Genomic DNA, 72,089 nt, shown 5'->3' on the forward strand with positions numbered 1-72,089 from the left:
AAGTTTCACTGGCAGATTATTTCTCATGTAATAAGACATTTCCCACATGTTTGAAGTGAAACTAGCAGTTTTGCACCAATATTCACAAATAACAGTAATTTCTCACTTAGCCTTCTGATCAGATATGTAGATATTTATGTTTCATTTATGGACTAATCTGCTGTTTTAGGGCTAAAGCGATTAATTGACTTAAACATGATTAATCAATTATTGAAATAATCACAGACTAATTTAGTAATAGATAAATCATTAACTGGAGAATACAGATGCCAAAAGGAGACCATTATGTTGAAAGAACAACATTCTCACTGCAGTAATTAAGCCAAAACTGTGGAAGAAAACATCTATATTTTGTATTTAAGATGAAAAACCCTGTTTGTCTGTAAATATGTTCTACCTAAAGCTCCTCCAATGGCATTTTTTTTACTTCATCTGGTTCAAATTGTGTAAGAAAACAAATATTATGCACAATTTCTGTCCATTTGTTAATCCAAAAAAAACAAACAAACCAGTAGACAGTATTTATATATGCGATTATGGAGACGGAGTAATTAAGTTAGTCTTCTTCCCACACCTTTTTGAGCCGAATGTATTCTTGATGTCTAAATACAGTATTATATAAAACATGAATTAGATGACTCAGGCTATGTCTTGTCCTTTCTGTATATTTTCTCTGTTCTTTTTTTATATATTAAGAGGTAAAATATGCAATATTTTTTCTTTTATATGGCTCAAAACAGAGCAACAACTAAAGTAATTGGGTTTCTTAGCTGCAGATGCATTTTTGCAACAAATGATCAATTGTAGCTAAAGGACTGGAGGACTGGAGGTTTTTTTCTTACTGGAAAAAGTTTTTGAATAATTTTACTTGTTTGCATTTTTAATATTGTGTAAAATAGGTTCGAGTGGTTAAATGAGAAATCTGCAGAATTGATTAATTTAGAATTATTCAGATTTCTCATAATTGAGAACAAACGATTAATCGCTAGAACATTCAATTAATCATTAGAATAAGCGATTAATCGTCAAAATACATTGATATTTTCACTACAAATTTCTCTCCTACAAGCTTCTGAGTCACGTTGTCGTCAGTTACCAAAACAACCTCACAAAGAGGCCAAGAAACTTGCTGTGATTTTGAGCCTTTGAATAAAAAAAACCCTCTGGTAAACATGTGCGAAAAGGGTTTTGAGGACCTTTTTTTATTTTTTGCCCATATAAAATGGTTCCTAAGTGCATGAAAAGGTCGAGCTCAACAATGCATAAACATTTCACGAAGCAAAAAAGGAAAAGCAAAATTGTCCTCAGGAGTCACAGGAGTGGCTTTAGTGTTACTGGTGTTACAACCTCGTGGGTGCGCCTTAATTACACACAGTTATGTATTGACAGCAGCTGTTATAGGGAAAAAAGTCAAAGAAATCTTGGTGTGTCACTTTGGTGCAGCAAGGATTCACTTTTACAAGGTTTCTTATCGGTAATTCTCCTCAAACTGAATGTCTTTTTGCCCCCTTTTTTTCCTTGACGAGCCAATCAGGCAGAATGTTATTCAAAACACTCATTGTGTTTGTTCTGTTTTTTCCTGTCAAGCTCAGACTCTTGTTCCATTGACACAACAAATGGGTGCAGCTAAAAAAAATAAAATAATAATAATACATTTGAAACCAAAAATTAATTTACATACAATAAATAAAAAGGCACATTTGCTCTTTTCCCCCCTCATTGTCTAAAGCTAGGTCAAGTAAGATTGTATTTTTTTAATTGCTAAATGTCACAATAATAAGAGACATAATATATAAAAGACATTTATTAATGTCTTCAAAATCAGAATTTTACATGCACAGCAAAAACAAAAAATCTTCCCAAGTATTTTTGGTCTAGTTTCTAGTGCAGATATTTTTGGACACTTGAATTTAGACAAAACTAACTTACAAGGAACTTTTCAGCAAAATAGGAGTCAATAATTCCTTAATGTTGATGACAAAATACAAAATCCAATTGCAGATTATTTCACTTTGAACATCTTCTGCGATGGAACTAGTATTTCTTTTAACAACACAAAGTCCAATCACTAGTACTAACTTTTTCCTGTCTCAAAATCCACTTTTTGTATATCTTTTGATACGTAAAAGAAGGGAATTATTTGTATTTAACTGTAAATCATTGGAAGGAAATGTATGTTGGAATTAGGGCTATCAACTTTAATGCATTGATGCATGTAGTTAATCTCGTGTAAATATCTTTGTACACTTGAATTAAGACAAAACTAACTTACAAACAAACAAGCTATTAAAGCAAGATAAGAGCTTGTTTTAAGTCAATAATTATTTAAAATTTTTGAAAAATTACTATTTCCACTGGCAGATTTTTTGCATGTTGTGCAGTTTTATGACAATTTCCATCGACTATTATCATACATAATGTCCTTAATGCACTACATAAATTTGATGTACTATTATTATTATGATGCTGTTTTAATGTTTTATTACATTATGAAGCTTGATTTTATTACATTGCAACATAATGCAATGTTTTTCCATATTGCAGCGTTTTAAATCTTGTTTTCCTGCCGTGTTGGAAAAACAAGGTGACTTTTAAAGCTTTGATTGTTCCATTTTGTTATCTTCTACTATTAAGTGATAAGTTCTGAGTTATCAAAATTATATACGATAGGAACTAATAATCCCCCCAAAAAATCTCCAACTTGCTTAATTAATTGTGCGGCAATAAATGAACTTCAGCAGCTGAAGACTGCAAGCGCTGCATCTGATGAAAGCCTGCAGAGTGCAGCAGAGCATGAAATTTCTCTGATATACAGCCAGCTTAGTCAATAAAAGCAGATGTTTCACTTCCATAAGTAAGTATTCACAGACTGACTAAACTGTCATCTCTTTGGCGAGGACAGGAGCATCCTCAGGGCTTTTTGCTGGGAATCCACCACACAACACTTCATCATGCACACAACCCATCCCCACACACGTCACCGCACATTACGGGGGATTTATGCCAGCCAATGATGGAAGGTCTTCACCAAGTAATGTGCAATATAGACTGTTAACTCTAATTAATCACTGTTGGTAACAAATTACATCACGGAAGGGGTGTCTGGATGTCTAGCGCGGTTAACTACTGTAAAATTGCCACTGGGAAGTGGAATACTGGCCTGAAATTGCCTCAAATTATTGTCACTTTAAGTCTAAACTATGTTAACGTACAAAAATGTTGTAGATTCTTTCAATTAGGAAAGCTTTAGTATGATAGTTGTTATTGTCGCAGAAGGTAACAGCAAATTGCAGTTTGCAGCAAAATTGGGACCTACTGTATTTTTGTACTTTCATTTTTGCCTCAACTCCTTTTAAAAACAGCCCAAGCACTTAAAAAAAACACGCAGCCGTTTTCTGGCAATAATGTAATGTTATTTAGTGTCTGGAAAATGAGCCATTTCAAAAACTTACAGATTGTTAAGTCACATTCCAAGGGCACTGCGCCATTACCTAGCAACCCAGCTAAGCCCAGGCCCGTTACTTAGCAACCCAAACGGAACTCGAGCACTACTGGTCAGCTGATGTTACTGCTGAGTGTACAATGGCTGCGGGAAAAGAATTGCTCTGCTGTTCATGTCACTATCCAGAAACCCCTTCCTGCATTCTTATAGGTTGGGCAGGAGGCTCCACTTCTGCTTTTCAAAGATGTATGGTTGTATAATTGCGCAACTGTTTGCAGCCATTTTCATGTGCGGATGTAAATGTTGAGTTTGGAGGTGTTGGAAAGATTTAAAATGTCAAGAGGAACTCAAAACAGTGTGACACTCACACCGCCATGTTGTAGAATATTTTTATTTATAGTAACAGTAGAGGGAATGTTCTATAACATGGAGAAAAAAATATATTTTCATATATACCTCCTAAGACTACACCTCCTCCCAGGCAAACATAATGCGTTTGGTAAAAATGAACCACAAAGTCTGGAGGAAGACAGTGCCTGGAGCCAGGTTATCACTTCACACCATTTTAGACCTGATTTTCAGAGAAACGTTGCAAGTTGCAGGCAAATAGCCCAGATCTGAGGAGGATTGATGGCTGCGTCGGCAGTTAGTAGTCCCCTACCAGACATGTATCTATGCTCCCAGATATTTTGGAGAAGGTTGTGGTGAAGCAAGATGCCAGAAGGAGCTGGTGCCAATGAGACAACAACAATTGAGGGAAGAGGGGAATGCAACAAGAAAAACACGCAATGGTCACAACGGAGAGCGTATGGTGGAGATGGTATTGTGCGTGAAGGACTATTTTCAGCATGCAAAATCACAGCAGAGTTGAGAAAGAAAAAGCTTGGAGGGAAATATTGAGTTTTTTCTCCAACAAAATGTTGAGTGAAAGCGACTAAATCACCAGGAGCTATATGAATTGTGGTGTAAAACACAGTAATGTTGTGAAAGAGGGATTTGTCTGCATGACAGCTCTAATTCCTTGATAAAGATCCATCAGATAAGTCGGGGGGTTCAGTGTAGTGAAAGATCTGGCAGAGTTCGACCCCCCGTTGCTGATCATTTGTGTAGAATGAACCCTCTGGGACTCCTAAACTCCCGATTAAGAGATAAACACATCGCATAGTGCGAAGCAAACAATGGCACTGAAAACTGTGCCTTCTGAACTTTACTTTAAGGAAAAACTTTAGATTTACAGCTGAATTAAATACGAGTCCAGAGAAGACTAATCGCTGCCTTTTCAGCATGCTCAGTGGGAACTTCAGAGACTGCTGGGAGTACGATCAAGAAAAAATAAAAATACACAAAAAAGGAGGACATATCAGAAAGAAGGAGCTAACAGAAGACAGATATTGAAGCAAAAGAAAATTCTTAATACAAAGATTTTCAATATCAGGACTACAAGTTTGATTTTCATCGGCTCTAACAAAAAAGATGGGAACAAAGTTGCTCCTGTTGGTGTTTTTTTTGCTGTGTTGTTCCATAAATCTACACGCAGACCCCTGGTTGATTCTCCAACATGTGAGACAGAGAACAGGCACAAGGGGAGAGCCCAGCAGAGGACACGGTAATTCCAAAGGATTCCATAGAGAATCATGTTCAATTCATAAAAAAGGTATCCAAAATCATGCTTTTCAATCAACACATAAATATACAACCCAATACATACATTACATTTTGTTTTTAAAAGGGTCAGGACTTTCTTGTGTTAATTTTAGTTAATTAAAAGACTTTTACAAGTTAAAAATGTAAAACAATGTCTCTTTTTATACATAAAGGATGGCATTTCTTGTAAGTCTGTAGATCTGATGCACAAGTGTATGTTTATAACCTGTCGATTTTCAAAAGGTTCATTTAATCTGACTAATTAGCTTCATTGGCGAACACATTCTAATTTATTAACTATGACTGTACGTAGAATAGCACTTTGCATCAATCTGACGGTTGAATGACAAATATCAGATCAAAAACATTGAACATTATGTTGTGGGGTTCATGTGTATTTACTTAATTTAGCAGCAAAAAGGATTTCTGAATTGAAAACGTTGCCTGTTCTCTCTATATATATATTGATTAATTGATAGATTATAAGATAATATGTATCTCATGTGGGGCATTTTAAGTGACAATAAATGACTTATTCCTTTCCAGTTTAATATTTCACATGTCCTTTTTCTGGTTTTCATTCATTACTAGTCTTGCTAAGAATGAATATTAAATATCCATAGTTCAAAATATAAATGGAGGCCCTCTTTTGAACTGCCTTTTGAAAGGAACGGTTCCACAAGAGCAATAAACCTCGGATAAACTCCGAACCCGGATCCAAGTCTGTGTAATATAAAGGCAGCTCAGGCCCTGTGATAGCTAACGTGTCTAAGAAGAGCCATTCAAACAGTGAAAGTGTCCTTCAACTAGGAAATGAAGCTCTGTTATAGATTTTCACCCAGGGTTAGTTGGTCTCAGCAAAGCTTTCAGTGAGGCTGCAGTTAATCTGTGAAATGAATTTAAATGAAACCAGATCAAACTCTCGTCCAATTCAGCCAGTGTACTTTATATAACGCACTATTACACTATTTGTTTAATCTCCTGTATCTTTCTAACCACTAAAAACTTCTTATATAAACCCAGTTTACATTTCAAAATGCATATTAATATGAAGTACAGTTCATCTACCATAAACTGCAATTAAAAAGGAATAGTTGTGACATTGGTGGTAATAAGGTGCTCTAATTAAATAATAATTTTGTGTCAATACTTGATCCTTAAAGCATGTAAACCAGAGAAAACAGGTGAAAATATGCTAAATTTACAGGAGATCAACTTTGAGTGCATTGTTAACTATAATTAAATAATGTATTTTTATATGCAGTCAGTATTACCAAATAACAGAAATGGGCTTAACAATATCAACTACAAATAGTAGCTGTTCAAGTTTACTTAAAATATTTATGGACATATTTATAACTGAGGTCTGACTATGTATAAGAACAGAATCAAAATCTCCTAAGTTACCTAAAATATTGAGAGAAAAAATGTTTGAATTCCCTAACATGAAATAATAGTTTGTAATTTTGTGCACCCCAGCATCAGAGGACGTCTTCACTAGCTGCATTTCCATTACTAATGGTAATAAAAACCCTCAAATTCGCAATTGCTGTGTTTTCAATAAATAAGAAACGCAATTAAAATCACATGTGAACAGGTCATGCCGCATCATTATCCTATTACCACTTCCTGTTGTCTTCTTTGCTGTTTTTGCCAGTGGTAACATGCGGTTGTTGATCACATGACTTGTGCGACATGGGGGAAAAAAATCCACATGTAGTTTTTTCAAAATGCACAAATCTGTCCTAAGCAAAGTTAGGATTATTAACATTTATAGATGACTAGGATTGAGGAGTCTTTAGTGTGACCCTCCAATATTTTACTCTGTAAACAAACGTTTTTACTGATTGTGGAAGGACGTTAAAACAAAACGATCTCCAGAATCCCTCCTGACCATCCTGAGGGATTTCAGATCTCATACAACATTTACAGAGTTCCTGGACCTTAATTAGCTTCTTGTGAACAAGCCAAAGACCCAAGAAGCTAATTAAGTTCTCAGGCCCTAATTACATTCTTGAATTCATCGTTTGCTCATTTGCTCAAAACCGAAATTTAAGAACTACATAGGGTGGGTTGGACGACTGTTTGAGATTCCTTGTTGTGTCTTTGCATGAGATTTGGTAATTGCTGCCTTGCTGAACTTTACATTCAATGACTTGAATCAATACAAGCGGAAACAACTTAAGGTATTTTTTAATTAGTTGTTTGTCTCTACACCAAGAGTATGTTAAATCTCAAAATTATTTTTTTTAGGTGGACAGTCATCATGAGCAAACTTTTTGATTAGTTCATGTTGTTGTTTATCATGAAAACGTAAACGACAGTAATTTATAAGAATTGTGTGCACAAGTTAGGGCTTAGGCACAAATTTAAATATTCAGCTTCAACTATTATTTGTGTAAATCTCCCTAAAATGTTCAGTTCGGTTTATTTATACATTGCTAATTTTCAACACATTACATCAAGACGTTTATTTTTCATATTAGTTAAAAACGTTTTCTGTCTAAGGAAACCATATATTGCATTAAGTCATTGACTTGCACCATTCACTCCTCACAATTATTAGCCAGTCTGGCTAATCATTTGTTAGCAATTATAAAATAATTGCATAATTGCTAAAGTTGTTAGCACTTATGGAACAATGGTAACAACTTTATTCTCGTAATATAGTCTTTTAATCCTGGAAATGTTCTTCAGATGGTGGAAGGCCGACTTTGTAATAGTCTTTATGTGTCTCTCAGTTAATGTTTTTTTTGGCGTGTGGAAAATGAGCAGTTTCAAAAACCTCTGCAATGTAACGTCAGCAATCAGCAGTCTTTGCCTGTCACCTCGCAACCCCAATGAAGCCCAGCCCGTTACCTAGCAACCCAAGCGGCTGGTTGGTAAGCTGGTTTTACTGCTGTATGTGCTGTACAATGGCTGCTGGAAAAGACAATGATTCTGTTGTTGACTTACCATCCAGAAACCACTTGCTGCTTTCTTGTTGGTTGTGCAGGAGGCTCTATTTCTGCTTTTCAAAGATGTATGGTTGTATAATTGCACATCTGTTTGCAGCCATTTTCAATTTAGTGTAAATGTTAAGTTGGGCGGGTGTGGCCAGAAGCAGCTTACTTGGATTTAAAATGAGAAGACGCCCTACAACAATTAATTCTGACTAAAATCTCATTATCTAAGAATGAATTTGCGCAGAAACATGTAATTAAGATGTTTTGTATGTCCCGAAAATTCATACTAACCAGTTCAAGGAAGCATAATTGGTCAACTTTAAGATGAACGGAAAAAAAACAGAGAAAAATGGGAGCTTGGACAATTCGCTGAATGTGAGTCAACCACTGCCAAGCAAGGAGGCAAATCAACAACCTGTCATCAGCTGGCGTTCTGATGGTAGCACAAAGAACAGCCACCAAGCATCCGCAGTGGTTGGCAGCTTTGGGAAGGTGCGGCACATCGGAAAACCGATCAGGGGCGAAGCTCGGTGGTATGCTCTCGTGACGCTGATGGAAGCTGACACTCCGTATTAGGAGAGCATCAAGAGACACCTCTTACTTAAGGAAGCTGTTTCTGCAGGCTGGAAAACTTTGATTTAATGTAATAGAGTCCTCATCTAGAGAGTAAGAGAGGCACAAAAAAAACTGCTTTGTGTGAATCGCTGGCTGCGGATGAGGTTGTGAAGTTAAAATGAGAAGATATTGCTTGTTTGTGTGTTTTCTAAAGAAGTGTAGTCTGAAAATGTTCCTGTATTTCCTCAAGCAGCTTGGAACAATGCTCGCTCTCATTCTCTGATGTTTGCCGAGTTGTTTGGGCCGCGTAACAACAGCGTAATTAACATCCCAGGGGTGTAAATAGCAACTAAATTATTACTAATTCTATGCAGAGAGGTACAAAATTGCTTCCTTTTTTCAGAGGCTTGTTAGCAAGAGAACGCCACACACAGACTCACACCACCATTCGGTAAACACTGCACACAGGGGGAACAAATGCAAACACACACACCTACTTCTTAATCTCCCAGCGCCATGAACCCAACGAGGGGCTGAGTTATGGAGTGCGAGGAGGACTTGGCTTGGCATCAGAGGGAGGCTACCTCGCCACTCGTTTGGATGTTAATTAGTTTGGCCTGTTTGCATTTTTATTTATCTGGTGCAGCGCATTACAGCTGATAATCTATGCACACTGATATCAGCAGAATAAAATTCCAGCCCAGATTGAAGCTGGCCAGCGGAGCTGCTTCTTTTCTTACATTATTCATCAAGCAACGACTGGCGGTCTTTTAAAAGTCACTTTATCTGGTCTGGTGTGTTTTAAGGAAATATGGAGATGTCTAAAGATCTCCAGAGTCTTAACAGACTTGAACTATTGCACATTTCATCACAAGGTCAAAGTTTTTCAGGGGATTTGATGTGTTTGACCAACACATGGTATTTAGGGTCTATTTTAATAATCGATTATCTGATAATTGGCACATTCTGCAGATTTTTTATTTAATCACTCAATCATTTTTAGCATAATATTGGAAACACATTAAAAGTGAATAATGAATTCCATTTTAAAATAAGAAAATCAACATTTTATTCTTTGCGTAGCTTCTGATCAGTCACATGTGGCGCACCCCAAGGCTCAATCCTGGGACTCCTCCTATACCTACATGCTCCCACTCGCCGGATTTGGACCACGGGCCTTGAGTTTGACACATATGATCTAGAGTCAGTTATTACAGGTAGAAACTAGATATCAGACCAAAAATCTGGGTGTGAACCTTTAGAGACACATAAAGACAGTTACAAAGCCGGCCTTCCATCACTTGAGGAAAAATTCCAAGAATAAAGGACTTTATATTCTTGTAATATAAGGAATTTATTCTCATTTAAAAAAGATTTTTCTTAGTGTGGCTCTAATACTCCATTGTTCGACTGCATATTCACACCTCCCCCAGTGACCTGGACTTTATAGTCAAATTAGTTGATTAAAACGCACCAAACAGTGTGAAATCACCCTTAAAGATGCAACATCCCCCATCTTCATCAGATCCATCACACGTCACTCCTCCCTCTGTCCCTTCCAGCTGAACTGAGATGTTATATGGCTCTCTGTGGGCCGCGCTGTATGCAGATGGATTGATATGCATCCAGCATGTAATGAGGAGAGGTGACAGAGTGCCTGGGCTCTGTGTGTGTGCACCTGCCTCACGCTGGTGGCCATGTCTACGACATGAAGAGTATTTGGGCTATACTAAGAAAAAATTATTTAAAAAATTAAAAGTATGAGTAAAGTCTTAACGGGGGCGACGGTGGTAGGAGTTCGCCCAGTAATTGGTAGTTCATTGGTTCAATTCCTGATCTGCCTGCCCTTGTTTGTGTCCTTGGGCCAGTGGCAGAAAATGACTGCCTAGCTTCTGTCAGGCTGCCTCTGAGCAGCTGTAGCTACAATCCAGTAGCTTGCCATCACCCCCTTTAAGATTTCAATTTGATATATAAAGGGCAATATAAATAAAATTGATTATTATTTATTGTAGAATAAAGTTGTAGGAGAATACAGTTGAAATATTACGAGACGTTGTACAAGATTAAACTCAAATACTAGAATAAAGTTGTCAGAAGAGAATAGTTGTAATTTGACAATGCTCTTAAGAGTACAACTTCATTTATTAATTATTTCAACTTTATTCTTGTAATATTATGACTTATTCCTGTAATTTTGACTATATTCTTGTTACATAATTAATCTCGTAATTTTATGAATTTCTTCTCACAATTTTGACTTTTTTTTGTAGTTTTCTGACTTTATTCTCGCAATTTCATGACCATATTTTCGTAATTTTATTATTTTATTTTTTCCCCACGTTTCCGTGGTTCGATTGTGCATTCACACAGATGTTATAAGGCTCTCTGTGGGCCGCGCTGTATGCAGACGGATTGATATGCATCCAGCATGTAATGAGGAGAGATGACAGAGTGCCTGGACTCTGTGTGTGTGCACCTGCCTCACGTTGGCGGCCAAGTCTACGAGTCGAAGATGATGAAGATGAAGCTAAACTGGTCAAAACGAAACCCACCTTCTTCTCTCTCTTACTCTGATTTACAAGTTATGGCCTCTTTCTCCTTCATTCCTCCGTCATTGAGGGAAGATTAGACGTCAGTCGGCGCTCTGGTTCTTCTCATCCCCCTTTATCTGTAACTTGTGAATGGCAGCCAATCAGGGGGCAGAGTCGCCTCCGCCTCGGTGACATCCACCGACGGGATAGATGCACTGCTGGAGGAGGAAAGAGAAGAGGAGGGGACTGTGAGAGATGATGGAAAGAAAGAAGGAAAGTGTGGACGAAGGGGAGGAGGAGGAGTAAGTGAGTGAGCGAGCGAGGAGGACCCTCTCTCTCTACCTCTTTCTCTCTCCTCCACACACACACACACACACAGTCCCATACACATTCGCAGCAGCTGTGCCGCTGTCAGTTCTGGAATGTAAGCGCTGCCGTCAGGAGTCCGATTCTCCAACCACTAAGCGCCGAGACGGAGCAGCGCTCACTCAGACACACAGATGGATGCTAAGCAGAGCAAAACCAAAGGTAAAGCATTTCGTTTTTTCCTCCTTTCCCCTCATCCATCCATCATATCTCATCTACATGCTACTTCAACCCATAATCACGTCAAGATTTAAAAAAATAAGACTGAAAACTCCTCATGAATCCATCTTTTGTTTGTTTCTGCAGCTGTTAATTCAGATTAAGCATGACACCTGTCACTCATCCCTGCTGGTTTTTTCTTTTCTTTTCGTTTTTTTTTTTTGTGTGTGTGTCTACGCACATACAGCAGGTGTTTGCACCTGTTTGACTTTCTGAGTCTCCACAAGAAAGAAAGTCGCACTTGTGCTGCAATTTGATGGAGAGGCGGTGTAGCGTTCATATCTCTAAAAAAAATAAAAAAATAGCTCCAGGTGTTTATTTTGGACATGTGCTCCAAAGCACAAACTTAATCCAACCCTGACTGGCTTCATTTTTTATTTTTTCCTCACTCTTAAGTGACTTTTTTTTTAGGGGTTGACAATGCAATGCTATTACAGTTGGTGCAAATTAGAATAGAAACTGCTGCATGTTTCACTTTTTAAACATGAATATTGAGTCTTTTTTTCTAATGAACCCCAAAGAAAGTCAAGCGAGAGTGTCTTCTTCTTCTAAATAATACACAGGTTGGGTTTCACGGCACACTTTAACTGTCAGACTCTTTTCAAGAAACGTCCAGCCCAGACGAGCCGGCTGTGTTGGAAGTGTGCACTGTATCACAAAATTGCTTTGAGGATTTCAAAACATGAGTAAAGCTCGCCGAGGTCTGCCAAAGACTGCAGCCACACGGCGTTGAGAAGGGCTAGGGCGCCACCAAGTGGAGGCATGTGTAACTGCAACTGCAAACCCCCCCTCCCACCACCAACCCTGTCCATTTCCCCCCTCCCCCACCCCCAGGTAGATTTACACTCTGTCCCTGCAAGCAATCACTGGAGTCACTAAACCTGCCAATCAGATTGCAATAGTTTGGAAATCAAACCTCGCATAGTGTTTTTTTTGTTTGTTTGTTTGCTTATGTCAGTCTGAGTTATGTTTTTTTTTTTTAAATGTGTAACCCAAATGCATGACCTTGTCATCTTCTCTGTTTTCTTGTAATCCGAGACCTTCACTGCTGAATATTGCTCCACATAATACTTGAATCGAAATAGCCGGCTGTTTCAAATTGTGTGTGGGAGTTTTTGGATTGTTGATGCCTAATTATATGGTCCAATCCTTACATAACGCTGCATCTGCTAATAAATACATCTATATACGAGTATATTTATAGCTCCATTTTAAGATTAAACTTCATAACACCAGCAGGCATGTTAAATTTAAAGAAATAGATGTTTTTGAGGTTTATTCATTTGGGAAATATTCCTTCTATCATTGCCTCACGTAAAAACAAAAGCCGTATTTTGATTTAGGTTAAATATAAGGAGATCTCAATATTAAATAAAGAATAGTAACATTAAAGGAAATACATATAGTGGAGAAATTAACTAAGGTTTTATTGTGAAAAAGTTGATTCTAACCAGGAAATCTCTATATTCAAGCTCAAACTCAAAAGTAAAGCCAACAGACATATTAAATTGAAATAAATTTCTGTTTTTGTTAAAAAGAAAAAGTTTGGGTTTATTCATATGAAAAATATTTCTTATATCATTAACTCAAGCAATGTCAATTAATAGGACCTCTTACTACATATAGTTGAGAAATTAACCTTTTCCTTTAATCTTAGACTGGAGAAGTGTAATCCAGATTGGCGGAAAGTGGCAAACTGCATTAAACATGAAGACACAATAACATCCTGGACTTTAGTGGATAAACTTGGATGTTTGATTAATGAGTTTAATCAAGATTTGTTTTAATGTAAGTTAAATTTTAGTGCAAACATGGAAAGAAAGTGAATCAATATACATTTAACGCTTTATTCGAAGGCTTTAGCATGACAATTTTGATCATAACCAAATAAATATGTAAAATATGTTTAACAGCACATTTATTTGGTACAGCAAGTTCTTGAGGAAACTTTAAGCTTTGTTCAAGACGTAAAAGTCGTTAAACGTTTAAACTCATTCTTTGAATGCCAGGAAGATTTAGATTTAAAATAATCTTTTAATTGGATCAGCTTGTTTCATTTAACTGAAAATAATAATGTTTTAAGCCTAATCTGAAAGTTTTTGGACGAGTTGAAGTTCTACTGTAATGCCAAAGTTTCTCCCTGAAAACTGAATATTGATTTCTTTACATTATTTTATCGTCTTTTCAGAGAATCCTTTGTCATTTCCCATCAGAAATCAACTTCTTTGTTGCATAAAAACTATTAACTCTGGATCTGCCAGGGGTATGAACAAATTTGAGCTTTACTGCATATATTTTACGCTTCTAAAACCTTCAATGAAGGCTTACCTCAAGAGCATACTGCAGCTATAATTATTGTACTTCTCGAGTTAGAGAATCCACAAAAGTGCTTAGTTGCAGAGCTCAGTTACGGTTTTTCTCCCCAAGCTTGCATGTTCATTTTTTAGGACGGCATGTGCATGAAAATTCATATTCAATGTTGCAAAGGCTGCGCTTTTTCTTTTTTTTTTTTCTTCCCAGGAAGCAGATCCTGATGAACAGCTCGTTTGTATCTGATCAAAGATGTTCTTATTCAGCAAAACAAGAATGTATAATTTGCAGATTAAAGCAATGGAGCGCGGTGAAGTTGTTGCCAGCCAGCCGGAATGCGTAGTTGCCAAGATTAAGAGAAAACATTCAAAGACAACCACCCATAAAAGCATATTTAACAATTTGGTCCTCTCCACATCTGTGTGTGTTGTAGTGCCAAGCCGAATAAGCTCCCTACAAGTTAATCTAGTCATAAACAATTTCTTTTAATGCGCCCCGCTTTTTTAATGGGCTGAATAAGTCGAGATAATTCAGCTCGACCATATAGGATCTGGCGTGGTTTCAAGCGCGCTCATTCATCCATTAATGGAGTGTTTGGAAGAAATTTTGAAAAAGAAACACTGGCCTAATGCTTAATAGGCACGCCACATCAAAGATTAATATCCAGAATGCCATTAAAATCTCAAGGACGGGCTGGAATGATAATTAGAAAATGCAATCACAAGCATCAGACTGGATTAATTGCAAGGCGGGCGCTTCCCCTGATTTCAGCAGCATTCGTGTCACACTTATGTCACATTTCATACCTACTGAGAAATGTAGCACCAATCAACATGATTATGGCTTTAAGTCCTGGAAAACTACAACACTTTGGACTCTACTGGACATATAACGCATACTCGGGGCCGGACTAAGGCTTTTTGGCCCTAAGCTGATTTTTATTTGGGTGGCCCCAAATACTAACCAGATGCTTTATTGTTCCTAAGCTGCCTACTATCATTAGCATCATTGTATCATACCAATAACATGCTTTGTTGTTGTTATACTTTTACTAATAATGTCACCAAGATGCATCAAAAGTCATCACTTTTGATGACTTACATACACCACAACATATCATACTTGCAAAAATATCTTTAAATTCCCCGATTTAAATTATGCTAATTATTAGGAAAGATATTCAAATAGTTTGTATTTTTAATTCTTAGAACTAGAAGTTTTGTTTTTATTCGTATGTTTCATTTAAGACATTAATCACTTCTTATTTAAGAGTACTGAACTGTCTTGGGCCAAGTTTACACAGCAGGAAAATCCAACTTTTTCAAGGCAGTCTAAATGGCCCTATTCATATGTTTTTATTTATAGTTTTTTGGGTTTTGCGTTTTATTTTGGATATTTAAAATGTTTTTCCACTTCCTGTGTGACCTGGTTTGTGCAAAATTAAAGTAAGCAGACTTGCATTATTATGGCATTATCAATATATTTATTGAAAATCGTCTCAAAACAACAATATTGCTTATCGCAGTAATTACTGGGACAATTTATCATCCAGCAAAATTTGTTACCGTGACGTTGCACTTTCAAATTCAGATATATCCAACTGTTTTCAAAGCGTCTTCAGTCTGACATGAGACATGCGTCATAATTCTGGACTAGGAAAAGTTGGACGCGGTAAATCAGGATGTAAACAATGGCCGAAAATTCTAATTATGAAATTATGAAAGAAGTCCGTCACTTAAACGCTTTATAATCCCACAACTCTTAGCTCTGACTACGTCTCCTAAACAGACTTCTCCACAGAAACTGCGGTCAATTCTCCACAAAAGCCCGTTAGGCTATGTTCAAACTACAGGCCTTAATGCTCAGTTCCAGCTTTTTTGTGAAATCGGATTTTTATTTGCGTGGTTGTTTATACTTCCAAATATATGCAACTTGTATAGGATCTTCTGTGTGAGCTGCAAATGACCTGACAGTGTCCTGCATGCGCAATGACCTCAGTGTTTTGCCAACCACCATAAAAAGGTAGCATTTCCATTGGTATTTCCGTAAACAGAGCGTTGCTGTGTGACGTTTACATTCTTCTACGCATGCGGACTGCAATTAAAGTCGTAAACGGTTCACCCACAAGTCTCATTGCGGTCATGTTTAATTAGTAGTATGCACAATCACACACAAATAAATAAATAAAAATGAAAATTCTAAATTGAGCATCAAGACCTGCAGTGTGAACTTAGCCTCAACAGTCCCAGAGTTACACAGAGAATGCTTTTCAGGATAAATCTCTAACTTCAGCCTTCACAAATGGCTTTAAAGAGAGCAGAAAGATTTATTAGGATTAACTCCCAAAAGATGGTAAATTATGCATGCACACCCAAATTACCTGTCAGGGGCCATTCCTGCTGGGGATACAGCCTTATAGTGAGGTCTTGGAAGAAGACTGCCAATAACAGAAAACAGCTTATTTGCAGATAAAAGCTTGGGCAGCAACTGGGGATGATTTTTGGCCATTCCTTATATGCTCATGTGGATTTACAAAGTTTTTGATGTGGGAACAAAAATCAATTACTTTACCCTTCAGTTAAAGGAAGTAAAATAAACTAGAGCTAAAATTACGAGGAGTTGTGAAAAGAGGGTAGAGATTAAAAATGAGACTTCCTGTGAGCAACGCGATCCATTTTCACATGTTAGAGAAGCTGCTCACTGCAACGGGGTGTGAAACGAGGCGTATAAATAAAACGTGAGTTTGAGAAAAACAAATGTAGAGTTGTGTCTGGGATTTTTCCCCCCTCACATCTGACGCACTCGACTCTCAGAAATGCCTCTTTAAGGTTATTTAAGTGACTCTCAAGTAAGGGTAGATGATACGAACTTAAAGTTTTATTGCGATATTTGGGGTTACGTTGTGACAATAAATCAATAACAATACATATCACAATAGACACATTGATACACATCAGTATCAATAGATAACACGTCTCAAAGATTATTCAATCATTTCAGAAACACACAGGATTATGGGAGACGTGGCATCAACTAACTTCCTCACTCTCTGGTTACCTAGCAACAATCTGCTTGTAACTACCTGTTACAAGCAGATTGTATACAACTTTGTATTACCTAGCAACGACCTGTTGAGTAACTTGCAGTAGCAGTTTAAGGTTTCTCATAACTGCTTAAAGATAAAATACAACAGTGTGGAGTGAAAACTGGGGATAAAACAGTAAAGTTTCAGGTATTTAAAAAAAACAACTAATGAATAATTCTTGAAATCTACTGATCCAAAATGGTTATATCAAAGGACTATTTTATTACTCCTATTTTAGTCCCACAAACACAAATACTCTTCTTAAAAACTGTAATATGCTCAAAGAAGTGACTGAAATCACTAAAATGCATGTAACTCCATTTAATCATATTTTCAAAATTATTGATATTTATTGATGTTGTCATGGAACAAACAGTGGAAAAAACCAGTAAAAATAGAAATCCTGACAAAACATGAACAGTTTTTTAAAACATAATTTTGAATTTATGACAAGAAGTCAAAATTATTATTATTCTCTTGACCCACTACCACTGAAACATTGATGTGTATTGATGATTTTGATTATGGCACTTGACCAATTACAATGTTTGCTACTGATTTCTCAAGTTTTGACTTTATTATTATGATTTTATGATGCAAAGCACTTTGAACTGCCTTGTTGTTAAATGTGTTATAAAAATAAACTTGATTATCAATGAATGAAAAAAAATTAGGCCTTCCAGGTAGATATATATTGAAAAATTGTTCTTGTTTTTTATGAGGTTTCCATCAGTTTTAAAATCCATTACCAAAGACAAAGCATTGACATTTTTATGTCATGAAAAATATGCTTGTTCATAGGCTTGTAAATCATATTTGAATGTTTTTCATTTATTTTTGTATAACTTTGAGTACATTTGAATTTAGACGAGATTCCAGCATCAGATTAGAAACTTTAAGGCTTAACACCCTCATAAATAAATCATGTGAAAGACATATTTTTCCTTGGTGTTGTCATATGTTCTCCAGCTACTGATTTTATGAAGCACAAACTGATGTTACGATTGAATAAATTTAGCCTGAAGCTTGTGGATACAAGAGCATTCTTGTGCTGTAATCTGCACAAAGTGTCACGAAGTCCACGCTAACTGCAGTTCTCTCTCTTCACAGAAACCTAAAGGACGCGAGTGAAAGGAAATACAATGCGTGTTCTGCCAAGGCTACTTTCCAGCTTATTTCCATAATTCACAAATCATTTTGGACATTTCCCTGCCGATTGGATACCATGATAGGCAATCAAGCTCTGCTCCTGTTGATGCTCTATTTCCTGTGGCCCAGTACTGCCCTGCCTTTCATTACTGGGAATATTGGGAATCTGTTTGGGATGCCAGAGAGTGATGGGAAGGTTCTTCAGCGTTCCAAACGGGGATGGATGTGGAATCAATTCTTTCTGCTCGAAGAGTACACGGGAAATGACCATCAATACGTTGGCAAGGTAAAGTGTCCAAGTGCATTGTCTGCAGAGTAATTATAGCTGGTTTAGCTTGTTGGGCTAGTGTTTGATGTAATTGGGAGGAGATGGATGGGCTGCCAGTAGTCTTGATTGTTACAGGCAGAGCTAACTGGAGCATTCAGATCCACATGAGTGCATACCAATGGCCTCTCTACGCTGCTTTCCAGCGCACTTTCCAGCGTTATACCTAAAATCAAGCTTCCACTGATGGAACACTGAAGAATATCATCTGGTATCTACTATCCATTTCTCTCTGGATATTAAAGTATAAGTTGGAGAAAACTTATGTTACTGTTGTTTACAGTTGAAGCTAGATGCTTATTGAATAAAGACATTTTGTCTTACTATCTCAAGTTAAATTAAACTAAACTTTTCTTGTTTTAGGTCAGTTAGAATCACTAAAATTATTTTTATATGCTAAATGCCTGAAAACGTAGGGATTTTCAGGTTTTATTTTATATATTTTTTTTACCTATACAGTTGTATTTAATTTGAGCAAGATTGTTATTTATCTTAACAGGGTTTGTTCAGATGGTTTCAGTGTCTACAACAGAGACAAAAACAATGTAATATGTTGTGAAAACTATTTAAAAAATCATAGTACAAAAAGTTCATAGGAAATTCACCAGTCTTTCAGTTGTTTCGTAGTTAGCTTAAACATGCCCAAAATCCGCTAACATTAGCACAAGTTAGCATACAGGAATATGTCCCGATTTATACAAAAATACTAATCAGAAACCAAATGATATGACTCAGTAGTTAAATAATATCCTCAGATCTTAAAAGTCAACAACATTTATCCATTAGAAGACACATTTACTGACCTGTGACAGAAAAGATGAGGCATACATGTTGAGCTTTTGTTAGCATTTAACAGGGAGGTTTATTCTTCTGCCTGTGCCCATAAGCCTTTTCTATGTAACCAATGCGACAGTCACCCTTAGTGGCTGGATGTGGAGTAGCATTGAATAACTGAAATAAGACTAACATTATCACAAAGAGAAATTGAGGATACAGACACAGACCAATCACCTGGATCTCTGACTTCCTCACAAACAGACCACAGTTTGTGAAACTGAAGGACTGTGTCTCTAACCAGGTGGTGAGCAACACAGGAGCACCACAGGGAACTGTACTCTCACCACTCTTTTTCACTCTCTTCACTTCAGACTTACAGCACAAGTCAGACTTTTGTCAACTACAGAAATACTCAGATGACTCTGCAGTTGTCGGGTGTATCAGAGATGGACAAGAAGCTTAGTACAGAGATCTAGTGGACCGCTTTGTAGCATGGTGTGGGAACAATCATCTTATCTTGAAATGAGATGACTGTAGGTTTCAGAAGAAACAGCAGGGTTAGATCTAACCCTATTTCCATCATGGGAGAAGAAGTGGAGGTGAATGAGGAATGTAAATACCTCAACCAGGTTTTTGCCTGGACAACAGATTGGACGGGACACTTCTTGAGGAAGCTAAGATCATTCAAGGTTTGAAGAAAGATACTACAGATCTTCTAGGAGTCTGTTGTTGAGAGCGTCATATCTTCTGCCGTCATCTTTTGGGGCAGCAGCATTAGAGCCAGAGATTTAAAAAGGCTCAACAAGGCTGGTTCGTTAATGGGGACGACTGCAGAGCCTCTGGACGTGACGACGCAAAGAAGGATTCTTTATAAAACTAATGAAATTATGGACAACCTTGACCATGCTCTTCATAAGACTGACTTAGAAAAACAGTGTGCCTTCAGTAAGAGGCTTCTGCAGATTCGCTGTAATATAGACCGCCACACGAGATATTTCTTGCTAACATCCTTCACTATCTACAATAACTCTTTGAAGAATCTGAATTAATAAGTTACACAACATTTAATTTCCCTTTGGGATCAATAAAGTATTTTTGAATTTGAATTCTGATTGGTCAGAAATCAACAACAAAACACTTGTCTTTTCCAGCAGCCATTTTCCACGGCAGTGAAACCAATTGACCAAATGTGCTGAAGCTCAGCTTGGGTTGCTAGGTAACGGACTGGGCTTTGCAGGGGTTGCTAGGTAACGGGCCAGGGTCACTAGGTGAGAGGGCAGTGCCTGCTGAGTTTTCTGAAATGGCTTATTTTCCAGACACCAAAAAACAAAATATTGTTGCCAAAATCCAGCTGGACTGTTTAGAAGCAGTAGAGACTCAAATGGAAAAGTACAAAAACGTACAAATTTGCATAATACATCCCCTTTAAAACTGTTTTGCAGGGGGCATTCTCTTGACCAGTCTTCAAAATTAGAAAAACAAAAGACTTTGTCTTTGTAGTAAGGTCTTCATAGGTCAGGAACTTGTTCCACAGAAAAAGCTGCTTACTAAAAGTATGATAAGGAGGCTGGACACATTATCAGCATGAGATTCAGGTTTGAGATCAAATTTAAGGACTACAACCGATCCGAGGGAGTTTTGGGACAACTCTTCTCATCTGCAGTCCCGGAGATCAGAGTGGTTCCTGTCAGCTCACCGGCTCACCGTAAAGACAGGCAGCATGGTGGAAAGCCGCCGTTATCAACTCGGAGAGGGAAATGAGGCGACTGTCAACACCCAATTTTCTCAGAAGAAGGCTTGCTTTCATCAGGCACCTCAGTCTCCGGAGAAAACAAGTGTCTCGTGAAAGGGTTGAGTGGAGAGGGGTGGGGGGATGACAACTTCCTCTGCAGAAACTATCATCCTGATGTGGGTGAGGAGAAAGGTGCAGTGTATAATAAACAGAAAAGAGAGACAAAATGGAAAGGAAGAAAACATATCAATCAAAAAATATATATGAATTCACTCTCTGATATGTGATGGTGCAGCAAAGAAGCTGCCGTGAAGTATAAAAGGAGCCATCCGGTGAATCATCAACGACTTTTCCTTTTTTCCCCAAACTCTTTGATGCCTCTTGGCATCCAACTTTCGTGGCAATCACATTCGCCGTCTCCGCGCTCTCCTTGTGTCTAAAGTCATTAAACTGTCAGAACTTCATGACGGTTAAATAATTTACAGGTGGCGGTGGTGGTGAAGGCTCTGTGTTTCTTGTTTTACAGGCGGAGGCGTGGCGATACGCATCGGTAAATCTAACAACAGCCACAATCTTCTGCCGGTGACAGAGAAACAGAACGACTTCATAGAGGAAGCATGAATACAGGAAAAAGCATATTATTTCACTGACAAGTTTGATAATAGCAAACTTTGGATTTAATTATAAGTCTATTCAATCTCTTAAAACATTATGACTCATCTTGAACAGAGGAGTATTCTAATTTTGACTCCATTTTCTGATTTCTCCCCAGTGGCTATCACCTTTCAAGGCAGCCAGATTGTGAGATTCTCGAGATCAGGATCACAGAGAATCCATTTTACCTCTCCAAGCTGTATAGAGCACTTATAGTGATGCCTTTGTTACAACTTATTCAGATTTCTGTTATTATCTATATGGGGTTTTGAATAGGCATCATCAATAATGCACATGTAATCTACATAAATCACAGCAGATAGACTTCTAGTCCACATCAGAATACATTTTATTTTACTACTTATTTTCAGGTCTTTGTAGTATAAAATAAAAAATGAGAACAGCCTGTTGAATATTCAATGTTACATTTATTTACTGAACATAGAAAAAACCCTTGGTTTCATGTATTAAAAGAAATCAACAAAAGGTCAATTTTGAGTCAGGAAAATGGACTTGCATTCACTTTAAAGAGTCATTCAAATGATACATTTTTAGAAACAAAAAAGCCATTTTATTTGTAATATAGTTTTATTTTGATTGTTTTTATGGGTGAAGTTTACAAAAAAATTTAATTATGTAAATAACCTCAGCATGATCTTACACAAAAAATTATGCGTGTAGTTTTATAAAATATAAAAATTCAAACTATGTTAAATACCCATGTAGTTTTTACAATAGTGTGTAGCAACATTTTAGTGTTTGTAATACAGAAACAAAATAAATGGAAAATGTAACAAACAGAGGAAAAAGTGTTCAGGTTGAATGTTTTTCGTATTTCCCATTTACCTCTTGAATTTCAGGATGACCGCCATTTGTAAAGATGGCCGCCATTCTTTAGCATTTTTTGATCAATTATTGCCATAAAATATTACCCATTTTCATAACTTGGATTAACTTTATGTTACATCAGGTGTGTAATATTGGTCATCCTATTCATACAACTTTAAAGTGATGATATGTAGCAGAATCAGAAACGGAGGACTTTGCTGTTTGCGAGTCTCACGCCAATCATCAAATGGAAGAAGAAGATGTGTGGCTCAGACTGAGAGACAGTTGTCTTAATGGTTAGCATTAGCTTCATGTGTTAAACCATTTTGGGTTATCTTTCGGTAATTTTTTGTGTTTAATGTTAGCTTCTGCTATATGTTTGTGTATTTAGCAGTTTAGCACTAGCCTATCTAAGATTCATCTTTAGACATTTAGTGGTTAATGAACTTATCTTTTTGGCTAGCTGTGCCCATCACTGGCAGTAACCAGTGCCGATTTTAATGCAAACATATATTCTCCCTTACAACCACGGCAGCCATTTTGAAAAATGCGCAAAAAGATCAAGAAAATACATTTGATTTCCATGATTTAAAATATGTAGGCTATGATTTAACACTAAACATATTTATCTAATTATAGATTTTACTGCAATTAGATAAATATTAATTTTCCATGACAGCCACGGTGGTCATTTTGAAAAAAAAATATAAAATGATCAGGGAATGCAATTTCTATAGGTCCAATTATGTATATATAATATAAAATACATAAAAAGTACTTCTTCCTCAGGCTGATTGTTTCAATTATAAGACGTAAGTGAAATAATTTGCCAGTGAAACTATTACACTTTCCATCAATATTAAGAAATATTTTACATAAAACGAGCTCTTATAACGGGCTGAAACGTAACATGTCAGTTAGTTTTGTCTTATTTGAATTGTACTAAGATATTTCCACTAGAGACTAGACAAAAAAACTTGGCAATATTTTGTGTTTTGCAGTGTCAAAAGACTTGGGTTGGGGACTTTGGAGTGGAGGTGAAAGACTAAAGATTCATCTGGAAAGTCAATTATCTAAAATTGACTTTTGGCTCATCGTTGCGATGATTTTATAGAAACTTTGTACATCTAGCATCAAGACTTGAACTTGACCTCAAAGACTGTAAACTTGATTAAGAGAAGAATATGAATTTGATTCATTACAGTGTTATTTTTAAGGAACATCGCGTCTTTCCTTCCCCCATAATTGCCCATTACATAATTGACATAAATTATGCATTACATACGTTGTGCAATTATGTAATCACAAAGTTGACTGCAAGAAAAAAAGAAGCGAGACAGAAAAAAAGAAAGTAATGAAACTGCGAAAAGAACTCATGTTTTGTACAAAGCGATCAAAGCCTTGATGGTCTTCCACATAAAGATCACTTAATAGCCTTTTGCAGTGCACTGTGGGAAACCTTGTTTATTTCACATTCAATCAAACCTCTCCAATCAGCCTTTGCACGCTCGCTAACTGTCACTTGAGGTTGATTTCTTGATTATGGCAGTGAAACTAGATGTAAAGAACTGTCAGTCTTTTATAGCCCTCTGCTCAGCTGAAAGGAAAAGCGGTGCACTGCTGCTCCACAATAATGCTTATCGCAGCGTTCAAAAGACACGCAGTTTTCAGGCTTTTGCGTGCCGAATGCTGCTGACAGATACCAGAAAATGACATAGACAAACAATTACTCATTCCGTTTGTAGGATTTGCAACCTTTTACCCTCTGCTTTGTCACAGCTGTCGTCGTGATTAAAAAAAAGCACGGCGTATCTTTTGGTCCACTCATATTCTATGCAATCAAGTGCAAAACCACCGTCCCATCAGAAGAAAAAGGAAGAAAAAAAATCTCATTTTAACATACTTTGAGAAGGCCATTAGTGAGTATGAGCTCTGTGCTGTCTGCAGCTGCGGTGGCCTACTTCTTAAGCGAGGCTGTGAAGTGTGAACACTTGCAATGCTGAGCAATACAGCCGCAAACTTTGGATTCAGGAGCACTGGAGTGGTGTGTTTGAAGTGAGCTAAATCCTATTAAATTCTTGGTACACTGCATTGTGCTGTGCCTTGTAAACAAAATGTGCTGGCCTAAATTAAAATATTCAAGGTAGCTTGCTTTGTTGTGCTAATATTTGGACAATAAGCATCCAGGGGAATTCGGAAAGGAAGGCCTCGTTTGATAAATTTTTGCGTAAGTAATGGAAAATCGTAAAGCGCATTAAGAGATACGGCGTGCTGCAACTTTAACCTGCAGATGTGACATTATAGCACAGTAAAGAATCACAACCCAGGTCTTAAAAGGCGCAGGGAGAGAGAGGAGAAAGAGTAATTATTCTGCATCCATTCTGTGCTCTATTTTGCTATCTCCTCTTTGCAGCAGCGAGCAATGCTTACCAGAGACCTGACAAGAATTGCCAATGATTTTTTGCTGCTTTACTGACAATTCCTCAGTGTTTGTGCAAAGCGATTTAACTCATCAAGGCTCTCCTCTGTGCTTCTGTTGTAAGGCCTTGAAGAGGCTGTGTTTGTGCAACGGGGCCTTGGAAGACGAGCTGCTAAGTCTCTGCAAATATAGTGCGGATGTGCTAACATTTGATTTTCTAAGGGGAGGCTGTGCAAAAACACTTTGTGCCACACTTATTCAAAATTACCAAGGCGTTTTTTTCCAAGCTGTGCAAACTGATATAGATTTAAGTCATGAATATAGATTCACGTGTCAGAGAAAAGCCGCACACTTTGGTTTGTAGTCATTAAAGCGAGGGAGTTTTGAGTTTTTGTGGTATTATTGGATAAATCTGTGTTCCTGGCACATTTTGAAATATTTCATACTATCACTGTTTGCACAAATGTTCCTTATTTGCAGAAGCTCTTAGTGAGAATTTTAGCAAGCAAGAGGACAAAAACAGGTTATTACCTAAATGTTTGGTGTTCACTAATCAGGCTACTGACACGTGACATGAACAACAGAAAATCTCTTCATCATGGCAGCCGTTAGCCGTTAGCAGGTCGGCTAAGTCAGGCAGCAAAATAAGGCTCTCAGGGTTCCGACCCAAGCCAGAAAAATCTGAAACTTAATGATGTTCCACAAAGAAAATTTAAAACTTTTTAAGACCCCATTGAATGGAATTTAAGACCTGCGTCCCTGTAATAGATGTAAAAAAGCTAGCTAGCTAGCTACCAAGGGTATGTTAGTGGTAGCCTCAACCGCCTGGAGTCACAGCAGCTTGGCTGTGAAATAACATGAGGATATGCTGGATTTATTAGGTTGTCCTGCTGCTCAAAATTGGCTTTGTTGGTGAATATTTGTCTTCTATTCTTAAAATTTTCCAAATATTAGACCAGTTGTGTTTTCTGTCACATCTATGCATCTTGTTTGGCTTATTGTGTCGGGTGCATTTTGCACTTGTAAAAAGCAGGTGAGTATTTACTTACTAGTACGTATCTGAACTATGTTTGATCACATTTGTCAGAATATTTGTACCACATGTCTAAAAGGTTACTGCTTTACAAAGAAGCTGCACCTATCTGTAGCCAAAGCAAACATTTATTGTTTTGGGCCTAGCTTGACGCATCGATCTTTGATTTAACCACTAAGCATAAGGTGCAATGATGACAAAAACATGTAGCTATACAGCTGTTCATGAGGTCAGCCACAGGAATTTATCAATCTTTCACATTTGTTCAGACTTTGCTTGAGTTTTGCAAAAGGAATAAACTCTATCCTGATCTTTAGTGACAACGTTGAACCAATTTTTTCCTATTATTTTCCACCAAATCTTTTTGTCCGCAGCACATTCTTAATGATAGACCCGACACTTTATCGCATGTTTAGTTTCTTAAGTTAATGGGCATTTTATTTGGGACAAATTGCCTCTACCGATTAATTAGTTGCTGAGAAACCCACTGGTTTGTTTGGCAGGTGGCATCTTTAAATATTTTATTAAATATAAGCTGCATTATAGCTGCAGTCAATAACTGCGTTCACATTACAAATGTTTGCAGAGTTAAGCTATAAAATAATCTCCCAAACTTTTGACATCTCCTAGAATCCATCATCTGAACATGGAAAGTCAGCATTAAACTTTCTTTGTTGTGTTAAAAAGTTCACTTGGGTGTGAAAACTTTCACCAACACTATTTAAAAATACAAGTTTATCTAAAGACTGATGGATGTTTTTATGGAAGCATGTTTGCTCTGTTGGTAAAGTACAGGAGTCTTTGATGGCTGCTTGTTTGTTATTCTCATATTCATTTTTATTTTACAGGATTAGCAACACAGACAGGGAAATATGGTAATGATCACATAAAAAAAACAGTGCAAAATATAATCAAAAGCTTTAGAGGGAGAAAAAAAGGCAACTCCTGTGGTCTGAAATTCTTCTGGCCTAATTAAGAAGTCTGAAGAGTCCCAGTTCTGAATAACGTTGATGAAATATGTTCCTCTCATGTTGCTGAGGAGATCAGCGTCCTCCTACGCGCAATATCCAAGATAAACATTTGGTTTCAAAGTATAGGATGAAGGATTACTGTTGAATTATGAGTTTTTAAGAGGGAGAAGGTGCTTCTGTGTTTGTTTCTCATTTATTTTGATGTGTTTTGCATTAACAAATACTGCGCACTGTTGCATTTCTAGCGCCGGCTAATTTGCAATTCCTGTCCTCCCCGTTTGGCTTTTTATCTGGAATGAGAAGCCTGTTTCGGGGGCAAGAAATTCATACAAATACTCTCCTACCTGCTTAAATTATAGTCAATAGCAGCAGGAGCTTTTAGATTCATAGCATCCCATTTTAAATCCTTGGTTCACTGGCCTAAAGCTCAGGAGGGAATTCAAATTCACAACAATGAATAAGTAAACATTCAAGCGGACTGATATTCTTCTTTAATAGACTTGGAATAATAGGGTTCATCTGCATGAAATTTTCTTCAAATACAGAGCCAAATGCCGCGTATTCTGCTTGACGGCGTCTTGTTTTCGAACGCCGTCCTCGTTCCCTAATGCGGCGGACCAGCTTGGCGTTGCGTTTTTTCTGATTTCCATCCAAAAGTTGTGCTGTTGGCATCGCTCCTTCCGTACGCGGGAGAAAAAAAAATAATTACTTCCCCGCGCAGCATGCAGGCATTAATATTAATAAGCTGCCGAGGTACACTCCGCGTCCCTAACTCCTTGTCATTTAAAATGTGAGCCCATGAGATAGTGCTCTAAATATATCTGCTGACAGATCCAGCGCAGTAATGAGCTTGAATCAAGTGTCTCTCACAATATGGCGCCATTACTCCTGGCCGACACCGTCAGGCTCTTCAAGGTGATCAATGGGTCAGAGGTGACTAATTTTAGCAATTGTTGCTCTGGGTCAGATTTTTCTCATTTTTTTAAAAAGGCCCAATTTGGGAGAGAAATGAAGCATAATTTGACCTTGAGTAATGAGCGATGGCGCCCTCGCTGCAGTGGGAGGCGAAGATTTAGAGACCGAGTCTGATTCCTTGGTGGGTTTACATCATTATTTCATCGCTCACAAGGGGTTTCTATGGAGTTTTAATGCACCACCGTGAAACAGCTGAAGAATATTCGAAACGATTTGAAAGGATGTTAAAACATTTGAATTAGGCATGAGTCGCATGAATTTCTGATGATAACGAAGAGTATTAGAATACCATAAGTGTAGTAAGTAAAATAAGTAAAACTTTAATTAAATAGCACTTTTTTAGGTCCCAAACCAAGAGAAAATTAGTTTTAGTGCAATATGTGTGTGTCAAGCCCAGAACAAAAGGAAAAGACACAAATCTTTGGTGAAATTGTGACATTTTATTGTACTAAAATGGAACATTTCCAGTTTTCTGGAAGTTTTAGATTTGTGATGCATAAAAACTGAATTCTGCTTCTCCATGTTTGGAGGCCTGAAGGTTGATACAACAAGAATAGATCTTTAATGTAAACCACTGAATAATTTATAAACTAATAGAGGAATTTATAGTCTATTCGCTGAGCAACAGTGAGCCAGTGTAATAACTTTAAAACTGGAGTAATGTGCTCTGTTTTCGCTTGTAACTGATATTTTTAGGCAGATCTGTGAAGACATTCATACAGTAATTATTTAGACTAAAAATATATGCATGAACAAGTTTCTCAAAATCTTCTTGGGACTTTAGTGCTAGAAATTCTCTTCAGGTGATAAAAGGCTGACTTTGTAATTGTCTTTATGTGCCCTGAAGGTTAAAGTCCAAGTCCATCATTACACATTAAAAAAATAAAAGAGCCAGTCTGTTGAACCTCTTAGATTGGGGTTATAAACACAATCTGGCTATTTATTTTTAAACAGCTAAAACAAAAGCATCAGAAATTAAAAACTATGATTTAAATAGCAATGTTAATGTTTCAAAGATTTTATTTATAGACCAGATGTAGGTTTGTAAAGCAGCCAAGAAAATATTCCAGTACTACAATGTCAAATTGAATTTACAATTAAGCATTTATAGTGTTAAAACCTGTGGAACATACAGGTAATAGAACTAATTTATACTCAAAATTAGGACTGAAACAATTAATCGGATTAATTGTGATTCATCTGTTAATGAAATAATCATCAACTAAAGTAGTAATCAATTACTTGTTAATTGTTAATTGTCGGTTGCAGCCCTACTCCAAATTGGTGCAAAAATAAAAACATAGCAATGCATTTCCAACAAACAGAATATTTATGAAAATATGTATTAACCTACAGACGGATAATAAACCAATAACAATATATATTGTGGTAGACATGTGATGAATATCAATACATATTTCAAACAGAATATTCAGTAATTTTACTGATCTCAGATCCAGAACTGCACTGCATTCTGGGAGATGCAGGCAGAAAGTGTTTATTTAGCTCGACCTCTCACAGGTTAGAAAGGTTGGTGGAATCAACTACCTCACTCTCTCTTTGGGTTCAGGCCTTATACCTGCTTAAAAATAACAGCGTGGAGTGAAAACAGGATAAAGCAGGAAAGGTCACGCCACTAGTTTGTATGGAAGAGGACTAGGGCCACTGAAAAAAGAATTCTGACTTTTTTCTCAGAATTATAAATTTTTCTCAGAATTCTGAGATTAAAGTCAGAAATCTTTGTTTTTTTCAGTGGCTCTAATCTTCTTCCAAATGTTTGGCAGTATTTCAAATTTTTATACCAAGAAACGAAGAAATAATTATCACTAATGACTGATGTAATATGCTTATATAGTGTTACGTTTTTCAGCCATATTCTCCAGCTCTATATTAATCTTATCATTTCCATAACTAAAACTGTTGCCTTTCGGTCCGACAGAATTACTTTCTAAAATTTGTTCTCTGTATTGAACAAACTTGTCTTCTGATTTCCAGCTGCACTCTAATGCGGACAAAGGCGACGGCACCGTGAAGTACGTCCTGACCGGAGACGGTGCTGGCAGCCTGTTTCTGATCGACGAGAAATCCGGAGACATCCACGCCACCAAGCGGCTGGACCGGGAAGAGAAAGCCATGTACACGCTCCACGCCAAGGTCGTGGACAGAACCACGAACACAGAACTCGAACCCGACACCGAGTTTAACATAAAAATCCACGACATCAACGACAACGCGCCCAGATTTGAAAAGGAGGTGTACTACGCCAGCGTCCCTGAAATGTCTGAAGTTGGTGAGTTTTGGGTTTTTTTCTGACAGAAAGTATTTTTACAACAAAATACAAAACATGGAGATTCATTTGATTGTCAGAAAACACAATCTGACAAACATTATGCAAAGTCACTACAAAGCATGAATTCCTGAATATGGCGGAATATGAGAAATTCAGATTTTCATAATGTCCTCTTATTGTTAGAATATACTGAAAGTTTGTGGTTATGATTGGCTTTGGATTGACAAATAAGTCGCATGTTATTTTTTCTGTATTATGAAGTTTTTATTGTGCTGCTGGTTCCATTATCTTTTAAAAAAACTATTCTCATAAACAAGATCATGAAGAAAACAGCAGTTTGTGAAAACACACCGGACATTACCAAATATTGTCTAAAGTAAAAATTATGTTGACTGATATTTATGACAGCATATTAGGGTCGTTGTTGGCAGAAAAAGAAGTAAATTTCCACCAAAAAACTCAGAGATTGAGATAATCTCAAATTTTCTAGAAAAAATAGTTAATGTCTGAGCTTCAGAAGTTGAGAATTTGCAAGAAAAAGATTAATATCAAGCATTTTTAACGTTTTAAATGCAGAAATTTCCAAGTGTCTTTGAGAAAATATCAAACTTTTGAAAAATTTTTTAACATTTTTCTAGAAAATGTTTAATTTTTTTCACATAAATGTAAAAATTTGTTTAACCCAGAAAGTTTAGAAAATCTGATATTAATTTCAAAGTTAAAGTGAATAGCAAAATAACATACTTTGTTTTGTTTTTTTGTTTATCATCAATAACTGAAGTTTATTGTGAAAACAATTAAAATTAAATTAAAATCATAAGAAATTTTTCTTGATAAATGAGAGCAGTAATTAAGTCAAAACTATACAAAAAATATATGCATTTGCATTTAAGATAAAAATACTTTTGTCTGTAAATGAAAGTAAATCTCTTTTGGAAGATTGCCAGGCTGGGACCGGTAGTTTTAGCTTCACTACAGGAATATGCTGTTGCTTTCGAGGTACTAGGAAGTCTTAAGTGATGAAATAAAAAGTCTGTGGAATGTGCCAATTTTATAATTGATTAATCGTCAGAATAATCAATTAATCGTTAGTTGCAGCCCTAAAATAGACAGAAATCTGCACAGACGGTACCTCAAAAGTGTTGCAGACAAACAGAAAACCATTCCATTTTACAGGAAAAGTATTTTGTCACTCATATTGTGATTAATATTAATAGAAACTACATCAAAGCTGCCTAAAGGTAAGTCAGACTTTTCCCCATATTATTAACTTTATGCTGTTAGAGCATGGGTCCCTGTAAGTTTCTTGTACCAGAAAGTTTGCGTTAGATCCTTTGGGCCCTGTGGATTTGCAGGATGGTTTCGCATTGCTTCCCGCAGATGCCATTAGATTGCGTCAGATTTGGATTTATTGAGGTCGAGGGCTTGGATGAGCACCTCCGTTCTCTCTTTCTGTGTTCTTTGATCCCTGCCTACACCGTTTTGATGATGGGCTCCTTTGCTATTTGGATGAACTGCAAGTCCTAGGCAAACATAACATAGTTGCTGCTCATTTTACAGCCCAGCGGTCATAATGTTATGGGTGGTCAGTGCAGAATGAATAGAACATAGTAAGAAGGAGTGTTGCAATAAGCAATAAATCAATTATTTGCATGATAAATTAAGATGATGTAGAGTTTTTCTCTTTTTTCTCTCTTTCTACCAAAAATTGGATGACAAAATTCTTCAGTTTGATGCTTTGGTCTCAACTAGCCCATTTTTTTGAAGGACAACTTTGTTTACATAGACTTCATAATTCATTTTATTTGTTCTGTTGTTTTGTTTATTCATTTAAATTGTCTCCCAGTTCCAGTGTTAACCCTTATTGGCCGAAATATGTCGCCAACTTTGCGGCACCCTAACTCTGCCATACTTTGAGCCATCTGACAATTTCCAACGGTTTTGTCAGAACCGTTTCTGAAAAGGGGAGATGTTGCGCTTATCAGCCAATATCGGGTTATTACGGTAATTTCACTCCTGCCGTTGCAGGGAGTATGTTTTTCTTTGGTTTACTCTGATGAAACGCTCTTTTAATAGGCAGTGAATTGCGAAAATAACTGCTAGAGATTGAAAGCTTCAGCTGTTATGGAGAAATGGGAACAAATATTTACTCAGGACATTTAAAGAACTTCATACAATTAAAATAAGCAGAAATTATTAGGCGGAGTCTTGACACTTAGGCTAAGGGTTAAATGTTCATTAGAAATTCAACCTTATTGATCGTTGAGGATTTTTTTGCATTATTAATCCATTAAAAATGGTTTCAGAACAGTATTATTATTTATTGCAGTAACTTATTGTCTAGCTTTTATCGTGACTTAATGGTAAGGCAGCTTTTAAATGGAGAGGAGACAAGTTACTGGGATAATGTGCAGCTTTTCTGCAGTTTTCTGACTGCTATGTTTGGTCAGCCTCATTAGGCATTCATAATAAGTAATGCCATTTGCCATTTTTAATAGGCAGCTGAAATATTGAAAGTTTAGATTGTCACAGTCTTTCCAATTAAGTGTTTGTTTCATTGCACTCCATTTGAATTCAAGTAATGGGAATAAATCGGTTGGCTTGAATATAAACAAAGCTTACGAAAATAATGCATGCAAGCTGAAATCAATCCTCAATTATGAAGCTGCAAATTAATACACAGGAGCAATCAGGGGTAAATCAAAAAACCAATTGCCTTTATGACAAATAACAATACTCAATTTGGAATTCATAAATGGGTGTCCTCAGTCTTCCCAGCTGCACAGGCTGCAGGGGAGAGGTGTGTGTCAGGGTCACCGCTACTCATCTGTGGACTAATAAGCTGCCTCACATGTTGAAACTGAACACGTTACTTTATCAAGGCAGCCAGCCATGGAGAATCAGCAACCCCCTCTTCCCTTTACGCTATCGGTGGAGGAACTAAGTGAGACAGATGTTCAGGGGATCATTAGTATGCACAGAGACAGTCAGACCCAAACAGGACATGGCAGAGGTCTCCTGAATGCCAAGGACAGTATGTGCAGTGTGGGTTGCTGAAACGCTCGGCTGGATAAAGCGGAGTTTATTACTGAGGCGATTTCAGTGTTTGGATGTCTAAGAGGAGCTGAGCTCATTGTAAGCTTCACTTATTTGGGTTGTTTTTACACCATGAGATTCTGATTGTGTGGTAACCTTGAGCAAAAATGGTGGGATGTCCTATTTATTATGGTTGTCAAATAAAAAATAAATTCTAAACAAAATAATCCTTTTATTAGCTTTCGTGTTTGAAATTGTACAGCATTAATTTTGAAAATACACGAGCCACTGAAACAAAAAATCAATTTCAAATGTTCTCCAAAGTAGAAATCTTGATAAACCCTGAGCCCGACAAAACCAAACTGGCACCGATTAATTGATTAATCATCAGCATAATCGATTAATTGGATTAAAACAGTGCCACATTCCGTAGGTTTCTCCATTATACCACATTTTTATACATTAGAAATACATTAAAAGATGCAAATAAACAGTTCAGTTTCTTTTCTGAATAAGAAAATAACCATTTATATTGCCAATACCATATTTATTATGACTGTAAAGCAAAAAATAAAAACAAAATGATTCTTTTATTTGCTTTCATGTTTGAAATTGCAAAGCACTACTTATGAAAATATGAGCTACTAAAACAAAAGGTCAATTCTCAAAAATTTGCAAAAATCTTGATGATCCCAGAAGCAGATGTGACAAAAATGGAACCGATTAATCGATTGTTCTGACAATTAACAGATTAATCGGATAAGGAATTTGCCGCATTCTTTAGATTTTTCATTTCACCACTTAAGCATTTTTATAGAATATTAGAAATACATTAAAAGATTCAAATAAAACAATTCAGTTCTTTTTTTAAATAGTAAAATGAATATTTTATTGCTTAAAATGCTAATTTATGTTGCAAACACTTACGCAAACTTGCATCTCATCTATTTTAGGTACAATAGTATGACTTATTATTAACGCCACAATAAGAAAATACATTTAAAAAGTTGTAGTATTACGAGAATAAATTGTACAAGAATAAAGTTGTGATACTACAAAAATAACTGTAATATTACATAATATGACATTGTCGAAAAATGACTATTCTTATTACAACTTTACTCTTTCACTCTTTATTCTCATATGACATTCTCATAATATTACTTTACTCTCCTAGCATGTCTATTGTTGTAGTATTTCGACTTTATTCTTGTACGGTCTTATTTTGATAATATTACCACAATAACGTCGTAATATTACGACTTTATTTTTGCATGTTTGTTCTCATAATATTGTGACTTTATTCTCACAATTTAAAAAAATTCTTAGTGTGGCCATAACACATCATAATATATTTAACTTGAATTAGTTTGTTAAAATCTATATTCAACTCTTGTCCTTTTTAACTAAATGCATTAGTTTCGACAGCTGGCTGCTTGTTTCAGTCTCACCAAAGCTCAAAGGAACTGCACAAATGAAATGGAAAAAAAAACAAAACAGGGTTTAATCACTGAGGTGCCAGGAGAAACTAAACTCCAGCCCTGTTTTTAGGCCATCTAGTCACTAAAGATTAGTCACTGGCTACTGGTTGAAACAGTAACATGAGGGCACGGTTGGTATTAAAAGCTGGAAAAAAAATTGCATGGCTGAAAAGCGCTCTGAGGCCTGCAGCCAGCCCATGCAAATTGAAAGCAAACAAGAAAATAAGTTGACTCAGTCTCTTGATCACAGCATTACAAGCAGCTGAACTCGACTGTGTGTATTTTCTTTGCATTTCACAGGTACGTCTGTGGTCACAGTGACAGCCACTGACGCCGATGATCAAACATACGGAAACAGCGCCAAGCTGGTATATAGCATCCTGCAGGGGCAGCCATATTTCTCTGTGGACTCAGAAAACGGTAAGACAAACCTGGCAAGGTCTCTGATGCCTTTCTAATGCCATGAGAAATTATACATTTATCATATTTTCATGATTTGTATCACAAAACTGAATAAAAAATAACATTAAGGAGATCAGACAATAATTTAAGCAATGTAAAATAAGATTTTAACGTTTTAAGCAATCTTAGGGTGTTTTTACACCTGATAGTGCGGTATACTCGGTTTGAATGAGGACCAAATTTGCAACATTTGATACATTTTCAGCTTCTGCGTTTCGCTTTCGCGTTGCAACTTAACTTTTTGAATAAACCTGTTCCCCTCCTCTCCTGTGGGGGAGCTGCACCAAGAACTACTGAAGGAAATGACACAAAAACCTCAGAGGAAGACACTGTGCGCAACATCCTTCTTGATGAAAAGTAAACAAAATTACAGTGGCGTCAAATGTTAGTGGTTGTAGGAGTTCTCTTGTCGTTGGTAGAAGACCATGAGTCATTTCTCTTGCTAGTTCTTCACTGTTTTGATTTAATTTACCCAGAATGCTGTTTGGTACAATCCACTTCCTGCTTTTGCCGTTCACATATGCATTCGAACTGCACCAGAGTTCACTTCGCCAGAATTTCTGTTAACATGCTGGTTTTTTTAAAGTAATTTGGGTAAAACTGCTGCAAATTTTAAAGTTTAGAATATACCAGCATATTCTGCATTGAAATACCTCTGGATCACATAATATTTAGATTGATGTAGTCGGTATTGAAAACAACCAAAACATGGATTCTAACCTTATCAGCAATCTGATTTCCTTTGAGATCTCATCCAATCATCATATAAATATAATAAAATGTATATATTTTTTACTAGGAACCATAAAGACAGCTCTGCCTGGCATGGACAGAGAAGTGAAGGAGCACTACCAGGTTGTAATTCAGGCCAAAGACATGGCCGGACAGATGGGTGGGCTTTCAGGGACCACGACAGTCAGCATCACCCTCTCCGATGTAAACGACAGTCCGCCACGCTTCGCTAACCGTAAGGATCTCCTAATATATCTCCACTGACTCAACAGAGGCTTAAAACGCTGAAAAACGGACATTTAAATTTCATTTAGATTCCTTCCGAGTGACTACAGTGGAGTCTACGGAGATAGGTGGAGCCATCGGACGCATCAAGGCCGACGATCCAGATGTGGGACACAACGCCGAGATGGAGTACAGCATCGTTGGCGGTCACGACACATTCAACATCATCACCGACCAAGCGACGCAGGAAGGAGTCATCATTATTAAAGAGGTATCATCCCGTCCTATACAAGTTTCTGCACATTTTGTCATGTTACACTCAGAACGTCATATATTTTACTTGGATTTTAAGTAGTGGATTATTATGAAATGAAGAAATATTACATGATATTTGCAGTATTTTTTAAATCTGATCAAATCCATTGCAATCAGTTGTGTGTAATTCAATTAGGGCTGAAACGTTTAATCATCTTAATTGTGTTTAATCGCTCATTGAAATAATTGTCAACTAATTTAGTATTCGATTAATCGTATTCAAACAACATATTCAGAGTACTAATTAAGCCAAAACTGTAACTGTTTTGTAAGTGAAAAATTATAATCAACAGTAATAAAAGTTTCAAACATCCATCTTAGTGCATTTAATCTTTATAATGTGTTTCAATTTGAGATAAGATTCCTGAAATAAACAGACTTTTTAATAATGTTCTAATTTATTGAGTGTCTGTTTTCAGCCTGGGGTTAGCAATGGTTTTTGGCTTGTTGATACATAAAATGCATTATTTTCCACCTAAATCCTAATTATGTTCGACTTTGCGATTTTTTTTTGTATTTATTTTTGTACAGGAAATAACCAAAAGACACATTTTTCTCATTTTGTCTGTAAGAAGACAAAATGAGAAAAATAATACAGGGAATATTTTTTCTGTCAACTATTATCCCTAAAAGTTTTTTTTAACAGTTTAAGGGTTGTTAGTATGTTTCTAAATATCTTGGGATTGAAATGAACCCGAAACTTATTGCATATTTCCATTCCAGTCAAACCTTAGCCATCTTTTGAGCCAGCCTGGATTTACAAAACATCTCCCTCCCAACATTACAGAACATTTAACCCCAGCATGATTTTCTTCTGAAGAAAAAATGGCCCCCTGAAAACATTTATTCATGCAAAAAAAGATATGACAGGATTTATTTTTGAAGCGCAGTGTAAAATCAGATATCATACGCCTGTAAAATGAATAATATAAAGGAGCCTTTTGCAAGAAACTCTCTTTAGTTTTCCCCTAAGATCTTCTAGTATTCCTGACTTGGATTTGTTACTCTGAATTTAGAGAGGCAGTAAGATAAAGGCAGACAAATGAAACGCAATGAATCACATATTAAAATCCCGGAGGCAGGCTTTCTCTTTTAAATGGAAAAGTCTACAGCTTTCCTTCTCTGGTGCTCTTTCATCTCCAGGCGCTGGATTATGAAAGTAAGAGGGACTACGAGTTCAGAGTGGAGGTGAAAAACACCTACTTAGACGCCAGGTTCATCCACGGCGTGCAGTTCAAAGACTACGCCACGGTCAAGGTGACGGTGGATGATGTGGACGAGCCGCCCGTTTTCACCCGTAACCCTTACATCATTGAAGTTCACGAGGACACGGCCGCCGGCAGCTTCGTCGGCGTTGTGCTGGCCAGAGATCCCGATGCAGACAACAAGCCAGTGAAGTACGTTTCTCAGAATAAGGATCCCACATAAGTTATCTTCAGGGATTTACAGGCTTTGGATTTGACTGAAACGATTAATCGTGATTAATTGTGATTATTCAGTTATTGTCAGTTAATCATTAACTGGAGTGCACAGACTCAAAGAAGTGTTTTAACTTTTCCAAAAACTACCTGTAAACATGTTTTACCCAAAAGTTTTCAAGTAGCATTTTTAGCTTCACCTGGTTGAAATCCTTTTAAAAACTGAACTTTTCACCTTTCGAAGTAGGACTGAAATGATTAATCGTATTAATCGATTATTGAGATAATCAACAACTAATTTTCCTTCTTTCCTTCTTCCTTCTGTACCTTCTACCCTTGACTCCACTTTGTGTCCTTCATTCCTTTTTTAATACATTCTGTCAAAAATTTATAGTAAACTTTAGTATTTTATATTTAAAAAGTTAAATCAAAGGGAAGTTTCCTTATAAAGAGACACAGGTCACTTTTTAAAGATGGATAGAGCTAAATAGCTGCACACCAACCCCATGGTGGGACAATAAAGAATATTCAATTCTATTATGTCGATTTACAAGATGAAAACCTCATGAAATGCATCGATTCTTTCAGTGTGAATACTTTTGTGAGTTACTGCAACTGCATGAAATGAAATCAGCTTCATTCTATAAACTTAAGGCTAGATCAATAGACCGCTAAGCAAACATTTCCTCGACAACCATGTGGGCTTTCTGCTTCATTCTCCTAATTTGATCTCTTCGAAACTCATTCCCCCTTCTTCAATTATACCAGCAAAAAAGAGAAAAAGTCAATAGAGAAAGAAGTGCGATATGGTGGATTTACAGTCTCCTTGTCAGTTTTATGCAGTGAAGATGAAAATGTGCCCACCAGGTTTATCTAATCCATCAACCCGCCCACGTGTCAGTGCTCCGACAGGGGAGAGAAGGAGTGTTATTCATGAGGTCCCTACTGGAGATTTCCCAACGGAAGACGGCGAAGTGAATACAGACGATGTTTATTTCCCAGAATCATGTAAGCTCCCTCCACGGCGCCGCGCAAAGTCAAACATTCCTAATTTGCCGTATTGATTCGCGTGGGTCATAGAAACCGTTCGGCGCACATATGGCAGCTGCACGTCCCCCGTCGCAGGAGATGTGGCACACCACGCAGCGCTTCGTGTTGCATATTCAAATCTCAGCTGAGCATGAGAGGTGACAATGACAAATGAGCCGACTCCAGGAAGAAAAAAGGAGAGGCGTCATCTTTTGACAAAAGAGAATACGTTTTCTTCTTTCTTTTCTGACTTCTAAAAAACAAATCTATGCAAATTAAACAAACAAAACCCAACATTTAGCCTAAAGCCAGAAATTTCAATTACAACTCAGCATCGTCCAGGGTATATTTAAAAGGATTCTTCTCTTCCAGTTAAAATGAAAATAAAAATTTGGATGTAATGTTTCAAAAGCATTCAGATCTCTTGAACTCTTTCACATTTTTATCACATTACAGCCGCAATTCGCAATATACTTTATCTAGGGCTGAAACGATTAATCATGATTAATCGATTAGTGGAATAATCAACTAATTTAATAATCAATTAATCATTAACTGGGGTATAAGGACTCAAAAAAGGACATATGCTGATAGAACAACACACTCAGGGAGGTAATTTAGACAAAACTGTACCAAAAAAAAATACATTAGCAACTAAATTAAAAATACCTTTGTAAATATTTTCTACCCAGAACTCCTAAAGTGACTAAGTTGTAGCTTCACCTGACTCAAATTCTGCAAAAACAAAAATGTCCTATTAGGCATCTTCTGCTATCCAATTATTATTCAGTCAATGCAAAAAAAAAAAAATCATTCAATATAAAAAAATAAACATTCAGTAAAGAAATGCTGTTATTTCCAATAAAATTTATATTTTCTAATTCAAAAAAGGAAAAGAAATATCTCTTTATGTTCATCTTCTAATGCATGTCTAGTATTGTATAAAGTAAGATAACAGTTGCTGTATTTCCATTTCAAATACGCACTAATTTTTGTCTATATTTTGCTAATGTGGAAACGACGTCCTGTCTTCTTCTGTGTTTCTGACAGTAGTAACATCCTGTACCAACCCAGTGCTTTTGTGATTGACTCGTGATGCAAAAAAATTTATTTCCATTGCAGTTTTCTGAAAAATATTCACTTAATATGGCCAAAAAAACACCTTATCCCAGCGCAAAACCTTAACAAAAACTGTGTTTTTTCGAAAATGGTGTGTTTCCATTAAGCTTATTTATTTTTGGAATTTCAATTTGCGCAATTCGGTGGTTAATCTGGCAACACTGTTCTCATCTCCACTCCAGCCATTCAGCTAGAAAATGAATGGCACTCTGGGATTGGCTTCTTTACAAACACCAGCCAATAACATGTCCAGTTGCATTTAACATTTCATCTATGTGTTCCAGCTTTACATGCTGCATTTTAAAACCCTTCATGAAAAATATATTCCCAGAGTAGGGAAGTTTTCCAAGAATACTTCAGAAAAAAACAGAAAATTTAGCCAAACCGGATAGGTCATTTAAAGATCAGAAGATAGCAGCGCTAACTCCGCCTTTTTAAATCTATTGGTGCTAACAACGTCTGTGTCCCTCTTGCAGATATTCCATTGACCGACACACGGATCTTGAAAGGCTGTTCAACATAGATTCTGTGAACGGCACCATCACAACACTGAAATCCCTCGACAGAGAAATGTCCAAATGGCACAACATCTCTGTGGTGGCCACCGAAATAAGTAACTTCCTCCCTCAGTTCCCTAAACATCTCTCTTCAGTCCTGAAATATGTGACAACATTTAATTTTCGTGTTTCAGACAACCCTCGGCAGACGACTCGAGTGCCCGTGTTCATCAAGGTGTTGGACGTCAACGACAACGCTCCAGAGTTCGCCATGTCCTACGACACCTTCGTCTGTGAAAATGTCAAGGCAGGACAGGTGAATAAAATCCGTTAAAATATGAACTCGATTAGTCTTCAACACACAGCTAGACACTGTGTTTACGTTTGTGTAAACTTTACGTCTAAAACACATTAAGTTTCCTTTTTTGACCATTTTTCACGGTAAAAGTCTACTTTGTGACTTGAAACCCTTTTGCAGGAGGTTGTAGTATGATCACTGCATTACAAGATTCGTGCATGAATGTTTTATTTGCGCATCACATGCCCAATAAACGCCCCGTATTAAAAAGAATTATGCATGTTTTCTCGTGCCTAATACTCACTGTTTGCTGTTTCCCTTTGCAGCTGATTCAGACAATAAGCGCTGTTGACACAGATGAACCGCTTGTCGGGCACAAATTTGTCTTCAGCATAAGCGCCACCAACCCAAACTTCACCATCGTTGACAAGGACGGTAGGATTAAGTTCAGCTCCCAGCACACATTTAGTGACATTTGTACCAGAAACACAGAAACAGAAACTCTGAGTCGCTGGAGCTTCCTGCAACTTCAACTGCTCTTCTTCCTGGATGGAATATTCAATATAAAACTGCTGATTAAAAAAAACTAAACTGTTTGGTTATTTATTTAGATTTTGACTAAATACTACAGAGGTGTATTAGGGTCATAATAAATAGAGCAAAAAGGAGAAAATTTCTGCCCAAAAAAGGGAAACATTTAGATTAATTTCCAAAATTTTGTAAAATACACAAAAATTTCTTAAAGTCAAAAATTTGTGAGGTAAAAACTCAGATGTTTTTAGATGAACCTAAAATCTGAATCTGAAAATTTGATAGAAAAAAATGTGAAATTTGAAAGTCAAAAATGTTGCACTTTTAAACATTTCTCAGATAAATCTCAAAACTCTGTATTTCTAGCCAATTTGAAACTTTTCAAACTCAGAAATATCCAGTTTTTCTAAAAAATGTCTGAGATTTTCAAAATTTCAGTTTTTACTTGTAACCTTTTGACTTTGATAGCTCATAAATTGTCTTGTTTTTTAGATTTGTGATTAATCTCAACATTTCAGAGTTTTTTCTAGCAAATTTTAGATTAGTCTCAAAATTTCTATTTCTGGCAAATTTTTGACTTTTGGACTGAGAATTTTTCTTGTTTTCTCTAGATAATGTCAGATTAATCTCAAAATTTCTTTCAAGTTCTTTTAGAGTTTTCAAACTCAGAAATTTCCACTTTTTCCTACTTTTATCAGATTAAATTCTTGAAAATCTTAAATCTTTTAGATTTCAGACTCAGATATTGGATTGTATAATCTTGACATTTTCTGAGATTTATCTAAAAATTTGAGTTTTTTGGTGGAAGACGCCATTGTAAAAATCTCATTACCCAAGAATGATTTTGTGCAAAAGATGTGATGAATATGCGTTGTTTCGCTCATGAATCTGTCCCAACCTGTTCAATGAAGCATAACAAGTCACAACTTATAAATTCTCAGTTTTTATCTCAAACATTTGTGACGAGAGGAAATCCGTTGATTTGACCCGCACCATCTCCATCTTCCTGCAGACAACACTGCCAACATCCTAACGAGGAGGGGCGGGTTCAGCCGGCGTGAGATGAGCATGTACTTCCTCCCCGTCGTGATCTCAGACAACGACTACCCCATCCAGAGCAGCACCAGCACGCTGGTGGTCCGCGTGTGCGCCTGCGACAGCCGCGGCAACATGCAGTCCTGCAGCCCGGAGGTGCTGCCCTTCTCAGATGGCCTCACCACCGGAGCGCTGGTGGCCATCCTGCTCTGCGTGATCATCCTGCTCAGTAAGTATCTGCCTGGAAGATCCACGCGTCTGTGACGGTTTGTGGCAGGAGAGGAAATTAATCCATCGTCAGTCTCAGATAGACACATTTTCAGGGTTTGACAAAAATCACCAATTTTAAAAGGTGATTTCAAGGTTTATTCTGTTTGATCAACAGACTGAATTTCCAGTTGAAACTAAATATTTTCATACACCTAATAAAAGTGGGTTTTCTTGTCACCTTCTAAAGTTAAATCAAACTAAAATCTCTTGTTTTGTGTCAGAATTGCCAAAAATAATTATGAGACTTAAAATGTTATATTTTAATTTAATTAGTCTCTGCTGTAAAATGTCAAACACTATGTCAAGACATCATTAATAACAGCATTAAATTATATAATAGTAAATTTCAATGTTTATCTCCAACATGGTGCTGGAAAAGTTTAAAAGCCTCCCTTGAAAGTGCTTGAATTTAAATTGTTTTCAAGGTTTGGTAGGTGCTTGACATTCAAACTTCACAGTTTTGTAATAAAGTGTAATCTAACGTTTGATTAAAAGACTAAATTTACAGATGAAACCAGATATTTTCATAAACCTAATAAAAAAACCTGTTAGTTAAATCAGAATAAAATCTCTTGTTTTAAGTGAGATAAAATCACCAAATTATTTTCTGTGAGACTTAAAATTTCAATTGCGATAATAGTGGAATGTTACAATGTTACATTGCAGTTACAATTTGAAACACTATGGAGTTACAATGCGACGTAACAGTGTGACCTGAACGTTAGGAGCTACACTGTAACGCCACATGTTACACTATGGTGTCGGCACAAAGTAATAACAGCAGTTACAAAGTAACACAAGTTACAAAGTAACAACAATTATGAAGTAACAAAAGTTAATTTTTGCAGTGGTAAAACAGTCAGAAGTCTTTACTTTCACATGGTTTATGTTTTTCCACTGTTTTTTCTTTTATCTGAACTGCATTTGATCAAAATCCACATTACTGATCAAATAAGTTGGGATAAGGAACTTCTGTTTGTAACAATACAAAAGAGGAGAAATATTAATTTTACACAAGTTAGAGCTCTACTGAGTGATACATTGTAATACTTATGTTTATAACAAGAAATAGAGGTAGATTAAATATCCATCTATGAATAGAAATGACAGCATTTCATTACATTTATAGATTATTGCTGAGATTTTAAAAGAAAGTGACTGGATAGATTACAGAGTTTTCTCTAAACTGCTGCAGCCTGTCGCATACATGTCAAGGTCATCAGAGGTCATCACAGGTCATTTTCTTATGTTTCACACAAAACAAACAGAACCCTGCAGAATTACAAAACCCTGTGCATCCTTTAGCTGATGCTCTTTAAAGCTACATAACGTAACAAAGCATCCAGTCCTTCGCTTCCACATTGTTCCAACCTTTTGGCAAGTCATTGTAACTGTGTAAAATTTCCTGTAAAATGCATATCAATGACAAGCGAATGCGCACCTGAAAATACAGAGCTATTTATATGCATTGCCAGACCATTTCACTCTGAGGCAGCTGCCCTGTGTTTCACTTAAAATTCATGCCTATCTTATTTTTCCACATAAGCCGCACATCGTAGATGAAAAACGTAGGAAGGCAGAGATGAAAAGGGCTTAGAAAATCCAATCAAGTTTCTAAAGAAAACAGGAGTTCAAACTGCAGATTTTACATTTCACACCGACGCCGATGCACAAATTATACAGACACAATCAGGAGGGACGACGGTTTCTCCTGGCGGTGGGAAAAAGGGCCTGTGCTCCAGTAAACTGACGCACTTTAATCCCCAAATCATACAGCGCATGTAAAGGTATTTAGTCCCTTTGCATTTTTGACATTTTGTCGCATTACAACCAGTTTTTATTGAGATTGCATGTGGAAAAGCAACACAAAGTTGCACAAAGCAAAAGGAAACATTGTGCTACAAAAATTACATAAATACAAAATGAAAAGTGTTGCATTCAGATTGCTTATTCAGCAATCTCTGGTACCACATTTGGCAAAATCTCCAACTCAAAACAGTCATTCTTTTGTCATTATAGTGAGGTCTGGAAACAGAAAGTACAGCAAGATAAAAAGATTTCCTGTGAAAACAAAAGAGAGCGCTTAACATCTGGGTGTTTTGGTGAAATCTTTACACATTTTAAAGACAAATTAAAGGTTTTTCTAAAAGATTTTTAAATTTCTTCCTGCAAATTTTAATTTTCAATATTTTCTTAAACATTTTGAGACTAATTTCAAGAGTTTTTTCCAGTAAACTTTCGACTTTTGAGGCCAAAAATGTTAATGTTTTTTCCTAGGAAATTTCTGAGATTCATCTTAATTAGATTTTTTTTCTCCAAAATTTCTGAGTTTTTTTTCTAGCAAAACTTCAACTTTTTAGATGCAAAAGTTTTCCTGTTTTTCCCACAAAAATGCCTCAATCTCAAAATGTTAGTTTTTCCTTGCAATTCGTTAGACTCTTGGAGCGCAGAAAATGTAATTTTTTTTACAGAAAATCTTTGAGATCAACCTAAACATTTCTGAGTTTTTCTAAAAAATTGTCAACTTTTCAAACTCAGAAATGTCCAGGTTTTTTTCTACAAAATTTCTGAGATTAATCTCAAAATTTCAGTTTTTTTTAAAAAATCTTAGTTTTTTATTTTTATTTTTTTACATAAATTAAATCCTTTTTTTCTATCTACTTTGGCCTCAATAAACCGTCTGACCTAGGAATAATTTGGGGTTCTTATTCTTATTTATTTATATAACTAGTAAAGAGAAAATGAAATCCTAATTTCCCTGCGTTTCCTGGACAAAAAAAAGAAACAATAATTCCTTGTGCTGCAAAAAGTTGTGCAAAAGTTTTAATAATCACAATAACTTCAGAAAAAAATCCTCATAAATTAGCATGCATGTGTGGGCGTACTCACTGCTGTTTATGAGAAACTCTGACTCTCTCCATGTGTTGAACTGACCTCATCTTTATCCTCGTTTTTCCTCTGACCAGACTAATGACACAAGCAGTTCAGAAAAGACCAGCTCTTCTTCCATCTGTCTGCATTTTAAATTCCAAATATATAAACGAATATCCGGTAGGCAGATCTCAACAAGCCTCTCAAGTGAACTGAAGGTTGAATTTTTATGCCTCTCATGTCAAACAAAATATCATGACATCTGCTCATTATCTGAAGCTTTTTGCCTTTGAAACCCCCCTGACAGACTGTCTCATTCACCTCCATTTGACTCAGAGATGAGGGAAGCTGGAGCTGCACTTATGTTTTGTCTGAAATCGTGCACTGCCCAGTCACAAATGTCCTAATGTCTGAAACGGCCTCAGCCCATGCTGAAAGCTTTGCAATTAACGCGTAGGTGGGAGGCAAGCAGAGCGCTGCGGAGCCCACTGGGAGGAAAACGAGAAAAACCAGAGGAAGAGGCAGAGGGAGAATTTCATTTCATCAAATTCATGCCCTTTAAATATTTACATGTTTTCTTACAGTTCCTACACAAACGTCTTTGCATTTAATTTGAAAAATCATAGTTGTTCCTATTTGATCAGGTTGATTATCACTGGTAAAAATTCTTACATGCATCTGTGTTTTTTTTAATCCGAGTAAAATACAAATTTAAGATCGAGTATAAGAGCCGTACCGAAAAAAAGTAATTCGATAATGAGACTAAACTCATAATATTACGAGAATAAAGTGGAAATTATACAAGAATAAAGTTGTAGTATTTCAGAAATAAAGTGGTGTTATCCTGAGAAAAAGTACAAATTTTAAAGAATAAACTCACACCAGAGTAGAGTGGAAATAATACGAGAATAAAGTGATAATATTTTGAGAATAAAGTTGAAATTTTTTGAGAATAAAGTCATAATATTTTGAAAATGAAGTCAAATTTTTATAAACTCGCAACATTACTAGAATAAAGCTGTAATATTTTCCGAACACACTTATTATACACTGCTCAAAAAAATAAAGGGCACACTCAAATAACACATCCTAGATCTGAATGAAAGAAATATTCTCATTGAATACTTTGTTCTGTACAAAGTTCCATTTGCACAACAGCAGGTGAAATTGATTGTCAATCAGTGTTGCTTCCTAAGTGGACAGTTTGATTTCACAGAAGTTTGATTTATTTGGAGTTATATTGTGTTGTTTAAGTGTTCCCTTTATTTTTTTGAGCAGTATATTTTGTCTACAGGAATAAATTGAGTTGCTTTGTTTCTTATTTATATTTTTAAGTCTAAATTGGATTTGTATTTTTTTAAAAGTGACTTAAGGTTACATTTTCTGTAAAATACAAAGAATTTTAAGTTTTGTAGAGTTTTTTTTACTGTTAACATTTAGTTAAAAACAGGGGGAGTAATGCATGGGTTATGTATGTATATGTTTTTTTTTGTTGCTGTTAAGATATCTTGTAAAAAAAAACAGCAAATTGTTCAAACTAAATTTGAAATAGTTGCATAGCTCAACTACAACAGCATCCATGGCAGCGTTTTCACCCCCGAGATGAAATATGAAGATGTTCGCTGACGAGTGTAAAATGGGATCCTCGAACCGCGGTGCATTTTATAAAGTCAAAGTGCCATTCAGGAGAAAAAGGGGAAGAAAAAGCTTTTCCACTGAATCTTTAATAATAGGAGGTGAATGCCCGAGGCAGAGTTAGGGATTTGTCACTGGTAGCAAATGTGTCTCCCTTCTGCTTTTTGCTCCCTAATGCATGACACATGTTCAGAGGCACGCATCTTATGCTCTGCGTTCCCTCTCTGCTGTTTTTGTGCAGTGATCGTGGTGCTGTTCGCTGCCCTGAGGAGACAGAGGAAGAAGGAGCCTCTGATCATCTCCAAAGAGGATGTCAGAGACAACGTTGTCAGCTACAACGACGAGGGCGGAGGAGAGGAGGACACTCAGGCCTTTGATATCGGCACGCTGCGCAACCCGGAGGTGATGGATGCTAACAAGCTTCGCAGGGACATCATACCCGAAATGCTGTTTCCCTTTCGGAGGACATCACCGATAAAGGATAACACGGATGTGAGAGACTTCATAAACGGGCGGCTGCAGGAGAACGACGCCGACCCCACGGCGCCCCCTTACGACTCCCTGGCGACCTACGCTTACGAGGGAACCGGGTCCCTGGCGGAGTCCCTGAGCTCGCTGGAGTCCGCCGCCACCGAGGGCGACCACGACTACGATTACCTCAGCAACTGGGGACCACAGTTCAAAAAGCTGGCGGAGATGTACATAGGGAGAAGCCCCGACAGAGAGACCTAAACGAAGCCATCCGTCTCTCTATAATCCAAACTCCTTTTCAATGTCCTTTCGGCTTATTAGCTAGCCAGACACCTGTTTGTCTAGTTAGTTAACTAGCCTGTCTGTCTTAATATCTATCAAGCTACCTGTTTGTCTAGTTTGCTAGCTAGCTTGATAGTCAACTGGTTGTCTGTTTGCTCCACCTTCAAATGTGCGTGAAAATGCACAAACTCATGCGCACTATATTAAACCGTCATGTGGAAGATTACCTGGAAACGGGAAAGCTGTGTTCGAAATGTTCACTCACAAAACTTTACTAGACGATAAATTGTCCCATTAATTATCGCAATAAACAATAATATTGTTGTTTGATGCCATTTTAAAGTAATATATATCATCAACTTCCTAAAAGTAAATTTTGCCAATTGTGATGTGAAAATGGGAAAGCTATGTTTGAAATGTTTACAAAATTTGAATAAGAAATTGCCACAGTAATTATCGCAATAAACGATAATATTGCTGTTTTAGACCATTTTCAAATAACATATATAGTCAGCTTCCTACAATTCACTTTTGGCCAAAAGTAACGTGCAAAGCTATGTTCAAAATGTTCACTCATTTTACAAGACATACATCGTCATTTTGAAACCATTTTCAAATAATATATATATCGTCGGCTTCCTAAAAGTAATTTCTGGCCAAAAATAATATGGAAACGGGAAGCTATGTTTGAAATGTTCACTCATAAAATTTTTCTAGACAATATATTGTCTCAACAATAGTATTGTTGTTTTAAGACCATTTCGAAGTAACATATACTTCCTAAAAGTAATTTTTTGTCAAAAGTGATTCTTTTTTTCTTTGCCTAAGACATATTTTCAAAAAAAGAAGTTAGTTTTTTATATTCATTATAGCATAATTATTTAAGATCAGTAACAATAACAAAATAGGTGGAAACATATCAGTTTCTTTCAATAAAAGTCTTATGAAACTTTAGCTAAAACTGCAGGTGTTTCTCTGTGTCTGGTAATTGTTTTGTTTTTCACTCAGTAGGAAGACAATCCAAAAATTTAACTCAAGTAAGAGTACTTAATGAAATTACTCAAATAATAGTAAAACTTAAATTTTTTTTCAACAAAGTTACAGAAGTAAATGTAACTAGTTTCCTTTTACTGGTTTCAAACCAAAACAAAATGGCAATATTTGTAAACGATTGGACAATTCGAACACAGAGCGAGACTTGAAGTGAGTTTTCTATAAGCAGATCCAATATAAATCTCAGTCTTTTGCTTTTTTTGTCATAATCAGTAAAGATGCCTTTAAATTTTAGGACTTTTGTGAACAATGGTGTGAATAATGTGTTTTGTAATCAACATGAACGATAGTAGTATTGTATACTATCAATGTTAAATGGTGCCGGCTTGGTTTGGGTGGGAAACGGGGGGAAGGAGTCCGACAGCTTTTCCAGACAACTTCATTAAATACTGTAAATGTACAAAGTGTTTTTATTGATGGACATCGTATAAACTATTTGCTATATCTGTTTGACGAACAATGTTCATGTGAATGGTTGGTGGAGTTTCTTTTTGTCAAACTGTGAATTCATTTCATCATGTAGGTGTAATATGTAATGGAAAGTGTATGTTGTAGGAAACTGTCACACACCGCTTTCATGCTATTTGAATGCTGAGTCATATTGTTTTATATTTATATTTTTATACTTATTTTCTTAATAAAATGATCTAAAAAGGGTTAAGCCATGCTTCTTTTCAGTTTTCCAAGATTTTGTTCTGTAATAGAAATGTAACAACTATTCCTTGAAAATACTCAAATATGCTAAATTTGTGAAGAAATGAACAGTTTGCTTACGTAAAATCACTTTGTCCAATTTAAAGATAAATGTGGTTTAATAGCATATTATAAATATATAATGTAATACAGTGCAAAATTACCTGAAAATGAAACTAATAACAGAGAAAAGAGTCTATTATATGTTTCTGCTCAAAATGTTTGGTAATAAAGTATTTAACCTTTTTGTCAAATGGATCAGAATCAAATCAAAATCGCATGCTGGTGTCAAAAATACATTTTTGAAATTAAAATTTAACACACAAATTCAGTTTGTTGCTAGAAAAATCAACAATTTGGGATTAATAACAAATATATTGTAATTAAAGACCAATAAAGTCCAGGTTTTATTCATGAGTTTAGCAAAAACAACAATGCAGCAAAACATCATTTCTGTTACACTACTTAAACACCCCCTCTCTTTCATTTGGCTCAAACACAAACAAAATTAAGCTGGTAAACGCAATTATTATGAATAAAGATGTAGGAGAAAAATTTGGAGAAACGTTTTCTGCATTTAATGTGATCTGCAGACATTAGTAGCTGCTTAAAATATTTTAAGAAATCCTCATGATGCCCCTGATATTGCAACCATGCATTAAAAACAAACATGTATGGTTTGTATAAACCCCCATTTTTAATTAGCCTCATTTCCTTTTGTATCTAGATCTAGAAAATACCAATATCCAGTTCAAAATGATCCAGAAACCCTAAATTTTAGAATAAAAGACAAAAAAAACTCTTCCTGTACTCAATAAACTTACAGAGAGTTTTAAAACTCCATTAATCTGCAAAAGACACACCCCAATGATACTGCAACCACAAATTGTCCAACTTTTGTTATTACTCTGAGCCAGAAAGCTGTCATTAAAAATAAAGTGCTCTTGCTTTGGAAAGTTGAATAAGAACTCCATAAATCGCACTTTATGGAGTTAAGTGGTGATTAGGTACACGTGTACAAGACAGTGCCTCCAATGCAGCAGCCAAGCAATTAATTTAATCCCTGTGATGTTTTTATGTCCAGTCATTGCAGAAAGTATTAAACTGTTTGTGCAGACGTCTTTGGGAAAATGACCCTACTTCTCGTTTGATTTGTGACCTCAATAAACATTTTCTAAAACTGTTTATGGTCTCGGCTAGTTTTACAGCTTCTTTCACAGAGCGTGATGTCCGTTCGGTGAACTGTGATCCAATTTTAGTATCAAACAGATAAAATAGGAGAACATGGCACGTCTAAATTTAGGTTTTATAAGCATGAAGAGAGCGTTAAGGGATGTTTTTTGCCGTGTTTCCTGTTAAAATCCACACTTTTATCTGTAAAAATGTTCACACTGTCTTGCAAGACAACCTCATACTTACTGATTGTATTTATTCGGGTTTTGTGATAGACCAACATAAAGTAGAGTATCACTGTGAAGTCAGAGGCAAATGATAAATGGTCTTCAAAAAATTCTGCGAATAAAATCAAATCCAGAGCATTCAGTTGCCTTCAAATACCGTGGTTCAGTGAAGGGAAGGCCACTTTGGTTTGCTACAACACATCAAACAGGTCAGGGAGAATGTTCTGGAGTTTAAAACTGTGTTAAAGGTGATCTGTTAAGCTTTCTTGAAAAGGTTAAGATAGGTGAATGAGTCACTTGTCACTGTAAATCCAAATAGGCTCAACTCGATGTTTATGCTCGCACATGAAAATGGCTGCAAACAGATGCGCAATTATACAACCGTACATCTTTGAAAAGCACAAGTAGAGCCTCCTGCACAACCAACAAGGATGCAGCAAGTGGCTTCTGGATGGTAAGTCAACAACAAAACACTTGTCTTTTCCAGATGCCATTGTACAGCATGTAAAAAAAGCTGTCCAAAGGTGCCGGAACTCTGCTCGGGTTGCTAGGTAACGGGCAGAACTCTAGGGTTGCTAGGTAACGGCGCGTGTGACTTAACACTGAAGAGGTTTTAGAAACGGTTAATTTTCCAGACACCAAAATACATTAACTTGTTGCCAAAAAAGCGTGTTTGTTTCTCTTACAATTTTGAAGTTGTTGTCCAAACTGGAGCCTGGAGCCAGCATATTAACAACTTAAGCCTCATTATTGTCCACTATGGTTGTTATTTTTCTTCCCGCTTGCCTAAAAGGACGCAGGATAGTGACGCTTGTCGAGTATCAATGACGTTGAGGACCTGGCCGTGCAGATTCAGGTCACATTGGAAAAGATCGGATACGTATCAGATATTCAAGTGGCCCTTTGAAAAAATACAACCTTTGTTTTTTCAGACCAACAATCAGGTCGCATTATGGCAAAAAAATTGGAATTGAATCACTTTGGGCTGCAGTGTGAATGCAGCCAAAGTTATTAATATTCATCCTCAAAAAATATTTATAATCAGACTAGAAATTATTGAGCATGTTTTAATCTATCATGCAATCAGTTGATTAATTGGTTATTGTGACAGGCTCATAAAAATACTACATCATATAACTCACAGAAGGAATGGTTGAAATTGAAGTCTATTTTTAAAAATGTTTTCTTCTAATTCCTAAGAAAATATTTACAATTTTCAGGGTTTAAAATGTGAAAAATGTTGAAGTAGTACGTTTATTTACCCTGAAAGGCGTTGCATAAGGTTCTGGACTGGGGCCAGCGCGGGGCGTCAGCAGCTATTGCTTCTTTCTGCATTAGTGATTACTCTGAAAGCGGGAGAGGCTGAACCTAATTCTGAAGGAAACCTTTTGAGTCTCTGGAGTTCACGCGGCGTCTGCTCCGTGGTGAAACTGACTGCGTCTGTGTGTCAGGTGACTGTGACTTCCTCCCCGCTCTCCGTCACGACTCACACACAAAGCCGATCTGCTGAGACCTTTTTCCTTCCCCTTAATCACCATCCTTGATCTCCACATATTGATATAACTGACTCAACACATTTCAATAACCACATTATGGTTATTGTAGCTTTTTATGTGGCCATCTGAAAGGACACAAAATAGATTCTTCAAGATAACATCTGATTAAATATTTTTTATAAGTCAAATCTATGCAGATTTGATCTGTATTCTGCTAAATTCCAGTTTTTTTGAAAGGAAATTCACGCAAAAATCAACAGATCCTCACATTTCTTTTCACTAATGCATCATTTTTAGTCTATTGCAAATATTTCACAAAAATGTAAATACAAGATCAAAAATACATTATTAATCCCAAAGGATTAAATTAAATTAAAACCTATAAAAAAATGTTGGATTTAAGTGTAGGGCTGCACAGTGGCGCAGTTGGTAGCACTGTTGCCTTGCAGCAAGAAGGTCCTGGGTTCGATTCCCGGCCGGGGTCTTTCTGCATGGAGTTTGCATGTTCTCCCTGTGCATGCGTGGGTTCTCTCCGGGTACTCCGGCTTCCTCCCACAGTCCAAAAACATGACTGTCGGGTCAATTGGTTTCTCTAAATTCTCCCTAGGTGTGAGTGTGTGTGTGAATGGTTGTTTGTCCTGTATGTCTCTGTGTTGCCCTGCGACAGACTGGCGACCTGTCCAGGGTGTACCCCGCCTCTCGCCCGGAATGTAGCTGGAGATAGGCACCGGCAACCCTCCCGACCCCATTAGGGACAAGGGTGAACGGAAAATGGATGGATGGATGGATTTAAGTGATGCTAACTCCAACCTGCAGGTGGCAGTATTTCTTACTTCTACTACACAGCTACCTTGTGCTTAGAGATGCACCGATTTGAATTTAATATCGATATCGGTCCCACTATTGAAAATATAAAGTATTGGTGATAATGTGCCAGATCCATAATGGCAGATCTATTCAATCTAATTCTTTATTTTATGTTATATTTAGAATTTAACGTAACTTCTTCTTTCTGAACCATTTGAAAGAAGGTTTGTTACATGTTTCATTACAAGTAAAATAATCTGTATTTTTTCATCAATATTAAAAAGAATTATTGACTTAGAAACCAGACAAAATTACTTGGTAATAATTAGATTTTTGCAGTCATTTCTTTCAAAATGGAAATGAGTTTATAGCGGTTGTCAGTCACGCAAATGAGTCTCTTTCTTCCGAACATTAATATGACCATTAAACACATGATTTCTGCAAATCAAATGTGACTTTTCATACGTGAAATATAGGGAAGTTGTGATGTATAATTAACACAAAGTGTGCAAGTCAGTGAATGTTAACCCTCCTTAATTTAACCCAGAAAGAAGAGCTCAACTATACATCCAGTGGGACGCATTAGAGGAAATGTTCTTCATCTGATTCGCCTTGGCAGAAACGTTTGGCTTTGCGTCGTTATTTCAGCAGAATTGCAGCTCGTTTCGTGAGTCGACACCCTGACCTGAGCTGAAACCTGAACATATGAAGAGGGCATCTGCTCCCCTCGGGGTGTCTGCTGGCATCTGTGGTAGATAATCTGTACCCTCTCTATGAGCCTGGATGCTTCCAGGGAACATTAGCAGGGAGATTTTGCAAATAATACATTAACATCAGCGCTGGATTCTAAACCTTATAGATTTCCAGGTCTTCCAGAAATAAATAAAAAAATGTTTTCATTTTGGTGTGAGAGGCAGTGTTCAGTTCTGGTTGCCTCCAGGGTTAAACTCACATGCTGACAACCCATCGGGGGTTCTGGGATTACCCAGTAACATGACACAACAGATGGTTTGTTACACAGGAGCACCTGGGAAGTCCAAAGTAAAGGCAGCTTTAAACACTTTCGCAAACAAAACTGATCAGTGGGTGACTGTTTGTAGTTGTGGCAAAATGGTTAAAGGAGACGTAATACGCAAAATTCACATTTCTGCGCTTCCATTTGGGTCACAACTTCTTCTAAAAACACCCCAAGTGCTTAAAATAACACCCTGCTGTTCTTTGGCAATAACTTATTGTTTTTTCAAAAATTTCAGGAATGTAACCCGTTACCTAGCAACCCCAGCCAAGCCCTGCCCGTTACCTAGCAACCCAAAGTTCCAGGACATTTGGTCAGCTGGTTTACAGTTTATTGGTACAGACTAATGAAATGCAGGTGTGCTTCCAATTCTCTACAAAAGCTGTTAGATTTTGGCTAACTGGCGGTTAAAATGTCAGCAAATAAAATCCACCAAGAAGATAATGTAACTTTGTTCTTATTACACTGCAAAACCACAAAATCTTAGCAAATACTTTGGGTCTAGTTTATTGTGTAAATATCTTAGTTCACTTGAAATAAGACAAAACTAACTTACTTCTCTAATAAAATATTTAATAACTTTTCAGCAAGTTATAGAAGCTTGTTTTAAGTGAATAATTCTTGAAAATTAATACAAAGTATTAGTGCCACTGTCAGATTTTGTTTTTCCACTTCTAACACAGAAAAAGTGAAAAAATTTGATAGTGGAACTATTATTTTTAGCTTGTTGGCTAACATTAAAGCTAGCATGTAAAATTGTCTTGTAATAAGTGAAATAATCCGCCAGTAGAACTAGCATTTCATTAATATTAGCGATTATTTACTTGAAAAAGGTCACAGTGCTTGCTGAAAAGTTACTTGTATTTTAGTTTTGTCTTATCTCAAGTGTACTTTAAATATTTGCACTAGAAACTAGACCAAAAATATTTGGTAAGATTTTGTGTTTTTGCAGATAAATCCATGGACTTGAACTCTACTGAAAATCTCTGGTGGAATTTGAAACCAGATCATAATAGTGCTGAAAATGCTGGTCATTTAGGGGTTAAACATTTCAGAGGCTGCAGTACTCATTAAGTGTGGCATTTTCTATTTAATTAGGAGAAACCACTTGGAATATTAGTTGCATTAAGCATTTAAAATCCTTCTTGTCCGATTTGTTTATTTCATATTTTGCAGATGCAGGTTTAAAATGTTGCAGTGTTGAGTCGAAGTGTTTTAGGTGCAACTTTATTTGGAGGAACACTTGGTTATCATACCATCAATCTCTCCTCCTGGGTCATCCATAACAGGCTATCAGAATACAAGAATGAAATCTTGGCGAGAATACAAAGAGAGGCTCGGTATCTTGTGCAAATTAGAGGAGATTTTCACCTGACAGAACGCCGTCAGCTCTTATTAAAAATCTCAGCATAGCCAGCATGGCTTAGCCGTGTTGCCTAGACGCAAGTAAAATATTCAGTGGCAGTGTGAGTTCTTTATTGAGCCATTATTGCTTAAAATACTAGTATCATCAACATCCTGAAGGCGGTTCTGCTTTTGCAAAAAAAAAAAAAACAAACTCACCTGGTTCCAATTCCTAAACACAACATCTCATTTTAAGATGGTTTGTTTTAGACGGCAGAAACAAGGCCGATGTCACAACTCCAGGCTTCAATTCTCCAGGATGTTTTTTGGCCCCCCACCTTCTCTGATTCCCTGCAATGTTAGTACAAAACAGGCCTTGTGTCATGTTTCATAATGCATGATGTTTCTTATGGGTCTATTGTGGCTGAAAGAAAAAAAAAAAAAGACTAAACGACGCAAAGTAGTGCAATCAATAATGCAGGTGAAATATTGGTATGCAGACGAGATGTGACAGCAGCAGAGAACTGCCTGAGGGGTTTTTCTTCCCTTGTCCCCCCTCGCCTGCATTTTTATAATAGTAATTTCTTGCACAAACAAGTTCCAAGCTGATACCTAATTTCTCATATTCCCTGCATATCAGCTTAATGTGGCTAAACTGTAACCAAAAAGGCATTATTTTTAACATGCTCTGATTACATAACTGCAGCCTCGGCCACCCCACTTGAGGGCAGAATAGATTTTTCCATTAACTGACCTTTAGCGTTCGAAAAACCCAACGTGCCGATACAGGTGCACTTCAGAAACGCGTTGTGGAAAATGTGTTATTAGAAAATATGTGCTCGTAATTACAGCTGCTCTCGGAAATCCTGCAGCACATGCAGATAAACATGAGCAAATAGTTTCTGGTTCTTCACTTTTTGTTTTCTCATCACCTGTCAAAACCTCCAGAGGGAGCTTTATGGCTCAGCAAGTCATGAAGAAGTATTGTGCTTTTTGGTCACACATAAACATTACAGATCATCAAGCTATTTTTAAAATACTAAAATTTATTTTTAAATTTATTTCTATGCTACTAATGCTAATAACCATTTGCTAAAATGCTGGCGACAACAACTGCTACCCAGTGTTCGTTGTAATTGGCACTAGTTGAGTTTCCATTGACCTTTTAAAATTGGAGTTACAAAAACAATTTTGCTGAAGAGAAACACGCTAATTTAGGGGAAAAATAAAAGACTTTCACCTTCTTCAATAAAAAGTTTCTGTGGTTTTTTGGTTATATCAAAATTGGAATATTTCCCAAACTACATTGGAAACACTTTTCTCACATCACACAAGTCATGTGATCAACACCTGGATGTTACTACAGGCGGAAATGATGAAAAAGACGACAGGAAGTGGTAGAGAGATCATGGTGCAGCACTTTAACGACTTATCGTTCTTACAAACTTATTCATCTATGATTTTAATTGAATTCCTTATTTAATGGAAGAGTCATTTCAAAATCATTCCAAATGAAACGTCACAAGTCAGCAGCTGCTATGCCGTTACCTAGCAACCCCAGCCAAGCCCAGAATTGTTACCTAGCAATCCCAGCAGGTTTCCCAGCAACCCAAGTTTGGCACCAGAACATTTGGTGAGCTGGTTTTATTGGCGTTTTTTTGTTGACTTACCATCCAGAAACCACTTGCTGCATTCTTGTTGATTGTGCAGGAGGCTCCACTTCTACTGTTCAATATTTGCAGCCATTTTCACATGTGAGTGTAAACGTTGATTTGGGGGGTCCAGCAGCAGCCTGTTTGGATTTAAAGTAACAAGAGGCCCTAAAGCAACTCATTCCCACTAAAATCTCATTGTATGAAAATGATTTTATGGAAAAATGTAATGAACATGTTTTGTATAGACCGTAGATTTATCCTAACCTGTTCAAGGAAGCCTAATAGGTCTCATTTAAAAGTCCATAAGTAGTGCAGAATTAAATGAAACGGTTAAAGTCAGCAGGTCAAACCACTGATTGGTGTATTTGTATTCAGAGCCTCATTGTTTCATGAACAAAGGTTAGTTCAATCCACAGCTCTTGTGAGGAAAACCGCCTTGTTTCATGCAACTGCAATGACTCATCTGCTCCTCACACCTGAGCAAAACCAGAAAGCTTTGGTCAAATCACGGCGGAGATAAACTTATGAGTAGAAACCCAGCTGCAAGCAGCTTTGTTGTTCAGGCAATCTTCAATCCACTTCCATGTGTTTGAAATAATTTCAGCACTCTTGTAGCTGCGAGTTCCAGACGTGGGCTGAACATTAAAGAACACACAGCAGCGTCTTTCCCCCTTAGGAAAAGAAAATTACTTGTGAGCACCAAGGAATGCATCAGTGACATGGCACACTGCCTAGTTTGTTATAATTATGAGGCAAAAGCAGTTCTGAATAGGCATCTTAATGACCAAACAAATTGTTGCAGATTTCAAACCCATCTGGAGGATTTTCTTCGGGAGGGTGGAGATGTGATTGCTGTTCAGAAACAGTAAATGCTGCAACTGCTCATACAAGCTTTTCTCCTCTTTTCTGTGTATATAAGACGGGAAAACCAGGTGCCTATCTTTGTTTGGGAGCAGGATGGTCATGGACGGCTCATGTTGGGTCGATTGCTTGTTTTTCAAGAGGAAACCCATCACAGGCTAGTTCTTAGTAGAGTCTAATACACATTTTGCACACAGAAACACTGAGAATGGAGACCTCTTCAGCTGGTATTTGGCTCCATCTAATGGACATGTAGACGCCTACACTGCAAAAACAAAATCCTACCAAATATTTGTTAGTTTCTAGTGCAAATGCACTTTTTCGCAATAAATAGTTTCTTGTTTAGAGTCAATAATTCCTTAATATTGATAAAAAGTACTGACAGATTATTTTACTTATAACAACAAAAAATGTCTTGTAATAAGTGAAACAATCTGCCAATTTAACAAATACTTTTTTCTCAATATTTAGGAATTATTGACTTAAAACAAGCTCCCATAGCTTCCTGAAAAGCTGCTTATTAATTGTGTCAGTAGAAACTAGTGCAAAGTTGAGTTTACGCTTAAAACCACTTCCCAAAATAGAGCTGAATTAAATACCATCACCATTTTAAAGCTGTAGAGTCATCAAAAATTGTGCAGTGTGGCCACTTTCTGTAAGGCAATAACAATTTTATTATGTAGCAGTTATTTATTCGTAGCTTCTGTGTGTTTTGACTGAGCAATAACAGTTTAATAAAAAGACAATAAAAGGACAATTCAACAAGCTTATGCTAAATCCCGTTTGCACTAAATAGACTGTTAGAATGGTTGCAACTTGCAAAATGGACATTTTATTTTCCTTTGTTTCTTTTCTGATGACAAAAGCATTAAAGTATGTGAATGAGAGAAGCTGTTTTGGGATTCAGCTATTGTAAAAACACATTTATGTTAAACTGAATTTGTGAATGCTGTCATTACTTAAATGTTCTTTTAGAAAAAAATTTGATAAATGAAGGAGAACTATTTCAAGATGGAGATGTAAACTTAGTTTGTCACTATTAGTTCATTTTAAGTACATTTTGAACAAGTTCAGCTGTTTAGATAATCACTTTTTCTTCCAAATCCAAATCCAAATGTTTTGTTGTGAATTAAATAGATTTATGCACATCTATACAAACTGATTCTATTTTTTTCGGGATCCATTGAAAAAAATCTCATCCCTGTAATAAACTAACAACAAATGTATCCTTTGGAGTGACGTCTAATTAGTTGATGGCATAAAATCAAGGTAATATTTGGTCTTATGTTTGGAAAAAGAAATATTTATAAAATCCTAGTGAAACTTAATTTTATTTAAAAATCTTATAAAGACACATTTGAGATGCAGGAAGCAGTCACTAGAGGGCAGCAGAGACCTTTTAAATTAAAGAGACTGCTGCTGGTTTGACCCATAAATATGATTTTTAAAAATTTTGTTTACTTCCACAATGTATTACAAAACTAAAACTTCCAATAAAAAATGAAATGACAGCTATTTGGACAAATAATGGACAAAAACTTGTAATCCAGGCTTAGCCTAAACTGAAGAAAAATGCCACATATCACATCCAAAGCCTGTTTAATTCCAGTCACACAGCAGGAGAGATGAGAAAAATAAGAATCATTAATTATTCATATCGATCAAAGATTCATGAGGGAAAACCTCCTCTTAACTGATTTACATTTGACTGAATTTACCAAATGTTTGAACTGATTTAAATCAGCACTACATGCAATCATATCTGGAAAGCACACAGGCCGGCGTCATCAGATTATATCAGTAAAAATTCAGCATCTTTCAGATCTATTTTACTTTGATAATGTTTTATTATAAAGGTATTTAATAAGAATGTTTTATAAATGAGCTGCTTTATATCTGAGGGATGCAAAAACATTTTGGGAGTGTTTTGGTTCACATGCTGACCAGAGATTATTTTCTCCAGGAGCTACTTTGTCAGCTATGAAGGAGCATTAGGGCAACACTAAAAAACAATCAAATAAAATGATGAGAATAAAGTAACTTCAGAATAAAGTCATCATATTTTGAGAAGTTGTAATATGACTTCTCAAGACATTATGACTTTTATTTTCACCTTATTATGACTTTATTCATAATAATGAATAAAGTCAGAGAGGTGGATAATAAGACTTTTCTAAGAAAAAAAAAAGTGTTTTAATTTATTATGCGATTTATTGACTTATTGCTTACTGAGACAGTCTTAGTTGTAACTTTTCTTTGTTTTTTTTTCAGATTTTCCAGAAATTAAATATTCAAAAACCAAAAATTTGGTTAATTGATCAAATCAATTTAGCACTCAGCTCTAATTTCCTAAGACCTAAGCACTTTCAACCATTTTATGTTGAAAAGGTTCATTAATACAGATTATTTGGTGATTTAACCTCTGATTAGAAACAAATTCAAGATGTTTCTGAACTATCAGATCAAGATGTCTATATTTCAGATAAAATGCCATCAGTGACATTTCAAATGTGTTAAAACCATAAAAAAAATGGAGACAAGAGTTGAGCTGGACACCAGCATTTATCACATTTGAAATAAAAAAAGCATTGAGTCCAGCTCTTTAGATAATCTCTGTGACGGGCGCCGCTTGCTTTCTGTGCACCGAGTGTGATCCAGAGGTCAGCGCCGATCTCATCTTCCATTTTCTGCGTTCGTTAAGCTCCATTCCGCTAAGCGTGACCAAATTGGGTAATTCTGTGTTCAATTAAGCAGGGCAGACACAGGACATTCAACACAATGTCAATGAGATGCCACTAAGAGTGAGCCATCAGTTTGATCGACAGTCGGAGAGGTGGATAATAAGCTGTTGTACGTCCCTCTGATTCTGCACCACCCAAGGCCATCCCTGCAATTGAATTACACCGGCGTCTCGGTAAGTCACCGCTGATGGTTGGCTCATGCATTGCAAAAAGCCGCGTGGCTGTGACTTACAGACGATGCCGTATAATTGTGCGGTTGTCTATAGCTATCATGGCGATGTCTCCCTACCAGCCACAGCCGTGAAAACGCCGTAAAAAGACCCGTAGGCCACACAAAGCTCTGCAGTTGTCTTTAGGCAAGTGGCCAATCAGAGAGAGCAAGAGAGAGGGAGAAGGGTAAAGATGGGAAATAAAAGGAAGGGAGGGGGAATTCGGTTGCAGAGTGCGCCAGCTATCCCCGGGCTTAACGCCAAGCGGCCAGTCACAAGGACGGCATGCAAAGAGAATGCCATCCAGCCAGGTTGAACGGCCAGATAAAATGCTCCAGAGGTCGGCCTGTGGTTTTAAAATTCAAAAACCTTTTCTCTTCTCACTGCTTTCTCACCACAGCAAGAGAAACATGTTGCAACAAGAGGTTTCTATGATCTGGAGGTAACTCTGGGTATGTCATTTAGATTAGGTTACAATAAAAAGCATTCACAGTTCAAATTCACAACACAGTCAAAGGCAATGTGATCGTACCAGCAGGGGGCACCCAAGAGCACCAAGCTAAGATGATCAAAAGGAAAAGCCAAAACAGAAAAAAATCTAAGAGAATATACATAAATATATTACAGAAAATATACTTAAAAATACTTTTTATAGTAAGAGTTTCTATGAACTTGTTGCAAAGTGATGTCATGCTGGGCAAAAAACGTTTTGCTAACGACGACTAGCATTGGTTTTAGCTGTTAGGTTAACATAACACGCTAAATCTTAAATGTACGCCTGATATATAAAAGAAAAAGGGATGCAGTGCTTTACTACTAATTGTCAACGCTATGACAACTAGGTGACAAAGTCAGAAAAAAGTTTTAATTAAGAAAGAAATTTGCAACGGAGAGGGAAGTGTGTCAGTTATGCTAGCTTGACTATGACAACCTTAACATGTAGCTGTGATGTGGAATTTGGTTTGTTTAGGTTCAATTACAAAATGATCTACAAACCAACTCTGACTGATCATCAGAATAGCAGGTGTTTAAATTAGCTAATCAGCCACCATAGTGTTAGGATAGCTAATAGCACCGGTAGGTAATCTACCACAGCCATCACTTATTAATAATCACCAATAACAACAAGCCTAAAACCATAAAACTGTAACGGACCTGATGTTCTGTTCTTTGTGTGGGTAATGTTTGGTGTTAAATCTTGAAACATAAAGTGCCGTTGTGTCAGTTGCTATGGTAACGAGTCTGGTGTAGCACAGCCGAAACAGAGAGCCAAAAGAATGTGTTTTTGAGTTGTTCTTCAACGGTTTTTCTGCATTATTTTTCCCTCTGCTGTGGCAAATTTCACTAGCTTCATAATATCTACATCTCCAGGTTTCATTTTGTTAACATTTTTGTTCTACTGCGGCAGTGCAGCTATGGATGGCACGTAAAAGGAATCGGCTCTCAAGAGGTGTTGTGAAACAGCAAGGTAAATTAAAAGGGGCAATACGGAAAACGTTTAGGTGATTGGCTCAGATTTGTGGAAAGGTTGTGATGACTAGTGAAAATTGTAAGTCAACATTCCAACTTCCTGTTAAGTTCTCCAGTGCTGCTACTGGTGTAATTGTATTTATTAGGTATAAAAAAGTAAAAATATCAACCCAATCTCAAGTCTTTTCCAGCTTGTAACAAGTTTTCTTCTTGGATTGTTCTGTATTTATCTCCATCCATCTTCCCAATGATTGATTCTGATTATGCCACTAAACTTTGTGTTTTACACGTAGCCCAAAAACGTCCATTTCTACTGGATTTAATGGACTAAATACAAAAGGAAGCCACACGTTTTAGACTAATTTAGTCCATCGCACAAAATTTCAATAAAACATTAAAATACATTACATTCTATCCTACTGAGAGCTGCTGCAATTCCTCACAACAAAAGGTTGCTATGATCTTGAGGTAACACGGCCCAGGTATGAAAGTACAAGCTTATCCCAAGGTTGGACTACAAGAAACATTCAAGGCTTTGATTTCTCTTGGACGTGGCGCCCAGAGCCAATGTACTGACATTTCTGTTGTTCTGCTTCAGAAATGAAAATCCCTTGGGCTGTTCGGCATCTGCCTGCTGTATACTCAAAGGATACTGAAGAAAGAAGAGCGAAATAGCTTGGGAAAAATGCCTTTCAGTGGTGCTCAGAGTTCTTGACAAGTGCAGCGTACAATGACCGTGAGTCAGCTCAAGATTGAGCAGCATGGAGAATGTTTCAGGTAAAAAAGGTAGCAATTATCCTGCCCGATTAAATACTTTCATTGTTGTTTTTGGCATAATAATCACGCAATCTAATTTCACTACAGGAAATATGTCAATGATGTTTTACAAAAAAGTAGTAAGTATTAGTTTCGTCTTATTTCAAGTGCACTATTGGCAGTGAGAACCTGGCAAGAAAAATCTGGTGATATTTTGTGTTTTTGCAGTGTTAATACAATTTGGAATAAAAGTGCAGCAACAAAATGTGAAAGAAGTGAACTGCGGACAATACTTCTCAGATGCTTCGAATGCAAGAGGAAGAAGGAAATTAGGAAAATAAACATTAGGCTCACATGAACAACTTACAAGTTAGCAAAAATGCTGTTAGCTCATTGATGTCAATGTTAATGTCAAATTTATTCATATAGCACTTTAAAAGCAGGCATAAAACTGCATCAAAGTGCTGTACAAGAATGACAATACGTGAAGGAAAAAAATGTGAATTTTCTGCTTCCATTTTGGTTTCTACAGCTTCTAAAAGCGACCCTAGCACAAAAAGAAATCCTAGGCGTTTTTTGGTGTCTGGAAAATGAGCCATTTCAAAAACCTCACAAATGTAACGTCGGCATAAATGTACAAAAGAAATCAAAAATGTTTTTAAATACAAGTAGGATGAAACTTTTTAGCGCACAGTAAATGTAGCATCGGACGGGTTGGCAACAGATGTGGGCCAGTGGCGAAGACGAATATCATCCAAACGACCCAAACATCATCCATCCATCCATCCATCCATCCATCTTCTTCCGCTTATCCGGGGTCGGGTCGCGGGGGTAGCAGCTTCAGAAAGGAGTCCCAGACTTCCCTCTCCCCGGCCACTTGTTGCAGCTCTTCCGGGGAAGAAACATTCATAAAAAATTTGATCCAGGCTGTGGGCAGATCTAATTTGGAAAGGAAGATTGTTCCATAGAAGAGGACCAACTACAGAAAAAGCCCGATCTCCTTTCCTCTTAAGTCGGGTTCGAGGAACTGTCAGTAAAAGCTGATTATTTGAACGTAGGGTTCTGGACACAGACTGAAATTTGAAAAGGTCCCAAAGATAAGGGGGAGCTAATCCATTTAAAACTTTATAAGTTAATAAAAGAATCTTAAAATCTATTCGATAAAAAACAGGCAGCCAGTGTAAAGAGGCCAGTATGGGCCTTATATGGTCATGCTTCCTGGTTCCTGTAAGAAGTTGTGCTGCTGCGTTCTGGATGATTTGAAGTCGCTGCATCTGTGATTTATCCATGCCTCTATATAATGAATTGCAATAATCCATACGAGATGTAATGAAGGCATGGATACGTCCTTCAAAGTCCTTAAAACCAAAATAAGATTTAACTTTTGCTAAAATCCGCAGGTGATAAAACTTGATTTAATGACAGAGCTAACTTGTTTATCTAGCTTTAAACAGCTATCAAAAGTAAAACCAAGGTTCCTAGCAGAGGTCTGACAAAACTGAGCTAAAGAACCAAGAATCAGATCTGGATTTGTAGTGTGAAGACTCTGACCAAATAATATAACTTGCGTTTTACTTTGATTGAGGTGAAGAAAGTTTTGCTCCATCCAAGATTTGACTTCTGCTAAACAATCGATCAATAGCTGAAGAGATTTATTTTTACCATTTTGTAGTTTAAGGGGCATATAAATCTGGACATCATCTGCAAAGCAATGAAATGAAACGTTAAACATATGGAAAATCTGACCAAGAGGTAATAAATACAAAATAAACGAAATGGGACCTAACATTGAGCCTTGAGGGACGCCGCACTTTAAAGGTTTGGCCCCAGAACAAAATTGGTCTAGATGAACTGAGAAAGTTCTGTTTTCTAAATAAGACTTAAACCATTCAAATACTGGGCCTCTCAGGCCAACACAATGTTTTAATCTATGTAACAGAATCTGATGATCTACAGAGTCAAAGGCTGCGCTCAGATCTAAAAGTAATAAAACTGCTACATTGCCTGAATCAACTGTTAAAAGAAGATCATTATACACTCGAAGCAAAGCTGTTTCAGTGCTATGAGCAGCTTTAAACCCAGACTGAAATTTCTCAGTTATATTATTGTCTTTTAAAAACATTTCAAGCTGAATAAAAACTAATTTTTCAAGGACCTTAGATAAAAAAGGGAGTTTAGAAATGGGCCTAAAATTTGCTAGTACACTTGATTCTAGATTAGGTTTTTAAAGAAGGGGTTTAACCACAGCATGTTTAAGTATTGATGGGACACAACCTGACTGAAGTGAGGCATTTATCACCATTAAGATATATATGCCAGAAGTAAGAAAAATGTCTTTTATCAGACAAGTAGGAAGACAATCCAAAGGCTAATTTGATGGCCGCAGATGCTTAATTACTGAGGTCAGTTCATCTAAAGAAACTGGCTGAAAATGGTCCAGAACAGCTGTACGTTGTGGCATTTCTGGGGAATCTAAATCTAATAGGGTATTCGAGCCTCTAAGAGCTACAATTTTTTCAGTGAAAAAATTAGAGAAAGCCTCAGAAAGTTCAGCAGAGGCTAAAGGGCCAGATGTCATCGAGGGATTAACAATCCTATCCAGGACATTAAAAAGGACTTGAGGCCCATGCCTATTTGAAGCTACAAGATTGATGAAATATTTAGATTTAGCTAATTTGACATTATTCTAATAATTAAATAAACAGTTTTTCAATATTTCAAATGAAACCTGCAATTGATCTTTTTTCCACCTCTTCTCAGCTCGCCTACATTCCCGTCTGAGTGCACGAGTGGTTTCATTAAGCCACGGCTCTAAAAGTTTCTTTTTTGTAGTTTTTATAGTTTTCAAGGGAGCTACTGTGTTTAGAGCATTTGAACATGCATTGTTAAAATTTAGAACAAGGGTTTCAATATCAAGATTGCTATCAGTAGGGAATGTAGTAATAGCAAGGACTGCATTTAGCTGAAGAGCAGTATCAGAGTTTATAGTACAAGAAAGTATGGGTTTAGTATTGTTTGTATCCACAGAAGATGAAATATTGATAGAAAATAAAACAGGCAAATGATCAGAAATACATGTCTGAAGGATTTCAATGATATCCAAACAAAGCCCATGTGATGGCACCAAATCCAGAGTATGTCCCTTTAAATGCGTTGGCCCAACCACAGATTGTGTAAAATCCAATGAATCAATCAAGTCCAAAAAGTCCTTCACCAGAGGTTTATCTGGGCAGCATACATGTATATTAAAATCACCTGTAATTAAAATATGATCGTACTCTAATGTAATCCATGCCATAAGTTCTGAGAATTCATGAAGAAAATCCTTGTTGAACTTTGGAGGACGGTAGACCACCACACACAGAACTGGTTCAGTTAATTTCATTTCAAAGACTTGGAGCTCAAAACTGGAAAATGAGTTTATAGATGATTGTTGACAGTGGAAACTGGATTTAAAAATTGTAGCCAGACCTCCACCTTTGCCAGTCAACCGGGGAGAATTTATAAAAGCACAGTTCAGAGGTAGAAGTTCAGAAAACGGGAACAAATGACCTTTTTGCAGCCAAGTTTCTGTGATGAATAAAAAATCCAAATCCCGAGAAGTAAACAGGTCGTGTAGCACGAAGGTCTTATTAGCTAAAGACCTAGCATTAAGCAAAGCCAGGTAGATGGTTGATGGTGCAGAAACACAAGTTGAAGACGTAACATAGTTCAACCGCCTGAGGTTTCCATAATCCACATTCCTCTTTTGATCCCGAAACCGTCGATGATAGAAAAACTCCACCGTGTCCATCTGAGAGCAGCACAGCCCCGGAACAACGGGGCGAATCCAGCGGCGTCCTACGTTCAGGAAACGAGGACACCATCCCAGTCGAGGAGAGCCGCCTCGACGGCAAAGAAATCCCAAATAGGCTTTAATCCTCACCGCCAGTCCTCCACGTTTACCACGTCTTCAACGGAAACGCCTTTCCGGAATCAAATGTGGAAAACTCAGCAGCTTATTAGGGATGTCAGTGAGGAACTGGAAACCTCGGTTTCTCGGACTCGGACCATATCCAAATTGTAGATCTACCGAAGTTTTAATGTCCAGAAGTGCTTGACGGTCGTAAACAATTAAGCCACCAGAACCATAACAGCATCCATCCATCCATTTTCTGTTCACCCTTGTCCCTAATGGGGTCGGGAGGGTTGCCGGTGCCTATCTCCAGCTACGTTCCGGGCGGGAGGCGGGGTTCACCCTGGACAGGTCGCCAGTCTGTCGCAGGGCAACACAAAGACATACAGGACAAACAACCATGCACACACACACTCACACAAGCCGGAGTACCCGGAGAGAACCCACGCATGCACAGGGAGAACATGCAAACTCCATGCAGAAAGACCCCGGCCGGGAATCGAACCCAGGACCTTCTTGCTGCAAGGCAACAGTGCTACCAACTGCGCCACTGAGCAGCCCACCACATAACACCATAACAGCATAAATGTGCAAAAAGAGTAAAAATAACAAAGTAGAGAGAGCGAGTCGGACGGCGTGCCGAATACACTGGCGCCATCTTGGCACACAGAAACGGAATGAGAGGACGCAAAGTGCGGCAAGAAACGACAAGGATTGTTAGCTATAATATTACATTTTAAACTTATTGTTCCTGTTGGCTAAGATCATCTTAAAATGAGAAAATTACAATTATGAAGCACTAAATTCCAGTTTATTTACATAGAAAGGATTATATGTTTTTCTATATTTCTGTTGTCTGTCAGATTTCGATTCAAAATTATGTTTATTCAACCAAAAGGTTTGTTTGCAAAAGGAAGTGTGAGCTGGGTATCCTTAAATAAAAAAATAAATCTTTTCTGGGTTGATTATAAACGTGACAGTCAGGCAGTTTCAAGCCATAACTTGCAACTTATTATTTGAGGAATTTGAACACAATTCTGTTGTTACGGCCCCTGGCCTCTTGAGGCTGTGCAGGTTTCTTTGGACCAGCAGAGAATTGCAAGCCAATCAGACGTTGATGAGCCTCATCTGCTCCCTATAAAAGGCTCCTGAAATCATTCCTCCAGTGGGGCAGCCAGTAGGAAGAGGTTTTGTTAAGCTGTCCTTTACCTTTGGTGTTTACAACAGTTTTGAACTATTTTGTTTCTGCTTGTTCAGTTAAGCAGTTTGTGTCTGCTCTACATTGTTTTGATTTGGAGGCTTGGTGCTCTTTTTTTCCCTTTCGGGTTATTTAAGTTTACCTTGGACTTCGTTTGGACATTTTAATTTGCACTCAACCTTCGTCAGTTTGTTAGACCACTGTTTTGTGTTAATTGAGTTGTGTTTTGTGAAACCATCTTTTTTGTAATAAATCATTTTACATTCCACTTATTTTCTCTGGACACATTTTTATGTTACCGCCCCTGAACCTCTAGACCTTGGGGGTGTATATCTGTTTATATAAAATCAGTTTGTTGAATTTATTTATTTATTGATTTCATGTTCTTTTTTTTTTTTTTTTGAGAGAGAGAAACTTAGTCATTCAATCCAAATGAGTCAGAAACTCTGCTTTGAAGGGTTTCTTATTGCTGCTTCCACACATGACGAAGTCCTTGGCCAAGGTCAACGTTTGAAAAATAAATTTTCAAGGCAACAAAAACATTATGCCACTATTTTCAGAGAAAATATAATCCTGTTTTGGGGGATTACCAGCTGCTGAGTTCAACCCCCATCTCACTAAAACACACCAAATGTGTTGAGAACACAAATCAGATCTGCTGCTGATCCACAGATTACAAAGTCATACTGTGTGGAAGAGAGAAAAATTCAGATTATGGATGAAGAGCAAGTCGCTTTGTGTGTCGGCTGAACATAAGGGAGAGAACATTGGAAGGATCCCACTTGTTATCCCAACTACAGCTCATCCAATTCTTATGATGGATGAGAGTAAATTCTTTTTTTCATAAACTCAAGCTTTGCTTTGAACTTTTCATCTTGAAATAACGCAACGTTGCTCTCCCTCTGGGTTTGCATTGTATATTAAAACATTTATTTAAACACCAACAGAGAGGATTCACATAACCTTTATTATTTATGACGCAGAAAAAAAGAGGCAAAAAGCTAAATCTGTAGGAGACAAATTATCCCAGACCTTACATAGTCTTACTTGTGTCTTATTGTTTTCATTTCCACAACACGACTAAAAACCCCGGGACAATTTATCCCGCCAAATCCAGTTTATATCTTCAAAGAAATGTCTTTAAAATAGGAAAACTGTTTACAGAAACAGATATTCAGCAAAAAGAACAAATACACTTTTCCTTTGGACAATTGTTGTGATGCGTAACCGTGGCAACAACGGAAGTTTAAAAAAAGGATGCAGAGACAAAAGGAGGAAGTTGAATACATAATGTTTCCGTCTTTCTAACTCCTTAAATAGGAGAGGCAAAAGCAAATGAGGTGAGCAAAGAAGGATATAAAATAATAATCATAACAAAACAGCTGCAAACCATATTGATGGTTGAGGAACAGCCATGTTGAAAATCACTTGGATTCTCAATCCAGGCGACAATTATTGGCTGAAGGAACTGAATTAAGTCAGAATTACAATATATATATATATATATATATATATATATATATATATATATATATATAAAGTTAATTAGGTGAAAATATGGTGCTTTTTAAAGTCTAAATTTAAAACAAAACCTCAGACATATTTTATAAAAGGTATCGCCACGGGTGTTTTCTCGTGGATTTATGTTGTTATGATAGAAAAAACAGAATCACCTTTCAAATTTGAGTTGAAACCAGGGGAGACTGATGGCAGCGGACTCGTTTGCTGTTTCATAAGAAAGTCTCCAGCTGATGACAGGAGCCAGCCTGACTAGGCTGCATCAATATAACTCATATCTTTCATATTCATAACGTCCTCTCCTTTTTACCCTAAGAGCCTGTAATGCATTATTTATGCTGCCAAGAAGATATATTGAATTTTGCCCTGACACTTCAATAAAATATTGTCTGCCAGGTTTAAGAAAAATAATAATAAATAAATAATATTTTTGTTTGAGGTTTTTATATTGGATGCTTTCAAGTTTTCGAGTAAACGCTTGTTTTTTTTAACATTGTTTAGTTTGGTTTCCAACACTTTTTGAGGCTCACTGTTCTGTAACATGTTTAACATTAAGTCCATGAATTTTTAATCCTAAACACGCTTCTGCATTGGAAAAGGGTATATTTGGAGCTCAGCCCGGCAAGGGGAGGCGGTTGGGGAGGAGGTAATATGACCTTAATGTGTCAGACACAGAGACCTCGCCTGTCGATATTACATCAGGATCAGCAGTTTTGATGCAGTACACATCCTCCACTGCTGAATCTCTGGAGCGTACATGCTGGTAAGCTGCTGGACGTTTACGGTTTACAAGTATCACTCTTGATTTGTTTGACCTCACTGCTAAATGGATACATGTGGTCCACCCTCTCTAACAGAAAAGTATATTTGAAACTAAAGCCACTGCATAAAAATAAAAAAGACGCTAAAAATGGCGTTAAAGGGAACCCATTATGCAAATTTTACTTTTTGCATCTTATACTTCAGTTTTGGTCAAAACTGATTCTAAAAAGCCATCCAGGAAGAGGAGGAGTTTCAAAAAAGCTGTTACCTAGCAACCCAAGTGGAGCCTCCCGCATGTTTGGTTTTACCACTGTACAATGGCTGCTGGAAAAGACAAATGTTTTGTTGTTTCTGGTTTCTAAGATGCACAGTTGTATAATTGTGCAAACACTGAGTGGCCAGCAGAAGCTCATTAGGATTTAAAGTCACAAGAGGCCCTAAAATAAAATAGGCAGAACTAGTCAGTCTTAATTCTCATTGACCAAGAATGATTTTGTGCAAAAACAGTTTTTTCTATTATCCCATAGACTTATCTTAATCTGTTCCAGGAAGCAAAAACCATCTACACATTAAATATGGTGCTTCCTTCATGTGTTTTTATTGAAAAGTACTACAATTAGCATTTAAGCTAATACTCGTTCTCTAAAATCTCTGATTTAATTCCAAGTGTTATAAAACTGGTGATTTTATACATTAACGGTAAAACTCAGGTTTTAATGGCACGTGCTTTTAAAGCGGTGACACTTAGATTTATTGGAAGCAGGATATAAAATCTTGTGAAACAAAAGGACTTGGCTCAGTCTATCCATCATATCCCTGGTTATCTCCAACTAGATTGAATTGCTTCTTGGATATTAAACTACAGTCTAGTTTTAGATGCAGCTGTATGCTAAACATAGAACATTTGACCTTCAGTTTCAGGTATTTGTCTTTAATGCAGACTTTATCTTATTAGGTAATCTGAACATGAACAGTCTATTTTCATCCATGATGATTAGAAAGAAAGATTTTATGAATGCCAACCCTCCACTGAAGGCCAAAAAATGGCTTTAATCAGGGATTTCCTTTGAAAATTTAGAGCACGTCTCTGTTCCCATGTCAAATTTAGTTCTTAGATTTTCATTTTTGAACTTTCTGTACCTTCAGGGCTTATTTGAGGTACTTTTACTCATAATTTTCTTTGTTAGGTATAATTTTTGACACTGTTTCAGTAGAAGAATATACAGCCAACAAGTCCCACTATACTTTTTTCCAATCCT

The 72,089-nt window shown here is 36.9% G+C and overlaps 1 protein-coding gene across 2 annotated transcripts; it reads left to right on the forward strand.

The window, feature by feature from the left end:
* Positions 1-11,461: 11,461 nt before the first annotated feature.
* Positions 11,462-49,667, forward strand: LOC114137139 (cadherin-10-like). Of its 2 annotated transcripts, XM_028005694.1 has the most exons (12): positions 11,464-11,645; positions 18,208-18,532; positions 29,956-30,250; positions 35,068-35,187; positions 36,029-36,196; positions 36,276-36,457; positions 37,645-37,898; positions 40,544-40,680; positions 40,759-40,880; positions 41,189-41,297; positions 42,406-42,657; positions 47,446-49,667. In XM_028005694.1, the coding sequence occupies exons 2-12, from the start codon at positions 18,323-18,325 to the stop codon at positions 47,934-47,936; spliced, it is 2,340 nt and encodes a 779-aa protein (XP_027861495.1). In that variant the 5' UTR covers positions 11,464-11,645; positions 18,208-18,322; the 3' UTR covers positions 47,937-49,667. The 2 variants fall into 2 exon arrangements, with proteins under 2 accessions (XP_027861494.1, XP_027861495.1); XM_028005693.1 differs by having other exon boundaries at positions 11,462-11,645; positions 40,544-40,880.
* Positions 49,668-72,089: the final 22,422 nt, after the last annotated feature.

This window comes from Xiphophorus couchianus, chromosome 21, assembly GCF_001444195.1.
Source record: "Xiphophorus couchianus chromosome 21, X_couchianus-1.0, whole genome shotgun sequence".
In the NCBI taxonomy this organism is placed as follows: Eukaryota; Metazoa; Chordata; class Actinopteri; order Cyprinodontiformes; family Poeciliidae; genus Xiphophorus; species Xiphophorus couchianus.

Excerpts from the sequence above, each read along its gene's own strand:
- LOC114137139 (XM_028005693.1), top strand. The coding sequence starts at position 18,323 with ATGATAGGCAATCAAGCTCTGCTCCTGTTGATGCTCTATTTCCTGTGG. Across the intron at positions 18,533-29,955 it reads ACCATCAATACGTTGGCAAG|CTGCACTCTAATGCGGACAA; the intron begins GTAAAGTGTCCA and ends TCTGATTTCCAG. Across the intron at positions 36,458-37,644 it reads GAGTCATCATTATTAAAGAG|GCGCTGGATTATGAAAGTAA; the intron begins GTATCATCCCGT and ends TTTCATCTCCAG.